The following is a 72,089-nucleotide window of genomic DNA, read 5'->3' as shown; positions in this document are numbered from 1 at the left end:
GTTGAATGTACAGGTCTCAGTCTTGTATTCTTTTCGCAAAACGCTTCTATAGTATACCTTATAATTTTCATGATTTTTTTAAAAAATAGACAAGGAGTTTCAATCTAACTCTGGACCATGTTTTTCAATTAAGGAAATGACAAAAATAATTTTAGGTCCATTTTAGAAAAAAAGCACGAACTTTGGTACACTAGGACAGGTCAAACTAAAAATAGACTTTTTCTACTTTCACTTTTAATTTGAGTTCATAAAATAGACCCCTTTTCTGTAGCATTATTGTTCATGAAAATATTGTTTTTCCTCAAAAACAATTTTTTTGTGTCTTAGATTGATATTTGCCCTGAACTTGTGATGAAAAATGATAGTCATTTGCCAAGAAACAAAAGCAGGAAAAGGCAAAAAGTAAGCGCACTATATTTTTTAGCCTCCATCCTTTCACGTACACCGCTCAGGAATATGTAATACAAGACTGATACCGACAGATATCGACCAGTCTTTCTCCATTGTTGTTAATACTGTCTCATCCATGCTTTCCCATTTCTCGTTCCATTCCGATGTTCTCATGTAAAACCTTTGAGTTCAGGTCACCCATGACTACTAGAATATCATGACTACGAGAAGAGACATAGAAGGTATTTTTATCGTTTTCCTCACTGTCCTCTTCTCTCGCTGACACCAAATGTATGTAAATTGTATCGGATCATTTCTGCCGTTACCTGTGTTTTTTCAGTTTTCTACATGGTAGATACATTCCATACTCATATCCTAGAAGCAAGCAAGGAGTCATAAAATATGTAATCACATTAAGTAAGGACTATTCTAATAATTTTACCGCCATATGTTTTTTTTTATCTATTACTAATATGTAGACGAAATGATGGCGTCTTCAATGAACAAAGTATATTAAATGTGCAAATTCTACGGCTTAAATAATTTTGGTATAATATTAAGAAAATGCAAAAAAAAAAAAAATAAAAAATAAATAAAAAAATAAATATATAAATATAAATAATAATAATAATAAATATAAAAAAAATAGATTTAGGATTTCTACAACAGAATGCTACACAAATTAAGTTTTTTTTTCACAATTCTTACAAAATGTAACTTACACACCTTTTGTCCGTCCATATCATAGAAATAAGTAGTCATGCTAATGGTTTCTATTATATTTATTGTAATGGTAAGGAATGACAACATTACAACTTCAGAATCGTGTTGTTTCTCTTTTGACTCATTCACACATGTACAGGTGAAATTTGAAAATAATCCTTATGTGTGGTTATCATATCCTTTGTCGCTTTTTAAAATACTAATGGACGTTCAACTTGCAAAGTTTACAGAGCACAAAAAGTCTGCTAGATAAAATAATGTGCTATACCTTCTTTTGAAAAACTCTCTAATCAATAACTGACAAACATACAAAAGATACAAAACGTATCTTGTGATCAGAATGGCGTAAGTATATAAGTATCGTATAATTCATTATTATTTACCCGAATTTATTTTATTTCTAGTCTCTTAAATACGACCTTTCTCTCAAAATGATTTTGTTTTGTCCATAATATATGTTGTTACTTTGTTACTTTCTTCCTGTAAGCTCCTTGACACATATTACAAAAATTACAAGTTTGCTTATTTCCTGTAAAAATTTGTGCACTACGATGTGGTTTATTTAATTTCCCACTGAAGCAACGCAAAAACTGTTATAGCGACCAAATACTTATTATGCTGTTCAATAATTAAAATAAGAAAGAAAAAAGGACAATGCATCTATAAATATACAGCAATAAACAGTGGAGTGAGGTTTAGAATTTAACGCCAACATGAAACCTAAAAATAATGAGTTCATTCGTGTTAAAGCCTTTGATTTTTTCTTAAAAATCCACTGTATCCGCTAACATCTACCGGTAGAAGTAAACATTTTCCTTCTCTTCTTCAAAGTACAAACTGTGGCGAAAGGAAATGATAGTACACATGCCTTGTTTTATAATAAAACAAACCACAAAAATGATTAATTAGTAAATGATGTTGTAGTTGTTAACAATGAAAATATATCTTTATCAAACTGATAGTTCTAAAATTATTTATGTACTAAATATTATTGGAACAAAAACATCATAGATGATAATAATGACTGATCAGGTACATTTGTATACTACTTTTAAACTAAAGTTTTACTTCATTTTACGGTTATCATTCTTAATGAGCAAGTGGTTGATAAGAAGCGGCACGTTTGTTATAATTCTATCAAAGACCCCCCTGCAATATTTGTATTTCCTGACTATATTATACAAAAGTCTATAAAGAAATTGACGAACATTCAGTGTGAAAAAAAAAGTATTGTTACACAATCAACTGTACTCAGGTATTGAATAAAGGACAACAAATAACCATTTAATATCTTAACAGTATACAAAAAGTGCATTTTGGAAATAGATCAGTAGGAAAAAAAAGGTGCAATATAAAGTTTTTGAAATTACTTTGAATTTTTTTGACGACCATGAACAATTATCGTTTTACCTTACGAAGCTTTTACAAAGTGAAGACAAATTAACATAATAAAAATAATATTTTTTTGATTTTTTGAAAGTTTGCACAGTAGCAGTTTACTTGACGATGGCCGTAACAGACGAATTTGCAGTAATATAAAGGAAGGAAAACACAAATTCGTTTTTTTTTTCGAGTATAACTTATTTTCAGCAGTACATATGGGCCAACGAAAAGATGATTTTTCTGAAAATTTAGTAAATATTATAATAATTTTTGTTACTGTACTAAGTAATCCTATGAAACATCCTACATCAAAATGCATAATTAACTAAGAATATCCGCACAACGTCGGGAACACGATTAAACATTCGAAGACCATCGAACGTAATAACGATTGTTTATAGATAAGTATAAATTGCATTAACATTTGTGTAATTTTGATAATTCCAACCTTTTATCGTCCCCAATTCGTCATAATTATTTTTATATTAACTAACCCATAGCGTCTCTCTAAAGACGTATAACAACACTCGCCATAAAGAATAACCAATATCATAATGAAATCACATCAATAACTAAAGTCAAATTTACATTAAGGTTCGGCGCTAATTTTGTATTGTTCCTAATGAAAACATTGAAATTACTTCAACTGGTCTCCGGGGACAATCTATCAAATTTACAACAGTACAGATTAAATGAGCGATACAGTATGTTGACACAGGTAGACAACCGCTAGTGAGCAAATATACTATTGGTAAAAACCTATGGGGTGTCCAGTTGTAATTATCAATTTATAATATTCCTTAACCAGTATTAAGAGTCGAGAAAAAAAAACAAAAACAAAAAACAAGAGACAAAAAAACCAAAAAACAAACAAAGAAAAAAAACCCAAAAAACAAAAACAAAAAAACAAAACCGAAAACAAAATAAAAAAAAATTAATAATATACAATACAAAAATAACAATTACATTGAAAACTGGATAAAAAAACAACAAACTGAGACATTAACTATAATTAAGTGAGTTTGGGGTTACTGTCTCCATAACTACACAACATATAACACGTGAGCATTATCATTCATTTCTGAAACTTTTAATGATGCTAGAGAGTAATAAAGGAAACCCAGTTTCCAGTAGAAATAAAAAAAGACATTCATCCAAGGAAAAAGACCAGACAGGAAAAAAAGACACACGCAACAAATTACATGAAAAAAATTAAAATACACTTCAAAGACAGAACAACAAATGAGCAACACAGACTCTATCAAAATCATATTGTACAAATAATGTTTGTGGTGGAGATGGATACTCTATACATTGTATCTATCCACGAATTCATGATGAATTTAACATAACAATGCTCCAGAGGACTAGCACGGCACAAAAAGTCTGCGTAGTTACGGCAAGCTCTCGCATAACGTATGAGTCGTGTTAAGTAAACACCATACACAGAAACTAAGATGTCGCCATACACACACACACACGCTGTAACTTGATATCATATACCAATCAATCATGCAAAAATCAACTGACACAGTGCCAAAGCTCATAGGTATTGACATGTATGTCTGTCTAATTTCAACGCCTTCACGTAAAATTATTAGACGCACCTAGAAAGCAGCTCTAGAACAATTTCATCTCATTTTAAAATGCTGTATTTTGATTGGTTAAGAGCCAGGGAATTTTTCACGAATTTCCCTACGGGAACTAAGCAAATACCCTGCGCTTAAAATTTGCATCCGAACGCCTCTAGCTTTTCATCTGTCGAACGAAAAGTAAACAAACGGTTAAGATGACGGACGAGGCAGACGACTGTCAACGCCGGTTCGTTGAAAGTCAGTTTGCTGATGCCAACGAGGAAGAAATGGATGAAATTTGACTTCGTCGAAAACAGAATTTTCGCCAAATATCCCTTGCCAGCATGATATATTTGTATATAAAACTGAAAACCTAATGATTAAAATACCACTTGCCAGCATAATATATTTGTGTAGCAATCATTTAATTATTATAAACAAGTAAAAGTAAAAGTAGTTTTTATCCGATCTGATTATGTGTCAAGGTGTATATTGTGATTTCGCATAGATTCAGTCCTTTGAATGTTATATTTCTGCCTTTCTGACACAATTTTGGTTTCCAAATGCTTATTCAAAGGCATCTGCTAAATATTTTGCTTCTCGTTTAAAATACAGACAAAGCTCGAATACTGCATATCATCCATCATCATTTTAGAAGTAATGTTTTTTATAGATTCGAAAATTTGAAATAAGGGGTAATATCTGACCATGTAAATGAAAATATAAGGAGGTGTATTTCGCACAATCATACTGATTTATTTTGTATGCGTTCATTTTAACTCTACATTCACGATGCACAAAGAAATAATCTTTAATTATATGAAAGTAAAACAAAGTATATTTTTAGTATGTTCCAATGTTCATGTTACAAGAAATAAAATGATATCGATACAGGGTTCAAACTTTTTTCACTGCAGAAGAATAGTCAATACAAATATAAAAAATAAGTAAATAAAATGAAATCACGAGACATAGTGTTTAAAAATAAAAATATGTACACAAAATACAAAAAAATAACAATCATTATAAAGGCTTGTCGAAAACTGGACACAACTCCGGAATCAGCGTTACATTAATTGAACTTTCACTAAACTCACTTTATCGTTTACCCGATAACCAGTACGTATTTCGGTGTCAAACAAGTCTGGCTACTGGTAAATACCCTTAGGTACTCAAGTTTTATCAGCCGTGGCATCGACCCAGTGGTTATAAAACACAAATAATTCAACCATATATATTGTAAATTTTGATATGCTATGCACGTATTTAAAGGAGTAACCTCTATCAGCAGCATTAGAATCGAATTAGAACCGCTTCCACTGACACTACTATAATGTTTCTAACATATGGAAGATATTGTTATGAACTCAGGATTATCTTTCTTTGTTCATATGTATTTATACGTGAACCGGTTATTCTTATTCTTCAATAATCATATTTAAAGTTACCATCAATAAGTATCTGTAAAGGTTTAATTTAAAAATCTTACCCATTAACATTATTCACTCTATAAAGAACAAACCACCAGTACAAAATGCCAAAAGTTTCGGGAACAAACATAACCATTCTTAACAAGATTAAACATTATGCTTTAAGGAAAAAATCCCATATAGCTCAACACGTATATTTTTGTTATACCCAATGTTTGATCGTAATATTGACTCCGATGCAATCAGCATTTTAATGTAAGAAAATTACGCATTTTAAAACATACGAAACAAACAAAAAAATATTTCTTAATTTATCTTTATTTACAATACTTATAACAACAACAATGTTTAAAACCTATTTCTGGTTTTCATTCGACCGATTTTAATTATTTAACCTAAATTAAAAGTCATAATTAGAAAATCACATTTGTTTCAACTGAGTTTGCATTTACAACCTGGAGTATTATCAGATTTTCTTTTTCAATTTGAACCGTTCAGTGGGCATACCATCATTCGATTTTGGAATATCAGGAACTAATGATTTCTGGTATGTGACCAATGACGTTTGGGTTGGAGAATGTTTATATTTCCTACGCAGTCGTTATAGTTTCGCTTTTTCCCCCTTGACATTAGAGACGCTCTTCTATGGAAATTCAAGTCACCTGATCGCAAATCTGTTTCCCGATTGGCCAAATACTGATAACTTAGTGGCATTCGAAAAAAGTGTATCGAAAATTGAAATTGCGTGCCATATGTTATTTCCTGAATGAAATGTAGAAAATTGTAAGTAAAAAGAAAAAAATATATTACTGCGTCGGCTATATTTTTGAAAGATAGTACTTGTTAATATTGTAGAGTCTAATGACACATTGTGAATGAATATTGACGTAGAGACTTAAGACGATATTCTGCGAAAAAACCGTAGGGCTGATGACTTTTTTGTCAATGAACAATAAAGTAGGGGCTGATGAATCATGGATGAAAGTATGACGTTGGGTGATTGACTGACCTTATTCTCGTTTTATGCCATATAGCATATATGTCATGCATCATATATATATATATTAAATAATAGTCAACAATCACTCTTACGGGGTGATGGATCGTTAAAAACGATGCGAAACATAACAATAAATAAAATAAACGTCTAAATATGTCTAACATCACCAGAAGATGGTAAAATTAAAATTGAATATTTCGGATAACAGATATTCTTCCTCAGCATAAAACTCACAAAATTTAACGTCCCCGTGCGGGTCCGGGTGTTTAAAAGAATAGGCCTGCAGCAGCGCTAAGCTTGTCGTAAAAGACGAGTAAATAGTGCTCAGAAACCTAGCCGGGGGTTAGGCGCTCTGCCCACAGAGCAACTGGGATGTGTGCCCCAGGTGGTGGAATGGGGTACCCCTGGCATGTTACATGCTGGGATTGTCAGGCTATAATACGGAAAACCTGACCGCAAACCATAGTGGTGCACCGTGTTGGGAAAGATGCCACGTTCCTCGCACGTTAAAGAACACTGCTGTGGTATTCGATAGGAATAGGAACCTTTGCGCTCTGCCACAGGAGGCTAAATTGCCCGACCTTACCCATCCCCCCTTTTTCTAGTGGCAATCAAAATTTGTCGACCCTGTTGTCCTTGTGACCCATCCTTTTTTTTTATCATTTCATGTTCATTTTATCATCCATTTCATGTTCATTGTCTGAATATAGCTGAAATATTGCTGCTCGGACGTTAAACCCCAACAAACAAAAAACAAACAAACAAAACTTAACGAGCATAAAACTCACAAAGTTCAAGATCAAAACAGATTCAGAAGCTGTGGGTGATTGTACCTTTATCAAAGGCTCACATAAGCAACTGATGAGGAGCCTGAATGAAAATAACAAAGAGGGTCTTTTTACCAAAGTTACAATTAACTGTGAAAGACAATTTAAAAAAATAAAAAGTTCAAATATAGTAGTACGGCGTATTGATGTATAGCAAGTAGTGCTGTACCAGCCTTAGATCCAAGACCTAAAAATGAATTATTGGTGATTATCAGTTGGTTTGCTGTGAAGATCCATGGCCATTTCCCCGTCTTTTACAAACGTAGTACTATCCAAAAATGGTATTTTAGTGTCAGAAATTTCATGGGTGAATTTTATTGATGGATGAACATTATTGGCATGTGTGATAAAATTGTCTAAATTTTGTTTCGACTCAGTCCATTTCATGTCAACATCATCGATGAATCGAAACCAAGAGAGGGGTTTCGATAAAGATGTTGAGATTATTTGATTTTCTAATTTACCCATGAAGATGTTAGCATACGAAGGAGCCATTTTCGTTCCCATAGCTGTACCATTGATTTGAAGGTAGTGTTCGTCGTTGAAAGTGAAGTTGTTACACTTCAAAACTAAAGTGAGTAAATTAACTAGGCAGTCGGTAGGGGGGTCCAAAATATCTCGTGATTCCCAAGCTTCTCTGCAGGCTTCTATACCGTCATCGTGTGGGATATTAGTATAGAGTGAAGTGACATCAAGGGAGACCAGAAGTGTTTCGGGAGGTAAAGGATTCATTGATTCCATTTTCCTCAGATAGTCCGTGGTGTCTTTTAAATATGACGGGAGCTTTTGAACAAGGGATCGGAGATGGTAATCCACAAATTCAGGATTTCTTTCAGTTGGGTAACTATTAGCAGTTATTATTGTTATTTTCATTCAGGCTCCTCATCAGTTGCTTATGTGCGCCTTTGATAAAGGTACAATCACCCACAGCGCACGCTATTCAGCTTCTGAATCTGTTTTGATCTTGAACTTTGTGAGTTTTATGCTCGTTAAGTTTTATGAGTTTTATGCTCATATAGTTTTATGAGGTTTATGCTGAGGAAGGATATCTGTTATCCGAAATATTCAATTTAAATTTTACCATCTTCTGGTGATGTTAAACATATTTAGACGTTTATATATATATATATATATATATGAAAAACGTTTTGTCAGCCGATCAGATTCTACATCGTACTGGACTGACACGCTGAGCCAGTTTTGCTTGTGCTAGCTCATATAAGTAGTTGCCTGTGGGTAGGCATGTCATCCACCAAATCATTTATCTCAATGTACCTTCTATGCTGTGTGCTTGGCGTAGAAACAGTGAGGAGTTGAAAAAATCTAATTATAGTCTTTTTACTATTTTTTCACTTTGTTTTTCTCTCATTTTTTGTACACGTAGGCACGTCACTGGGTATATGTACTAAGTAATTGGCAACATGACAGTTAAAAGTATAATAGTAAACCATTCAAGGGATGAATAATTTATGTCTATTTCTTTCTGCATTCGATTTCACTTTCTTGTGACGTTAGGTTGTTGCCGACGTCATAAGCAGGACAGTTAAATTTGAATCTTCAAATTTTTCCTTGGCGAAATAAAGTAAAGCCTTGGCACTCAAAGTACTTCTGTTTTTTTTTAAATGGAACATATTTATAAAAAATAAAATTCTTACATAAAGATAAAAAAGGGAGTGTATAAATTAAATAATAATAATAATAATAATAATAATAATAATGATAATAATAATAATAATAATAATAAAAATAATAATGATAATATTAATAATGATAACAAAACAAAAAAAAACAAAAACATTAACAAAAAACAAAAACAAAAAACAAAAAAAACAAAAACAAAAGCAAAGTCACATAATATTCATTTGTATGGACCGAGTGTAGTAACGACCTATGCATTATATGATATCAAATGAAAATGAAAATTACTATGAATACATTACCTTACTACATATATATATGTAGAAATCGTTTTTTCATCATTACACAAATGAGATAAAATGGAACTAATGAATCTCGATACAAAAAACAAAATAATAAAAAAAAATAAAAATAAATAAATAAATAAAATAAATAAAAGGAAATTGTTTTATTTGAAAGCGACCTTGTCATCAAAATGTACGATGAATCAGTCTGTATAATAACTAATTGTCTTAGTAAAACTTGTCATTTGATTTTGTTACGTTTTTTAAAGCATATTTTGTATTAGGTCATCTATATGACGTCAGGTCACTTTGGTTGAAATCTATATTTTCATCTATATGAGGCGATCGATTTTATTTATTTGTAATTCTCGGGACAATATCTGGAGTTCGGGCTGATAACATGTGCAATATAGAGAGGGCCGTAAATTAATATATAAATATTGATTGGAGTGGAACTTATATGCTAGCGCTGAAACCAATGTCATTAATTGGCAAGAACAATATTAGTAGAACCGTTGTTAGAATCATGAATCATTGATGTATCTTCAGGAAATAGACCTAACATGCTATCAAATAAATATAAATAATTAACAAAAACAAGAATTACAATAGAAGGGGATACAAAACACGAACTTGTTGTTCACCGGCATGCAAAGATGTCCTCTTTAGCAACACCCCTTGTTTTTGTTCTTGTAATGATTTGCAAAGAGATGCATTTATCTTTTATATATATTTTAAAAAATAAGACCCAAAATACATATATTATGAATCGATTTGCTCATGTCACAATAGGTTATGCATTATTTAAGTTGATGTATTTAAGTATAATGAGACTAGAAAAGTCTACATTTTGAAAAAAAGCTCTGAACTTTAGAAATATACATTATTTATGTTATTGAAGATCCATCCAAGTTTTCGAATTATTTCTATTATCTATTATGCTTGAGAGTTTGTTATTTTGTTCGAATTTATTTGCCTTTCAGTATTTCAAGCACAGTACCATAATATGTACTTTCGGCGTAAATTATATTTCCTTGGATGTCTAAATTTTAGCAGTGGCCATATCTATTATGAGACCAAAACACATCATTTCCCACTGCGACATATTTATCTATTTATTTATTTATTTATTTTTCTATTCATTTATTTATTTTCTGTTTATTTTTTTTTTTATTTTTTTGTTTATTCATTCATTTATTTGTTTATTTTGTTTTGTTAGTACAAGTAAAGCAACAATTTCCTGTGTATTTCGTCAATACTGGCTCGTCAGAGACTGCAAAATAAATAATAAAATAAGTGAAAGACTATGTATATTGTTCTATAACAAATGAATGTGTAAACATTTGGACCATACACTCGGTGCCAATTGGACTAGTAATATAATAACAAGTTTTCGAAGATAATACATGATAAAAAAAAAAAAAAAAATGTATATTGGATTGTATGGTTGAATTAAGTTCAAATGTACTTCAATTTAATTGATTGATAATATGAAACTGTCCTTGTATAAAAAGAAACATACCTCTGTAGGAGTCTGTGTCAGAATTAACTGCTACTCAAATAACCTAGCATCTACACAGTGTATGTCATACAGTAAAATCTTTGTACTCTAAAAAATACAAAAATGTAAAATCCTACACCCCGGTAAAATACGTCCTCTATGACAGCTTCATATGACTGCAGGGTTGAACCTTGAAAAAGTAGGGGCAAGTATAGACACAATACTTAAGGTTGATACAGTTTTGAATTTTGATTGCATTGACATAGGATGAGAATTTCACAACAATCAACACGCCCTTCTTTGGGCCTTATTTGGTTCAAATCAATCTAAAACTTTCCTTCGGAGATAGGGCACGTCGTGGTACAAAAGCAAAGAGATCAGTTTTGTTTTACTCAAGTGTTTAACCAGATATCAGAAAAATGTCTGTATTTGAACCCTAGTTATTAATCAAATCAAGTCACCCCACCAAAAAAAGGCACCTTGTAGCACAATCTCAAAAAGATATATTACTTGTACCTGGTACTTCAGGAAAATGATGGTTTCTGACCCTCTTTACCTATCATTCCTTGAAAGTTCAAAACCCGTCTTACCTTAGTGGTATAGAAAAATGTAGATCAATATGAGAGACATTCATTTTCTTTTATTTGAGTTCCATGTATATAGTTAAATTCTATGAAATGCTTGCCTCTGGCCTTAAATGGTGATATCATATCTCCCAAAATCGATACCAACCTTCCTTTTGAATTTGAAAACTTGAGCAACCAACTAATACTTATATCATCAGAAGTAATTCTCACACGAAAATAAGTTTCTATGAACATGCATTGACAACAGAGAAAAAAGTCATATCATTATGTGACAGAAAATTTGGCTAAGTCGAATAAAAACACCATTAATCAAATTTGATTAAAATTAGTTTAAAGAGATTTCAAGTAATTGTGTATAGTGTGAACAAAGACAGAGTTCTTCAATTCTTATGTTGAAAACCATGTATAAAAGGTTATACAATATATATAATGTAGCTACAGGTATAGATAGAAAACCCTTTCAGTGGATACTATGATTTCTATAATAGGGCAATATAGATATGGATATTACAAAAATGTCCTGTGTATTAGGATAGGCCTCTGTAAAAAAAAGTTCTGTTGAACAAACAAAATAGTAACCAGATTTCCATCATTACCAGTTGAGCAATTTAGGCTGTTCAGAGCTGTTTTTGTAGAAACTTAATAAATACAAGAAGGAAAATAAGACATGTGCTCTTCAAATGCTTGTATTTATTAAGACTTGCGAATCTGGGTCACTCACTGGCCTCTTATAAATTGTATACATGTAGCACAAATATGTAGAGAATTTTTGGCATTTTATGAATACTTGTTTAACGAAATGTCTGCTTGATAGTGCATGTGTATAATAGATAGAATTAAATCATTCTTATGACTTAACTTAAGGAACCATATACATTGTAAGACCAAAAATAAAAACAAAAAAATAATGGTTTTAATAAGAGGAATGAATGAAAAACTTTGCCGCCACACAAAATAAATAGGTCCGAACCAGACAACAGGCCGGACACAACGTTGTCTTGTAAGACTGTGGTGTCAGATGGAAATCCTAGCACGCTCATATCTGGTATCGAAAAGTACCAATTGCACCTTCAGTCTGCAGACCATCTATTCTAGTACAAATATTACGACTATTTCAAAGTAATCAAACCATGTTCCATTACTTTAAATGATATATGTGACTACAACGATGACGAGTCACATTGTACAATATCAAAATTTGGTATTAAAAATTTGTTAAACATGCAACATTCTAATAACCGACTTTTCCTTCACTAGTACCTTTACGAACAAAACCTGTCACACAAAAAGTCACAACAACTTAAGTTGCAAATCGACAAACTTAATATATGGATTAGAATGCAACTTATGTAGTCTAGTATATGTCGGTGAAACACAAGAACGATTAAACAAACAAATGTGCGGTCATCGTTCGGGAATTAGTACAAAATAATAAAAAAAAAAAATCCCGTCAGTTTATCAACATTTTAATCAACGAGATCAGTCAATCCTCTCTATGAAAGTTTGCATTCTCGAGGAAAAAAATACCATCCAACGAACACTCCCGTCCTAAATAAAACTATCGTATGGAAAAAGAGGAATACTCGATATGCAGACTAGGTTCTGCAATACATAATGGGTGCAATGACAACATCAAAAGTATAGGAAACCTTTCAAGTCAATATAACAATAAATTTACTTGACAAAAATCCAAGACTGAAAAGGAGTCATGGCCATCGCCACTATACGTCACCTAAGATACATGATTTTTCCATAGATGGTCTCCTTCCTTTCATACAAAACCTCCTGATCTTCATCACATTCGAACTAAACTGTATTCTTTACCTCTCACTATACTACATTCCCTTTACAAAACAAATCCTGACACCACAAAAAATGTAACCAACAATGGTCTTTGTCCCTGGATCACATTCTTTTGATTTCCGCTAGAATCCTGGTTCCCTTGATTACTCTTGCGTAATGTTTCCGTCACATCTTCTTTTCAGGCAATGGCGACACTAATTACCCATACAATATTAGGTAAGTAACACAGGTAACCAATGACTTACAATGATTTTCAAACTAAATATAATATACATTTGCGCTGTTCGTTGAACACTTTATTGTTAATTTAATCTTTATTTTTTTTAATTTGATGAAATAAAAAGAAATGAAACACACATAACCATCAATTTGATTGTAAGAAATGATAAATACCTCTATAAAAATTGTTTTAGACTCATATATATTGACGCTGAGAAAAACTCAACAACTGAACGTGTAAAATTAGAATATTCTACTATGCAGGTGTCCGATGGACTATGATTAGATATATATTTAACAAATCTAGTATCCATCCTTAAATCATATATCACACGAAATATCAGACGATATAATAGTAAATTATATATTATATATATTAATATAAATACTTAACTTCCTTAAAAGATATTTACACAGTGTGTTATCTTTAATAACCCCTCCCTAGAATTGTTTTAACCACTTCCAATTGAGATGGGCAGGGATACTGTGGGGTCCCAACGTTTCATTTAAGAGAACAAAAATTGACTAACGTGTTGTAAATAGTACACAGATGTATAACATTAAAAACTTGTCAACTATTCCTAAAGGTAAATTAATCACATTGAAATCATGTTCCACTAATGTGAGAGAGTAACATAGGGGGTATCCGTATTTAATATAAAAATTTTTCGCTTACTAAAGTAAATAAATGATTTTCATGAACAATAGCCAGGAATTTTAAGAATCCCTAAGTCGGTCATGATCACAATATATTACAAATCATATATGAGTTCAAAGTATTGAGTATATATTTTTAACACGAAAACTGCATTTACACTAAGTAAATATGAACAGCGTCACCCATATCGGGTGTTTGATTGGTTAAAATTGCGTTACGAAAGATGTTTTGTTTTTTTGTGATTTATAACCGCGAAGAAAGTAAATTTATCCCCGAAACTACGTTGTCTTAGTTTTATAATGAACAAAATGAAGGGTGTAACGGATATACCGAAAGTTAAACTCTATTGTTATAGTGTTATTTAATTATTATTATTATTATTATTATTATTATTAGGACATTTCTTTTTCTTTTTCAGTTCAAAGAACTCGAGTTAAAGGATACTGCAGACACTGTAAAGTCAGCCTCATATCTTGACCTACATTTAGAAATCGATGGTAAAGGAAAACTATTGGCCAAACTTTACGACAAACGTGATGACTTTTCATTCAAAATTGTCAACTTTCCTTTCATCTGTGGCAACATCCCTTCAGCACCTGTGTATGGAGTGTTCATATCACAACTCATACGTTACGTCAATCACTACATGTTTCCACAAAAATGTTGTATAGCTCGAGCTACCTTCTTACTCCTATACCATGTATTTGCTTCGTTTCATACTGTCACTTTATGTTTTGTCGTCCTTAATTATATTTGATATAAATTCCAAATAAGTCGTTTGGTTAATTTCAAGCGCCTAGTTTTTGGAAACTGTGTAGATGAGAAAGTAATTATATAAGCTCATGTAACCACTTAGACATAGATGCATACCAAACTATTGCTCTTCAAAAATGTATTTCTTTTCAAAGCATTTATATCGCGTTACAATTCTTAAATACATCCTTTACTAAGTTAAGCATCTTTCAGATAGAAAAAAAAATTAGCACATTGTTCGATTCCGTAATATAACACCATTTTTAAATCCTAGATTGAAAGATGAATGCATTCGAAAACTTTAAAGTAACAAATCTTTTCTAAATTTAGTTCATTTAGTTCCCTGTAATGTACTCTATTGTGTGTGTGATTTAAAATTTACACTTAAACTCTTAATTGAAACAACATTCCTCATGCAAAAGAAAACAATGTATTTGTCAGAAAATGTCTAAAATTGAATAGTTGCAAGTCCAAAACCGACAATTGTTATGTTATGTTCAAAATCGTTTAATGAAATTATATTTTTTCTATAGATCACATACCCTTACGTTGATTCGTTTAATTAAGTAACCCGAAGAAACGCAATAAATCTGAATGCAATATCTTCTATTGTCAAAAGTGTGACTTTTGTCTCATCACTGATCAGGTTGTCTGCTATTTATGGAGGCTGGTATATCATTGATCTAATGTCAAACTTTTATAATAAACTAACAATACTTTTCCCAAAGTCTTAGTCACTTTTTTAACATTGATATTTATACTGTAATTATTTCACAGATCATTTGAAAGTACCTTTACCCTAGGCCACTGTGAATAATTAGAATAGGGTATCTTTTTGATTTAATACGCACATAATTAATTACTTCAACATATTAAATATCCTTACATATAGAAATATATTATGATTTCAGGATGTCACCTGGCGTCGGTTTCATAAAAAGTCGGAAGTGTGAAATTGATCGTAAATCATGACGTCAGAATGCTAATTTAGTTTATGACGTCATTACTTCCGACTTTTTGTGAAACTGACGCCTGAAGACTAACTGTTGCTGTAAATCTTTAGTATAGTTCATTCACGTATTCAAATTTCCATTGCCATTAAACCATACCCTGCAATATGCATGTGGTTTGGACGGTTTTCGTTTTTTTACCATTTTCAAATGTTTTTGGAATTACACTTAAGGACTTCTATCCTTTTGGACCAGCACATGGTGACTTTAACGCTCCAACAAACGACGATGGTTCGACTTTGCCTATTTCAATCGAAAGTCATTTCCCATTTTTTGACCACCAGCATGATTCACTGATTGTAAGTAAATATATGATGTTGCAGAAATATATTAAAAAATGTAAATATAAATTACAGCAAATCGGAAACACTTTATGAAAGAATTTAGTTAAACGTTCTCAAATATTAATTTGTAAGGAACTATGAAATATTCTCTATTTGATAATTTTCAGAAAAAAGCTTTAGACGAACAATAGTCGTATTCTTTAAATCATGAATAACTGGTACTGTTTTCAAGATCTCTAAATATATATAGAAATGACAGACTTGAAAGATACTCGCATTTGTATTATTTATCAAAGACTTTAAAAGTGAGTCGAAATAAAAATAAATTAATTGAATTTATTTCATACATTGGCAGAGCTTACAATCAATACGAGCGATGTTCATTCTTGATAGTCATTTTGGTAAACAATGACCTGGATACTATCTACCTTATATATATCAACATCCTACGTACTAGCGCTGTTGCATCTTCTGTTATCAAGGACCAAAAGAACGGCTCCAATTTGTTTTGCACTAAAAGTTGCAACTATTTTGAATAAATGAAAATGTCTACCTTGATCGCATTAAATCAAAACTACCTGACTGCGCTTTTCATGATAGGAATGCTAGCTGGTGACCTCATTTTTATTTTGCATTCTTCACTGCAATTTATTCTTGCAAAAAGTCATAACCCACTGCATACCAAATTGAAACAAACAATAAGGATTTTGCTGGACGTGGTTGATGATTATCCTAGGAAATGGCCAGAGAGAAAAAGTAAAATTCGGGGACTCTCTAATTAGATTTTATCTTAAACAAGTCATTATTACGCAGTGATATCTAACGACTACGAACGTAAATAAATTCTAATATCCGCCATGTTTTTGGTGATTTTCAGGGAATGACTTTGTCAAATTGTAATGATAATATCGTTCTTTAACCTGCAATCAAAGCTATTCACGACATCTTGTTTTTGTGTGTGCAAGGGACCTATGTTAACTGCCTTATTCAAGACTTGACAACCCACAATACTTGGTCAGTAGTAACCCTAAAAAGATAACATAATTAATTATCACTTGTCTGTTCTAATGCCATTTTATATTACATTTTGAAAATGAAAATATGGTTCTACTTTTAATTTATTAGACAACAAAACTATCTCACTGTGCTTACTGTTTGGCCAAGTTTACAAATGAACCTTTTTTAGGAATACCTTACTACCAGACTCACAGCAGTTCACGATTGACGCAAGTGTTACTACGATCAAGCCTTCTCTACACATGTCGTGAATCAGAAATAAATTCTCAATAATTGAACATACCACTAGAAGTGTTTTTCTTCTTTGTTTAATTTGCACTCTACACTTCCATATGACAAGCTAAATTCATTCACTAAGATTGTAGACAAAACATGGGAATGGAAGTACTCTGAGTACAACAGATTAACGGAACACCCAAGGGAACGAATTCTGCGTAACTCCTTTGTATTCGTATGAAGATTTTATTATCGCTCCTACATTTAAAACGACAACTATATTATCACTGTCCTTCAATATCAGTTTTCTTTATACTGCCCATGTGCATGTTCTGTTTCCTCTGCATCAATGGTATTCAACATTTCATATACCCAAATCAACATAATTACATTTACTGTGCATATCTTTAAAAATTCATGTAGAATGTGTGTGGGGGTGTTTTTATATAAGGATCTCCTAGTAAAATTGAATGTAAACTGTGTATGGAGTATTGTTGTATACGGGTTTCTTATTAAATTGTTGGTAGAATATGAGTTGAGTGTTTTATATAATGATTACTTAATAAAATTGCTGGTATGGAATGTGAATGGAGGATAAGCTATAGGGATACTTTAAAAATCAGTGCATAGTGATTCTTTCCTTTAATTTCCAATTGAAATGTTATTCAGTATTTTTTATGGTCTACTACAATAAAATATATTGTTTGGTCTAAGATTTGGAACTAACATGGCTCCATGAAAGATCATGCATAACCAGATTTAATTGAAAACCTTGAATGAATCAATTATTTTTTATATGAGTCTTATAAATACATTTACATTGTATATTACACATGTATATGCACAAATGTAGATGTATATATATTTCACGTTAACATTTACATGGTTTTAGAAATGAAGAAGTATTGAAAATAATATAAACAATATACATGTAATACTTCAATGAGTATTTTTGATTCAAGAAAAAAAAACAGTGCAGTGTATGCTCTTTGATTGTGCCCATCTGCTTTAATGTCTAGCAGACTGCTTGTCACATGCAGGAGATTGCCTATTAATCACATTAAGTCACATTAGTATGGCAGTCTAAGAAGAACTAAGGATAATTAAAAGTACCCTGGATTAAATGAGCCAGGTAGAGAATTTTCGTTTGATTGACAAAACTCAGCCCCATTATGTTTGGCTGTAAAAGGCTTGGTTGATTCAATTTTTTTCAGACAGTGCTAATTGAAAATACCTGAGTAGTACTCATACTGAGTTAGACATGTCATGAATAATCTGATTGATGTTGAGATTGGTGCTTTTAGGTACTCAAATTAGTATTAGTCTGAGGGCCATGCCCTGCAATTCTGACCAAGAACTTCTTTAAAATTTTGTTTACCATGTTTGTCAAGGTCCTGGATTTGTAAAACTATGTATAACAGTATATGTACTGAGTACTTTTGGTTTTCCTTCGGAAAACTGTTCATTCAAAATTTGAAAAAGTTCTGGACCTTCCATTGTTAATAGGAGGTATACACACTGCCTTTTTCACTATTTTGAGTTTGAGATTATATGACAGCTAAGAGAGTAGAAATTTTGTCAAAAACTTGTATCAAGAACAATTCTATATGCATGACTATTATTTTAAAGGAAAATATATTTGAAATTGTTTTTATGTTCTATTCCAAGTCAAAATTTAAAATCTGAAAATCTTAGTCGATTAAATAAATGGACTTTGGAAGCGATAGAAATGTATGCAAATAACTTCCATCTATCTATCTACGTTAAAGGATCTAAATGTGGCTTTTACTTGATGGGGAGAGAGACCAACGGTTAAGTGATCGTCGTTGAAAGCGGATTTGAAACGCTCTACGCTGCTGGAGTTAACTGTGGAGTTACCAAGTTGATTCAACCCGACAATACTTTTTACGAAGAAGGAGTTCAAATATTGTCGTGTTTTGATGGTTGGCACTTCAAAACACTTTAAATTGTTCTGCACTTTTTAATCAATGATATTGAGGGTTTGAAATTCATTATATCTACTAGATCTCTATTTTCAGAAATTCGGTTGCTTCGATAGCGGGTACCAATCTCTTAACTATCTTGTACAAGAAAATAAGTCTCTGGCTTCTGCGTCGTTCATTCAATTCTTTTAGTTTGAGTTTTGTTAGTAACATTCCTTCGTTTCTGGACTTGTAGTCGCCGATGGTAAACTTGACTGATTGTCTTGCACTCGCTCTAGTTTGTTTATATCCCGATTGCACATGGGTACCACACGATAGCTCCGTATTCCACCGTTTATCTTATTAGAGGGATGTAGGTTAATTGTTTTGCAGGAAGAAAAATAAAGAAACGTTTGCGTTCCTCTAAATTTGTCTTTACTTAAAGAAGACTTGATTGAAAGCTACTAAGAATTGTACATAAATCAATTTTTAAAGTTTTTCTAGACAGAAATTTATCATAGGGAACTATTAAAACAGTTTACTTTCATGGAAATTTTACAGCATGGGCGCGGCAATTACCAAAAGTGATAAGATCAGTTAGAAAAAAAGGTAGTTCATTGAATTATATGTTGTAAAATAATCGTTATTTAACAGAATGTGTTATTAAGATTATATGTAAATAATTTGAAGCCAACCGAAGAAGTAATGATTTTACGACAACAGATACGCAATAGGGACAACTTGCGCATCACCTTGCACAGTAGGCGTGAATGTTTAGACCTACAAACCCTCTTAAGAATATGTATTTCACGATTGATTTAAGTGCATGTGATGTACAATTCCTTTATTTATATAACTAAGATAATGTAAATAAACGTCTACATAGGGGTGTGTTCAGTATTTGTTGATATCACTATATGCACATGACATCAATTTGGATAGACACATTGTATAACTTTTAAATTGCCATGTAACCTAGAAGAGTGTACAGTAAGTTGATACCTTCATAAAAACAAATTTTGTAAAACAAATTGAAATCAGTAACTGTTTCTTTTGATGGTATTTTGTTATTGATATGTACTTTACTTAGCATTTTTTGATATTATGTTTTGGCCAAAAGCTTATGAAATAAAACAAATACAACATATAAAGAAATGTCTATAATGTCCTTCTTTAATAATTACAATTTGAATGTTCTGTTATATTCCATTTCCAAACAATGGCATGTTTTGTAAAATACGTTGTAGAAGATTCCTTTTAAATTTTGCTATGTTTATTCCTCAATGAGTAAACAATAAATTCGTATACATTGGTTATTATGAGTTTGAATCTTGAATACGTTTATTCAATGTGAACAGTTGTTTGTGTTAATATTTTCAGACATAGGCATGTCAGTCATCTGACAATTCCAAAATAGTTTATTTTCGATTTTAATCTTTTTTTAATCTGTCCAATTCAATTTGGTTTATTCTTTAATGTCTCATGGGTTTTATTTTTTTTTGCAAATACGTCATCATTTTTGTCCAATTGTGTCTAATTACAATATATAATGGGACACTTATTTTCATATATTATTCTTCTTTTCCTACACAATAATTGTTTTCAGCAATCAATAAAACAATGAAAACTTTGGATATGCAATCTTAATATCTCTATTTAATGTATCTGTCTCTGAGAGTTCTTGAATCCATGAGACATTTAACGAAAGGAGATACATGTCAAAATCTATCATTTCAAGTCCATTTTTTTACTACTCATCGATAAGTTTTGTTTTTTTACCTTATCCAGCTTGTTATTAAGACAAATTTATAACAGCAAAATAAATTTATTTGAGATATTTGTCTGGAATAACTAAGCCATGTTTAATGTGACCTAAGTATAAACCCAGTGCCTAACTTGTTCTTTTTGATTATTAAATACTTTCAATATCATTTAAAGATTAGGTATAAAGAACCAAATCGAAAAAGAGAAAAAAACTGAATTCTCTTTCATTGCAATTTCTCTTCCCGGTCTTTTATGAAGCAGATAGTTTCACCAGCTAGTAGTGAAACTATAAAGAGTGTGTCATTTTGTCATAAGTATGACTTAAATATTGCAGTATTAAATCTAAAGTATGTGCTTCAAACTAAAATAGTTTCTGTGATATAAACATACATCAGTTAAACTCTTCAAATCATATTGTTAGGTTAGCATTATTGCTTTTATCTGACACTGACAGTTTCAGTGCTTGAGAAATGCTTCCCTCGGATGTCAACATGAAAAGTAATTTAACGTACGATACATGTAACTGGTTATCACATATCAATAAGTTACTTTGAATATTTCAGGTGAACACAAACGGTGTAATTTCATTTCTTGGTACCATGGGTATATTTACACCTAGTCCATTTCCTCTTCAGTCAAACCGACGTCTGATAGCTCCCTACTTGACCGATATAGATACTAATAATGGTGGAAACCTTTGGTATAGAGAGACAGTAAATAAGAGTCTTTTAAATCTGGTCTCAGAGGAAATCCGTTCATTATTTCCAGAACATTATAAATTTCGAGCGTCTTGGTTATTCAAGTTTAATGTATACCTATTAGCTTTTCTCCTATTTTGTGTTTCCGTTTTGAATTTATATACATTTGAAGCATGAAAGCGACACAAAACTTTAACACTGTCAATTGAAATTGAAAGATCCAATAAGAGTCGTTCATACCATGAGGACTTTAAGGATAGTATGCATCAATACATGATCATTTGAATCTGTTTGGTTAAATAAAAGGTAGACTGGTGATTATTTCAGTCAAGCATGCAAGCCATGCTTGAATAGTCATGGACGTTAAACGTTAAATCATTAACTATTTCATACACAAATTATATTTAAAAAAATTATCTTGACATACAAACACCGTGAAATATCGTGGTCAAAAACTGGACTGAAAATGAACATAATATATTCCTTCCTTATGTCACAATGCTTATAACAATCACTAAAAGTTTATAATTTATTTTTTATTAAAGTACTTTTTTAAACAAAAGTCGAATATAAATACTGTATCTCTTTAACTTATGCCGAATACTGTAAGGGCCTCACTTCAGTCAAAAAAGAGGAAAGATTGTATAATTTTGTGGCGTGAACCTAATAATAAAGTTATTACTCTGTCAGCATAGCGGCAGGTAATATTGATAAGGGTTTAAAGCAATCACTGGATTGATATCACTATTGGTGAACTAAAGGTCCCCTATTGTATTCACTTAGAAGTCAGATTTGTCTACCCCGAGCTCTACATCATCGATTATTTACTAAAATGTGTGAAATGATATATCAAAAGCGTTAAACCTCCGTTGCTTCATTCTCCATACTTCACTACGTAGAACTTGATTGGAACTTGCTTCAAACGCTGATGACAAGAGATTTTTTTCTAAAAACTAGTGTAGAGCAAACCGGAATTTGCAGTATTAGAATGCGTGTTTTGTTCTTTAGGTTTAAAAAAAAAACAATGTTCAGGCTACCCACATTACTATTTTAAAGGCATTATGCACTAAAAATTAAGATGGGTTTGGTTCGATCATTTCTTAACGCAAACCGTTCGTTAATTTATGTTTTGCATTGCAAATTGTATTACTTAAACTGTTACCTGCCAACTTTGCCTTATTATAACAAGTATGAATTTCTGGGGAAATACATCATGCTTATCATATACTATACTTTAGTAGTGTTTTTTTATTTTTATACAACATCATTTATATAACGTTTGTAATAACAAATTATGTTCTGTTCTACCAATGACTCAGAAGGAAGCAAACATATTTCTCCTCAGCAAGATTGTTATTATATGGTGATTGTGAAACAAAAAAAGATGAATTTCATGGTGTTTAATCGGTATATTTTCACTTCTCAAGTTGCATGATTGTTGTCAATATTTCTCTCAAATCCATTTAAAGTCAAAATTGTAAATACATGATTCGAGTTGACATCACTCGGGCTTTATTCCGAGGACGTACATGTGTATTGTATCCTTGAATACCGGTGACTGTAACATTATTTTTCGGAAAATAACATGAAAAATGTATGAAAGGTTCAATGTTAATTCCTGTTTCAATGACGTTTCGTTGATAACATTATGCACAATATGTCATGGATAACGTTTTAATCGGTCAGTCAGAATTAACATCATTCATGTGTGAAATGCGATTCTACCAAACACAGACTAGAGTTAAAATAAGAAGAGAAGTTTTTATTTATAAATGTATTTCAACTTCGTGAATGATAAATAAAGACCCCTCATCTCAATGTAAGAGAGAAGTATGTTTTGTCTGTCAACTATATCAATGTTATCGATAGACTTTAATGACAAGATGTTTACAAATAATGTTATTCTTAGTAATTAGTATATAGAGGTCATTCATGCAGAAATGAAGATAGCTTTCAAATTTTTCGTGAAAAGTTAACCGTGCAAAATTGTACCTATAAGTTAAAGTATGCGCAATGCCTTTCGTACTTTGTTTTGTATTCATTTTATTCCCAGACATAATCATTCATAGTTATCTTTTTTATCCAAGGTTTAATTTCTTTTTAAAATTATAACTTCTTTGTCATTTATTGGTTGTTTGACACGATGACATGATAATTTTGAATGATACAATTGTTTAGCCGTTAAAAGAAAAAAAAAATTTGCACATTACGTAAAACGAAATAACGGTAAAGTAAATAATCATCCTTCGTTCATTTTTTTCCTTATGGTAATTTTTTTTGACAGTACATTGCTTCAAACTGTGTCTTTTCTCTTTTGTCTATATACCAAATATAAATGAAGTTTTGCTTTTAATGGTCCTGGATACAGATACTTTGTGCATATCATCTTCCCTAAGGAACTTGTGATAAAGTGTACTACAGACACCTTGAAGTGAGCCTCATATCTTCAATATTACTCTTAAAGATCGATAAAAGGGAAAACGAAGGCAAATGCGATGACTTTTCGTTTTGTATCTTTAACTTTCCCTCATCCATCACAACATTCCATCGACACCTGCGAAGGGATTTTCTGTATGACAACCCATCAGTTATGCTAGAAACTGCGCTGACCTTTTGTACCACGATAGAGTTCTTGCAATTAGGCTACCGAAATGAATCAATACTGCGACAACTGCAGGGTTTATATGGTCGTCACTATCAACTCTGTGGTTGTAATAATTCGATTTGTTCATAGTTGGTTTCATCTTTCGTCTATTCCGGATGTGTCTTTCATGAGCAATTCGGTTTGTGTTTCTAGAAAAGCAGAGGACGCTTAAAGTTGCAACTAGCAAGTCCGGGTTCATTTACTTTTGTATGTATATGTGTGTTAGTTTGTTATTTTATATTCTTGTATGATGGTTGTCATTGAATTGTGTTCTTTATAAATAATGTTCTTCTACTGATCCTTTGTTTCTTTGATTTTCCTTCACCTTAGGTAAAATGTAATAGAAAACTTACCTAGTACAAATTGCAAAATTTTATAAAGTGGAAGATAAGGAGTACTCAATTGTCTTGAACATATTTCGATGCTTTCAAGTACCAGTCCATACAAAATTCACAGGCACTACCTATACATGTAGTACAGGTGATTCATGGTGTAGAAAAACCCAACGAACAAACAATGTTTTTTCGGTCTTCAGATGCTATACTTCTAGGTGACATTAATCTTTTCTTTATTCAGATCTGCACTTTGGTAAAGTCATACATTCATCAAACACTGAAATCAATCAAATCAAAGCAAACTATGAACGATAAGTACTAATTTCATGTACAATCTGTATATATTTTATCTCAAAAGCGAAACATCCAAATAAAAAAAAAAGAAGACTGTGGACTGTAACTGATTTTGAAAAGGAAATAAAAGTAAAGTTGGTGGGTTTTTGACATGCATGAATCACCCCCTGTCTGATTTGTATAAAGACTGCTACTTAAATGCAAACTAAACTCCATATCAACAAGGGAGAATGAATTAAACAAAACATTGCTTGTAGTTTTCTGTAATAATTTTATTTTAAAAAAAAATCTGAAATAATTTTACGATGTTTCTTCAAACATCTCAGATCGACAGAAAAATAAAACAGGTATTTTTGCCTTGATTTGTTTTTCTCTAGTAATGAGTGCACCTAAGCGTTCCAATTGTGCACTTTCTTAAAATAAAGAATTAAAAAAAATAAAACAAAGAAGAATAGATTAACTGATATGATACGCTTGTTAATAGAAACAGACAATATGTTGCCACAGTTAGACATTGTCCCATTGCTGTCTGCCCGAAGCAGATTTATGCTTCCAAGTGCCTTTCCATTTGGAGTTCAATTTGGTCTTTTCACCTTTCTGTCAGGGCAATAATATACTTGTTTTGACAGAGCTCCCATGTTCCACCTAAGAACATAGCCTATCTATCTCCGACATCTATTCCGTACTGTTGTGTCTTCAATGTGATGTTATCTGAGAAGGTATAGATACGAGATCGTTTATTTCAGGAACATTCAATATCTATCTTATAATTTTTATTTTGAAAATACAAAGTCCGGTTATTCACACTAACCGAATCGGAACTCGCAGAAGTGAATTTTTTTTTAAATGTCTGTTTTTAGAAATTTTTATTTCATGTTTGGAAGATGACTTATCGTTGGTTTCTTTTTATATCATGTAAAACAGGGGTACTATTGATGTCATTTCTGTTTTTTTGTCTTTTATAATGATTTTGTTTCTCTTTTTACATGTATATTTTATCAGTCCTATCATATTTGTCGTTTTCATATCTTTTTCATGGATCAATGCTTGCAACTGGAGTTTTGAAAATTGTTCTGAACTTGGTAAGATATTTAATTTCTTTCCAATAAAAATGTATTAAACAGTTGACGTGTTAATTAGATGATCAAGTTGGCGTCCAAAATACAGTGACCTTTGGTTAATATCAAAACAATAGGACATCAGTACAGACGTTTATGGTCGTCATCATGAACTCGTGGATCGCTACGGTGTATCCATCTGCGCCACTGATTTGTTCAACGTGTCATTGTTTCCTTTCCTCTTTCGTCTACCCCGCACTTGACTTTTTACGAGCAACTCGGCGGGTGTTTCTAGAAAAGCAGAGACGCTTACCCTACCGGAGTTTTTAGTGGAGTCTGAGTTGCTCATTTGCTTATGTTACTTTGTATGTATGATTTTAGTTACTTTATGTTCTTTGTTGTGTATGTCTGTTTTCCATGTATGGCCTATGTCCCTGGATTAGATCCTTTTTGTATTACCACTATAACATTGGTTCTCTTGATTACTCTTTAATAAGTGTTGCCCGTAGCCATTTACATAAGAAGGTTATATTATTCTGTTGTTCTATAATTGGTAATGAGTCACAACCAGTTGCGTGAAGAGGTAAATGCATCATTGTTACAATGACAGGTTTAACCAGTAACGATGTCCTCCAATTCAATTTAATTGTTTTATTTTAATTTCGCCGAATTTCTTTGAGAATAGCTACATTTGCATCCAAAACTTCAAAAGGTTATTTTTTATCCTGGACGCATAAAGGTGATGTATATTTTTTTCTATTTTATTCCCCTTCAGCTTCAATATGAGCTTGAATATTAAAAAAACTATAAAAATGATGACTATGGTACGTGCATGAAAAGCAAGAATATTGGTCATGCCGGATTGGCTTGTACCGTCGTTGTTTATTTATGGTTAGACTGAACTCAGTGACAAAAGGGCCTACTGATGTATGGTCAGGAAATGGTCAAACATATCATCACATAAATGTTTTACAAATACAAAATCACCCCAAAACAGAACCATGTGTAGAAATGAAATATCATTGTTTAGCACCAATCGTTGTTTGTGGTGGTTATTGAATAACTCTCAATCTTTTACAAAGAAAAAAATATCGTTGGTCCAATACCTTTCAATCATATGAATCAAATCTTAATCAATACCTTTTAAATTAAATGATGAGATTTGGTTCTAGAAGTATGCATATTTTTGTTTTGTAATGTACATTGTACGTTCTTTTCTTTGCCGCTAGAATCTTGGTCCCATTTATTGCTCTTATCAAAAGGAGGCATTCTAATTTGTATTACTTGTGCCTGATTCTAGGGTCGATGGTGTTGACAATAACGTATGTGTCTACTTAACCAAACGACGTAAGTTTTTGAGTAATCTGCTAATCAATTCATCTTAATCTATACTAAAATCCATCCTAGTCAGTGTTCGAAATTTGTTACATAACTTTGAACAACACTTTGAGCAGTTTACTATGTGTTTTGAATAACTGTACAATTAAATATCTTTGTATTCCATTTTGTAAGGCAAATCCAGGGAACCAAGATTCGAGCGGAAATGCAAATACTGGTTTAGGTGGAACTTATTAAATTAGTAGGACATATCAAGTGACAGATAAGTGAATATTTAAAATGGTTTTCCCGTTATTTTTCTTTCCGTTTAAAAGTAATAATGCAAGCTTTTTGCATGTAAAATCAATAAAAATCCTTACAAAAGTTAAAGACTAGTACTTTCTTTTCATTAAGAAAGATTTAATTATATCAAAGAGTAATCAAGGGAACCAAGGTTATAGCGGTAATCAAAAGAATGTAATCCAGGGACAAAGACCAGACATGGAAAACAGACATACACAACAAAGAACATAAAGTAACTAAAATCTAAAAACTCGGACTCCACTAAAAACTGGGAGCATGGACCAGGTGCACCGGTAGGGTAAGCGTTCTCTGCTTTTCTAGAAACACCAGCCGAGTTGCTAATAAAATCAAGTCCGGGGTAGACAAACGAGGAAAGGAAAACTATGACCCGTTGAATAAATCAGTTTTCATGGTGCAGATAGATACACCATAACGATCCAAGAGTTCATGATGACGACCATAAAACTTCTGTAGTGATGACTTCAATCTTGTAGCAACATAACCCTGTTCCAGAAGCCTATTTGTTAGAGTTCTAGCGCGATACAAAAAGTCTGCGTAGTCTCGTCAAGCTCTGGCATAACGTATGAGTTTTGATATGAACACTCCATACGCAGGAGCCGAAGGAATGTTGCCACAGATGAAAGGAAAGTTGAAAATTCTGAATGAAAAGTCATCACGTTTGTCGTAAAGTTTGGTCAATAGTTTTCTTTTACCATCGATTTCTAAGTGTTGGTCAAGATATGAGGCTGACTTCACAGTGTCTGTAGTATCCTTTATCTCAAGTTCTTTTGGGTAGATGCGATGTATCAAATCCCCGAAATTAGAATTGTTTAAAGATAATACGTCATCTATATAGCGCAAACTGAGATTGAAGGATCTAGCCAAACGATATTCTTTCTTTCTAATTAGATCAGCTATAAAGCCAGCATCATAAGAGTGAAGGAAAAGGTCAGCAAGTAGAGCACAATTTGTTCCCATTGGAATGCCGGCCGTTTGTTGAAAAACACGTCCACCACACTGTACAAATATGTTGTCGATTAAAAATTCAAGCATTTTGTAAACATCATCCTCTGTATATTTGGAAGATGATTTGGAATTATTTCTTACAAAGTATGAAGAACTATATATTTGTATCTAGGTGTCCCATCTTTTTTGGAAAAACAACGATGTATAATGTTTTTAAGTCGGGATTTGAACTGAGTATGGGGAATAAAAGTATACAGTGTTGAAAAATCATAGGTTTTAATGTATTATATTCAAATAATAGTCTTGAACTGATTGTCTCCAAAAGATCTTTCGAATTTTTCAGGATCCACATTGAATTAATACCACTATGGGAGTAACAGACCCTCGTTGACAGTTGTGAGTATAGAAGTTAAAAGTTTTGAAAGAGGTTTGGTGGTACATTTTGCAGATCCAGCTATGAAACGTTGTTTGTATGGGTTCTTGTGGAGTTTAGGAATCCAGTACATAGACGGTAAATCACAATTATCGTTCTTGGTAGAGAGACCAAAAGAGGATAGCACAGATTTATGGTTTTCCACAATCTCTTCTTTGGAGAGAGTGGTAGCAGTATAGGTCTTATCACTGCTTATATTGTCTACGTCTACCTCTTATAATAAACATTGAATGTAGAACGTTTTGCAGACAAAAACAATATTGTTTTGGGCTTTGTTTGCTGTTACGACAACATATTGGTCTTGTATAGTAGTATGTTTTCAGTAGTATGTATGTTTTTGCTACATCGGAGTTTTTGAAAACTGATGTAGCCTTGGCACTCATTGACCTACTTAAGACTTTCATTCGTTTCAAAATTAAAGACTTTACGGCCTTTAACCACCCTGACAGAGAATCAATGTCTTCCTGTTCTCGTTTTATCCATTTTCTTACATAGTTCTCGACGGCATCCATAAGAAGTTATAATTCCAATTTATGGAGCGTGGTCCACGGTACTTGGGACCTTTAGAAAGGATATTACGCAGAGATTCGTTTTCGATAATGGTTAAATCTCCCGTAACGACGTGACCAGGAGGACCATATTTGAAAGGAGAGATTTTGCAAGAACAGTCAGGTGGTTTAGCCTTGAAGTCCTCAATCTCGAGGCTCTGCAATAGCCTTTTATAATTGAAAATTTTGGATGCAATGGATGAAGTATAGGAATATGAAATAATTGGTATGGATTTATCTTTGAAATATGGGGGAATTTTGTTGGTAACGTTTCTGTGATGGAGGATTCTAGCCAAATTAATTGCATCTATACCTTTGTTGACAAATGGTAGTGAAAGAAATGATCGTTTTTCTTCATCTTGACTTTTCACACAAACTGGTGTAAAGAGTCTGTGGAAACCAATATCCAAAATGATGGCAACAAGTCTGTATAATGATGAGGTGGGGTCAGAAACAGGAGTGTCAAGACTTGTTTTGTAAAGGGAGTGTAGTAGAGTGAGAGGTATAGAATAAAGTTTGGTTCTAATATGATGAAGTCCAAGAGGTTTTTGCATGAAAGGAAGGAGGCCATCTATGGAGACATCATGCAATAAGCAAAATTAACACTTTTATTTTTATAACAGGTTGGGTTTGATGCAGGAGACGGTATCGACTTTTTTTACATTGGCTGCTTCACGGACCTCTGAAATAATCAACGTAACTTCAATGTTTAACATAGGTGTTCCCGGGAAATTTGTTTTTAGGGTTGATTTTTCTGCTATCAAGCAAGGTGGATGTGATGTAAACGGTTGGTGAATTAACAATAGTTTCAATTATTACATCTGCTCTAATTCATAATTGAGATCTGTTCTTCTTTCTTTTCTATTCGAGTTTTACAATAATAAAGGAAAACATCAAAATATCAATACACATACTTGAAGTTCATTTGCATAAAGATATACAGGAGGGAAAATTCGATCAAAGGGTCTTTACATAGAAATCAGAACACTATATTTTAAAGACATTTTTGGCATGGCATAGATTCTGTCATTATTTTATGACTTATGATACACCGTGATTCTCCAACCCGCAAAGGAAGAATTGGGATTGCTTTTACATACGATGGAGGCGTAACTTTTTGTAAGTCTGAATTGGTCTGGAGCTGGCATGTCAATTAATTGCTGGTAGGCTTTAGTTGTACATTTGTGTAATTCATATTTAGTTTCTTTACTTCCGTTGTAATAAGGAACTCATACCTTTTTGAACTGATCTTTAAGTGTGTTTACTGGTGTGATATTTTTTTCTTTCCACAGGGGCCATATTTTAAAAGAAGGGCTGTAATCACGCCAAAGTACTTTAACTCTGCCACTTTTTTGCGCCTGTCCCAAGTCAGACATTTTTCGCCTCTGTTTGTCTTGTTTTATTTTCACCTTTGGCTTATTTATGTTACATGAATATATAGGGTGAACTTTTTCGCTGTATCTGTGTATAATGATGTTTTGGGGCCAGATGCAGCTTGCCCTGTGGTATGAGGATTTCCTCGTCGTTCATTGAAGACCAATGTTTGGCCTTGGACTGACATTTTCATTCCGGTGTTTTTTTTTATACACACGATACCTATTCACGTTATATTATATCGTGTTCTCAATATATATAATATATAAATGTATACAATGTTATCTAGATGTAATAGTATCGGTGTATAAATATAAAGTAATCGCTACCGTGATGTTATATATGATTTCGGTATCACGATGAATTATATTGTCATTTCGGTTTTTTACTTTAACAGATAGATTTAATATTGTTTTGGTTCTTTTTTATTTTACAGACTCCATAAAAATAATAATAATAATAAAAAAACAGTTAGAAGATAAATTATCGAAAAAGCAATATAGTTAAATCTAAGTAAAGAAATCAAGATTTATATCGCAACAAGATTAGAACTTAATCGAAATAACTTTGTAATTAAATCGAGATAACTTTATAATTACTTGTATATTGTGATATTGTTATAATTACGTGTATATCGTGATAACGTTATAATTACATGTACATCGTATTAACGCTATAATATATATTTTATAGATTTCGTATGTTTTAATTTCAAAATATATTCTTTGAGCCCTATTGATGAAAGGAATTACATCCAATATTTAAGTGAGGGATTTTCAAAGTGCATCGTAATGTTAAAGGTAGCTCACTGATTTATAAGGCCAAAATAAGTTGAGCGTGATCATATATTTAAAAAGATAAGCAGAGAACGCTTACCCTACCGGTGCACCTGGTCCATGCTCCCAATTTTTAGAGGAGTCCGAGTTGCTCATTTGCTTTTGTTATTTTGTATGTATGATTTTAGTTACTTTATGTTCCATGTTGTGTATGTCTGTTTCCAATGTCTGGTCTTTGTCCCTGGATTACATTCTTTTGATTTCCGCTAGAATCTTGGTTCCCTTTATTACATCGTCTTGTTTTATCCCTCTAAGTGTTAAATATACTTTATTGGATTTATATCGGGAATAATTCGTTGCATCCATTCAAATTTAGAGCTACGGACATTTTTCACACCTTCAGTACCATAAACACACATTGTGTGTGCTTTTGAATTCCAGGTGTGAAAAATCTCCATAACTAAGATAATTGTAGTTTTATCGGTTTTATATCCGTTATATACTGTTGCAGGTACAATGACGATCACACCGAGGGATGCCTCAATGTTTGGTGGAACAAAGATATTTGTCTCCGGTCCATGTTTTTATTCATCTCACATATAAGTTTAGATATAGAAGACTCCATAATCGTGAATTGTCAATATATATCAGAGTTGCAAGCATCTTGTATAACACCTCCTATTTATAAGACTGGCAGAATGTTGGCTACATTAAGAATTGATGGATTGTTGGGGGAAGTTTTCCTTTTCTCCGGAAGTCTCGTTTTCGGTACATTATTTTCTATAAAATCAATAATTACACTCATGCCATTTTTGTTCAAATCGTATTCCTATATTTTAAAAGCCTAGCTGGCCGAGTGGTCTAGGGCGCTGGACTTTGTGCATATATGGCACAGAATGTGAAGACGCTATTCTCTACACTGCTCCCTCGGATCAAATTGATAATCGGAAGATCACGCAAGCATAGAAGGGTCTGAAAAATTCCGAACGATGTTCCCTCCACGAGACTTTAACTAGTGCTGCAGTGTCCTAAATATAGCAACACCGCCTGAACAAAGTCCAGCGCCCTATACCAGTCGGGCAGCTAGGCTATAAAATAGTTTTCGCCGGCCGGGTCATTCCTCCTCGTATGATTAATCTAGGGCTGCAACTTATCACACGATGTAGCGTAGTACGGGGCAGCTCATTTGAATGTTGTTATGTAGGAGAGAGGATCAAATTAGCAAGGTTGTTACATTTACGAACAGCCCTTGCAATATCCTTTGTTGTTTAAATTTCATAATTTGTACATTTCCGGACCAATACATGGAAAACAGGAAACTATGTCGCGAAACAAATACTCCAATGCAACTGGTGAAGGTTTTCCTATTTTAGAAAAGTTATGCCTCGATTTAGTAATACAATCAAAGCTATATTTTTATATGGAACTGAACAGCGGAGACAGATACGTCCGTACAATCCCCGAACTTTTCAAACCATATTCATTTGATTTATTATAACAGACCAGAAACATTAGCTTGATTTCTACAAATAAACAAATAACTTCCAGTGTAAGGATAGATACTTTAACTTTTGCTTTTAGACAAAATGTTGGCAAATTAATTTTGTTTGTTTGTTGGGGTTTAACGTCCGAGCAGCAATATTTCAGCTATATTCAGACGAATAACATGAAATTGATGATAAAATGAACATGAAATGATGATGAAATGAAAAAGGGATGGGACACAAGGACAATGGGGTCGACAAATTTTGATTGCCATTGGAAATAGGAGAAGTGGGTAGGTCGGGCAATTTTGCCTCCTGTGGCGGAGCCCTATGGTTCCTACTCCGGAAGAATACCACAGTAAAGTTCTTTACAATGCGAGGAACGTGGCATCTTTCCCAACACGGTGCACCACTATGGTTTGCGGTCAGGTTATCCGTATTATAGCCTGACAACCACAGCATGTAACACGCCAGGGGTACCCCATTCCACCACCCGTGGCACACATCCCAGTTGCTCTTTGGGCAGAGCGCCCTAACCACCAGCTAGGTTTCTGAGCACTATTTAGTCGCCTTTTATGACAAGCTTAGTGCTGCTGCAGGCCTATTCTTTTAACACCCGGACCTACACGGGGCTGGCAAATTAAATTAAACAATAAATATATGACCACAATGAGGGACACCGTGTCAATTCCATTTAAGGGACAAAAAAAGGAACAAAATTATACCTTTGTTTGTCACAAAGTTAACTTGAGGGATATATGTTATATATGAATGACGTTATTAATCAATTTGTAGTTGACCATGACTTTTCAACTTCACTTATAACAATATCGCCTAATATTTGGAATGAACAATCCACCGCTGTTATATCATGGACTTCCACTGATCTGCAATTTGAAGCAAATGAAACATTGTTGCTAGAGATCTATACTACAGACGTAAGACTTAAAATACAACGTACTCTTAAACAACATTGTGTAGAAATAAAGCTTCAGTTAATAAGATACTGAAATGAAAAGTGAAAAGAGAATCAAAGCATGGATTTTTTTTTCTTCATATTTGTACACAAGATCCTCCTTTCAACCTTCTTGTTCACGAGAAGGTTGAAACGGGGAATTTGTCATCGAAGCAACAACGCTACTTAGCTTTATTTACGAAATGGAAATCACACTAAGCCTAAGCTGATATATATATATATATATATATATATATATATATTTATAATACACAATTGATAAGGTTTTCATCTTTTGAGATGAACTCCAAAGATGCAGCAAGATTCAATTTGTTTGATAGGATCCAACATTCTGTAACACAAGCGTATTTTAATAACAAAATACAAAAAAACACACGATATGGCTTATTTCAAAAGAGGACCAAGTAGATTGTTATGATAGAAAGCATAGTAAACCATAGAACAGTTCACAAAATCAAAGGTACACTAGCAGTTGCTGACATTCAAAACCTCAGATCTCAATTGAAATGTGTAAAAGGTAATGCGTTGACATGTAATTCATCATTACGACAATTATAAATTTAAGATTAAGTATAATGATTCCACTAATAATATATGCACAACTTCTTGTAACACATTTTCAAATTTGTTTTACTGGAAAGTGAACGGAACAATAATTTTAAAGCCACGCACATCGTTGGATTTTATGGTACCGCCTGATACTACACATGTAGAGTACAGATTTCGTCCATTCTTTTTAGAAACTGTTGGAATAATAAAATTATCTTCCGACAGTGAACATAGGTGAATGTATAACCTTTCATTTACTGCAGTAGCAATCAAAACGTGTACGTTTTCAGTTGACAAACATACTGCCTTCATATTCATATTCAATACAAAACTGACTTTGCTTTATTCTGTAGAAAATGAATGAATAAAATTTACAGATCAATGCTTTTTACATTTAATGTTTTTAATTTAAAAATAAAACAAAGACTTTGCTTTGTTTTTTTTTTTTTTTTAACTTTTTTTCACATAGTGTTATATAGCTAATTATTCTTAGTGTGTAAGGTAGAATACAATACAATGTCGCACCACTTGAACACTTGAAGCAAAAATGATGAAAATCTAATTAAAAGCTATTGTAACAATTTTGAAGTACATAACTTTACAAATTGCTAATCCTAGTTTTATTTTGGTCAAATATATTGTAAAAGCTAAGAAATAAAATTGTTGATCAACGATAATAAGTTGTATATGGAAAATATGTTGACCAATTTTTAAATTTGTTTTAGCCCTTACTATTGGTCTGACATGTTTGTAATGGAATTCGACGACATGATAGACAAACAAGTATGTGAGGAATGGAGTGTGAGTAACGCCAATGTTACAGTCCCGCAGCTAGATGGAACAATTGCATGTCTTTGCTCATCGGATACAACACGATTTCATGTAGACCCACTATGCATCCACAATAATCACAATTATTATTTTTGCAAACATCAAATTAATGCTAAAGTCTGTTTTAAACTAAACCAAGCAACGTAAATACAGTAAGCATTTCAACCCAGTTTTTACTGTGTAACTACTACTGTTAATGTGTTGTAAATTTGCATAACGTCTTTATATGAATATATTTTTCGGTAGAAAATTAAACTGTTAAACAACTGACCAATTTACTGTAGTCGCATGACTACGCAGTTGATATTAATAGTTTTAAACATTGTTGTATATTTGGACAAATATTTTAGTTTCAAGAATGAAATTAAGTTTTTATTTTAACGTCTGTAGGTAGGATGGATAATCACAATTGTTAAGAAGACTGCAATTGAGTGTAACAAAAATGGTTCATAGATAGAAACAAATATGTAAAAATAACCACTTCATTTGTATATTTACATGTAGATCAATCAAATTGAATATGTAAAAATAATCACTTCATTTGTATATTTACATGTAGATCAATCAAATTGAATATGTAAAAATAACCACTTCATTTGTATATTTACATGTAGATCAATCAAATTGAATATGTAAAAATAACCACTTCATTTGTGTATTTACATGTAGATCAATCAAATTGAAATAAGCCACTATTACTGTTGTTAATCATCGTGCTTTACGAAATAATGTCTATGCAGCTGATATTTTGTTTTGATTAGATACCTCTGACGATAGAATTAATACGTTTGTAATGTCAACTATTTTAGGATGGCAAAATTACATTTAGTTATACTTTAATTTTACACATAAAAATAATTTCTCTTCAGTCGTTAATGAGCTGTTTCAGAATCCATAGTAAAGTAAAATAACTAGTACATTTTGACAATACCTTGTTATTTCATGTACGAATTATTATCAAATTAATCAAGTACACATATTTCTAATTTCTTATCTTGAGTCTGAATTTCGGTGCCGTTATACGCCTAAAATTTCCCAAATGTCCTCTGCAAAATTCCAAATTTTGACTTTACACATTTTATTTAGATATGGTTTTCTTTTTCTTTTTCTTTTTTGTTTTTGTTTTTTCCTTTGTTTCTTAATGCCTTTATGTTGTATTATATATCAACTATTTACTTGAAATAAACATAAAAAATATATGCAATTTACGTTTTACAACTGCATGGGCCCCAGTTCCTTTCCTAAAACAGTAGGTAAATCTCTTGAATGTCAAACGATTGGTATATTAAATGTGAATAAATCATGGAAGTTTCATGTATTATCAAAAGTCCGGCAACTCTTCCATTTATTATTTTTTAAATCTATATATGTATATGTTTTCAACTGAGGATAGCTTTTAAAGGTGTTTATTACTACAGTTGAGTATAAATAGCATCATCATTAGATCGTAGATAAATTTAATTTTGAAACAGTTCTTTTGTAGGATAGGTAATCACGATACCCTGTTTTGCAGATTTTGTTGTTTCATAAAAGTAATATTTTGAAGAGATTTCTTCAAACCATTCCCTTTACTGTGTTTTTCATGTTATAGTATAGTTACATTCTAACAGAATGGGTTTGATTTCAGACTCGATGGATATGATCTTCAATGTTGCTATGGCAATGACGATCTGATGGATTCAAACAATTGGTGGCGGTGGGTTTATAAACAGATATCATTATGAATCTGGTGTTCCATTTTTATCAAATTTTCAGTTTGATATAGTTCCATACCAATCTTGTTGTGTATATCCAAATTAAGGTCTACAGCAGGTGCCATTTCATTTAATGGATGTTCGAAGTTTTTTTTTAGAAAAGACCACTTAACTCATGTTCTGGTTATGTACCTCCAGTAATAGGTAGACATATTCATATATAGAGATATATAATTGTACAGACTTATTGTATATAATGACGAGTCTGTTATTGTTCGATTTAGTGTTTTGAAATTCTTATGACATACCACGTCAAAGGGACAAAAGTTTGTTGCCAACAGTAAAAAAAATGACGGTTATTTAGTAATAAAAATTACAATAAATGAAACAAAGTTATAGCCCCTGTAGTGTTAACTGGTAAAAATTGCAGATACCTTTTCCTCTTTGGTGTTTTTTTTTATAGAACATATGATACCCATAGATCCACTTTTGCATACGTCATGTTTTGTTAGAGACTGGGCTGAGTGTATACCATGAGTTTTCTCTTATTCCCTTTCTTTCTTTTAGCGAGGATCTCTGGAGATCCACACTTCGTGACATTTGACGGGACGGTTTTCACGTTCAACCCAGTGGGCGAATTTTTTGCTGGTATCAAACCAAAATTTTACTTTGCAAGTCAGAATGGAACAATTTGAAAATTCGCAAGGCAAGTAATGTTTAGTTTCGATACTATTTATAGGACCTGTATTTAGTGTTTATTATGCTAAATGTGTAGTTTTATTTGCGCCCATTTAAATGGTGTAGCTTGCTTTATTACAGCTTGTATGTAAGTTGTAAATACTAATTATTTGTTATTAATTAATAATAAAACAATACTGAATATCTTTTATCAGATAAAAATATTATTAAGTTTAACAGTGAAATAACAGTCTTTTTTGTCTACGAAGCATTTTCAAAAAAACAAAAAAAAAAACCAACATACAAATGAACATATCCTTTACTTATAGATGACATATACATATATATAGAGTTCTTCAAAATTCCATCCATGTCAGAACTGTCAAATTTGAAAAAGCAATTGATTGGTTTTTTTCCTCCGAACTCGTTATGTTGTGACATGCATGGCATTACCGCTTGCACAAAGTCCAGCGCTCTAGACCATTCGGCCAGTTAGGCTTTATATAAATATAGCTTTCTTTTGCCGGGTCATTCCTCATCGTAGGATATATCTATGGTTGTAACGAATACACGATGTATGGTAGTACCGGGCAGTTTACTAGAAGTTGAAATGTAAGATAAATTATAAGATTCTGAAAACATTCACAACGATGTAAGAACTGTCAAATTTGCCGTGGAAGAACCAAAACTTTGCTTTACAAATTTTACAGTTCTACCATCGTTGGAAATGTTTTAGACCCTTATATACTTATGTTATCTTCCTTGCATTGATCATAATCCGATGGATTATCATTTTATCATTTAGTGAAATACAGTCCTTACCTTATACCTGCACAGATTGTCCTATTTAGTTTCATGATGTGCTGATGTTCGCGCTCTTGACTTACTTACGAGGAAGTATCACTCGGGCACGCATCATGATAGCTATCGTTTTAGCTAGTTGGGCGAGTGGTCTAAAGCGTTGGACTTAGTGCTGGAGGTGTTGCCATATATGTCAGAGAAAAGAAAGGGTCGAATCCCGCTGAGGGAGTGACCAACTTTGCATCGCAAATTTGCAACCTCGCATCAATATCAGAGTTGGGGTATAGCTTAGACTTACTTATACAAATGTTTTTATATTAGACTTTTCAATAATGTCCGTAGAAAATCGTGTAGGTTTTAATGAAAATATTTTTCAAAAGATTGAAGTTTTGCCTCGTTTCTTCAACGCTACTTCAATCTAAAGGACTAGTACTAATATTTCTTCATTTTAATAAATGTCAACGTCACTTCATTTGAATGTGTACCATCGTACGATATACTATTATATGATATCGTTTATGAAGGAAGATGCCTGCTTGAGAAGATTATTTAATTTAAAGTATTCAATGTTCAACAGCTGTAAAACGATACTCAATTGAAATTGTTCATTTGAAATTGCAAAAATTAAAATTATGCTATGGTGCTTTGTATCACCGGACGGTACAAGCAAGTAAACACATCTTTTTTAAGGCCAGGTCAAATTGAACTTAACAAATCATTTTGTAAACAACCAATATACAATTGATACACTCATTACCATACAGAACCTTTTGATAGAAAAAATGCCTGTCCATTTTCTGTTGATAAAGCTTCAACTAAGAGTAGGAAATCCAATGGTCAACTAATTGCTAAAAATTCCTTGGCGGATTCAATTTTTAATCTGGTCATCCAGACTTCATCCAAAAAGTACTTTGACAAAACGAACACATTGTCAGAAACCTGTCAACTTCAATGAACGTCTAATGGGATAAATGTGACTTCCCCATTACTGAATAACTTTTCCAATGTTCTATAAATTCTAGATGCTCTAACTTATGACTCTCAATTATTAAAGATGCATGTCAACACTGTGGTTCATGCTGTTAATGTATTTGTGTGCCTTTGTTAGTGCATTTTTGTTGTATGTATTTTTTCCTCCTACAAAACAAGTGTTTTGTTTTCTTCAATTCGAAATTTTTGAACCAAGATTTATAGACAAGGTTACCATTACTTCGTGAAAGCAATGTAATGAATACAAAAAAAAAAAAACAAAACAAAAAAACAAAAAAAAACCATATCTTTATTAAATCAACGATAAGTGTTATCGAAATTTCTCTAACATACAATACATTAAAAATTGGGAGAATTCAGAAACATGCACCGATCTGATAATAAAATATCGCTCAATGATACTTTCTCCATTTGATAAGACCTTATTTAATCTCTGCATCACTGGCTTTGCGCAGAAATTTTTTCAATAGAATCTTAGAAAAATGAAGTTTTTAACAGAGTAATCTGCCCTTGAAATATTCATTTTCAGTGCATTTCAATGAAATTGTTACTCAGTGGTCAAGCGTGATATGGACAATCTTATCTGTCTTCTTTGATTCTGATGGTGCAAAAAGTCAAATTACACTATCAAAAATATTTTTTTTTCATACCATGTTTCAACGACTGCCTGATCGTTACAAAAACTGACACTTAACTAACAAAAAGAATGATCAACTAGAGTTGGTATTGCGAACAATAGCGAATGTCGCCTCCGGCAACAGTTTTTTTGAATGTGATTTTGATAAAAAAAAAAAAAAAGTGTGACGCTACTCAGGAAGCTCAGTAACCTCGTTTGTAGCAAAAGCGGGTGATTCAGGAGACATGGTGGAAGTGAAACCAAAAAGTATTAGGACCATAGATGCATTCATTAACGGAGATGTTGTCGATTTTGATTTATCTAATAACAGATTAGTGACCCTCAACGGTATGTAGCCGAAGCAAAGCATTTGTAGCAATAATCATGGTATAAGATGTTTTAAAAGAAAAGTACTCTGTGAGATGTTTTATTTATACTGATATGCACCGACACACATACTTTCTGGTTTGTCAAACTATCTATCTAATGACTATTTCATCTCATTATACAAGCTTTGGGATATATATTTTAAAATTTTTTTTTTATATTAAAATGATAGGAAGTTGGAATCATTATACTGGGGTCTCATTGTATCAATAATTGTTTTCTAGATTGAGGAAAAACCGGCCTCTGGAAAGTGGATTTCTTTATTAGTACAAAATCCTGTCTTTCATTGAATTGAACTTCTTTAAAGTTTACGAACGCGAATATTAGTTGGTTTACAGTATGACGTTACCACATGCCAAATTTCTGGTACTATACCGGAATGAAAAACTTTATTGAAAAGTTTAACATAGTTTGGAATTAGTAAATGATACGTTTATTTTTATATACTCATTAATTATCATATCATCAGCACATTAACTTTTTGTTTTTTTTTTCAAAGTTATTATACACTTCAAATTTCAAAATCTCTTCTTCACAAATGTCATTATTTAGTGCTGCATTGAAATCGTAATCGATTTATTGAGCGGGGGGACACTGTCCACTGAACATGACCATAGAAACAAATGATAATGGACGAAAATCACCAAGTTTGTGCATAACGAAGTGAACTAGATAAATATGTAGTTTCAAAGTTTTCATTTGGCCCTTAACCAAAGCACAACATATATTGGAAAATGCACATTCTATGTTCTTGATCTAGCAATACCACAATACAGTGAGAAAGAGTATATATTTATTGGAAATCAAGCTATTCGAATTTCTATTATTTAAGCACAAGCTTAACATGTATGCTTAAAATACCGCCATTCATATATCAAGGTTTAATGTAAGATACTGTTCCACTTATTTTTAAAAACAACGAAAATGACAATTAAAGCTACCTTTTCTCCAAACTTTGTGGATGACTTGATAAAACAAAACACGCGTTTTTATCACAAAGCAATACAATTTAAACCTGTCAGCTGCCGAGAAGTAAATAGTTTAAATTTAATAAATCTTCTAAAATAAATTTAAATAAAATCAATTTTCAAAATAATAAATGTTTTCCTGCATTTGCTATTCCATAGTGCAACTCTGACAAATATTTAAGAATGTTTTCGCAAAAAATGAGAAAGTCCAAATTGGCTTTATTATAGATATTATAGCTATTTTAATGTATATAACATAAATGAATAAAACCAATGAGGCTTTTCTACATACCATACTTCAAGTAATTTAAATAGCTATAGATGCTAATACATGTTTAGAAAGCATGTTTTGTGACGATCAATCGACATCTATAGATATTCAAATGAATAGATGGCAGATGACTCAGTTATGCGTCTGAATATTCAAATAGCTCTTCCTATACTTCAACAGACAACACAGTACAAAGAAAATCTGATTTCTAGATTCAAGCACAGTATAATATTTTTTGCGTCTTGAAACAAAATTCTGAAATTTCCCTGATTTCGTATGCATCATGGAAAAAGATCTTTAGTAAGAAAGTAAAACTATTTTGACAAATTAATACTTAAGTGTGAGAAGATTTATCAAACTCTATTGGATGATGGTTTTATTCGATAAACCTAAGAGGAAATTTCTAATCATCAAGTCAAAAAATCGAAGCGAAATCTAGCAAAAAGGTGAACTACTAGGTCTGTTTTGGAAACAATGCTGATAATATTTCCCGAGTTCCTATATACACTAGAAACACATCGAAAATATCACGCTCTCGACTTTTTTCAAATTTTTAGTATACTTTTTAGTAACTTTTTAATTTCCACGGTTGCTTAATTGCGCGTATTCTGTCAAGTGAAAATATTTGTAGGTGCCGATTTTCGTGGATTAAACAAAAACGTAATATAGTTCTGAAAACCAATTTCGCGGGTACTATGTTTCGCTTTAATGTTGACAGCGAAAATAGCGAAAATTAGTTCTCCGCGAAAATTAAAACTTTTTTCAGTAATGTGTTTAAACGCTTGGCTTATTATGAAATTTCAAAAATAAATGGTTGGTTAAGTTCCTTTTTGCAGGTGGAACTATCGAAAAAAGTACAGATGACAATCCAGAAATAACATTAAATTTTCCAACGGAACATCTCTCCATAAGAACCTTTCCTGCAGTTGGAATACTGCAGCTTTTTATATTGAAATCAGCGAGAGGTGAAGCAGGTTAATATATTTTAAACAAACATTTTTATGTATTAATTCATTCTATCTTATTCAGTCATGACTTTAAAAAAAATCGTAATTGAACGTTTGAGACAGAAACAACAAACTATATACAGAAACTTAATGTACAAAAACAACGGCAAAGATTACTAAAACAAATTTGCGACTATGCATATACTTAAGTTTATATTTTTTTATGAAGGCAATGTAACAAGCGGTCTGCTCGGTAATGGTGATGGGGATCCTTCTAATGATTACATATCCCGTATCGAGTTTATAAGTACGCTGTGAATGACCTTTTGCGATTTTATCTTTAATTGTGTATATTTTAGGCCCCAAAAGGGGAGAAGGAGCAAGCATTTTTTTCCGATTCTACGGTAATACATTGCGTTTTAGTGACATGGTTTATTAGAAACAGATTCATAATAATCCATACCCAAGACTTAAGACTAAGATTGGTTTTTGAGGTTGTGTCTTGAACCGTTGAATCAAATTTTCGAGCTGTATTAAGTTTGAATGATATATCCATGGATGCCACAAACATGTTCAGGGTTCTTCCTTTTTTATTAACTTCTACTACAAACAGAGTAAAGGAAACACTAAGGCAGGTTATTATATTCCCCACAAGTGAAATTAAAGAGGAATCAGAAAGTCTGTCGGTTCTTCTGTCAGTCATGTATCCTTTATTACACTATATTAACTTTTAAATGGCTTTCGATGAAACCTAATAGGGAAATAAGCATCATATATCAATGTATATGGAGCAAAAAGTTTACTTGAATGTTTTAAGTCATACGCAGGAACTACTATCCCTCCCCTACCACATGTATTGTTTTGTCATATCTTGTAAGTTTCTCAAACGATTCCTAAAACTAACTTCATTAAATTATAAAAAAGATAAACTGAATGGCTTTTCTTGCCAGGTTAAATTTTCCATTATATTCAAAGTATACGCATGGGTCCATTATTAATGATATCACACATTACGCATTTTTATTTTTTTTTCAGTTGAATAATTTCACTATTGTCTGACATTTATGCTGTCTAAAAAGGTTCTATTTTAAAAAGTGATAAATATCGTGATGTTAGGTACCAGTTTTTGGGAGTGCGGGTGTAATATAGAAAAAAATAATATAGGTTATGAAATGGTAGAGTTGCTTAAATAAGAATAATTAATAAATAAACAATAGCCACGTTTAAAAATAAAATATAACTAAATACAAATAAAATAACAATTAAACGTGAACAAATAAAGAAAATGAGGTCCATATTTTCGGCCTTACGGGTTTCGTCAGTAGCAAAAGGTATTAAAGGAGAAGAGAGGACTGACAGAAAATACTGTGGACCCAGACTGCAGTGGAGACAAAATTGATCTTGATCACTGTGGAGAAGTGTCAAGTTTGAGACTAAATATCAAAATTGCAAGTACAAATTATGAACAATAAGTAAATAACGTGCCATTCCAATCCAATGATGAAGATTTTAACATTCATTGCAAAAGGGTAACAACCCCAAGAACACTAATGACTCGTCCTCATTTACAAAGATTTCATGGAATTTCGATGTCAGGTGAGTTATCACTAAAAGCGACTGTCTTCTTCTAAATAATTTAGTTTGCGTACAGTTAATCGTTATTATAGATATTATAGATATTATAGAACGTTAAAATTTGTAATTACCAGGAGTTTCATTCCTTACTATTGGAAGAGGAACCAAGGTTATAGTGGTAATCAAAAGTATGTAATCCAGAGACAAAGACCAGACTTGGAAAACAGACATACACAACAAAGAACATAAAGTTACTGAAATCATACATACAAAGTAACAAAAGCAAATGAGCTCAGACTCCACTAAAATTGGGAGCATGGACCTGGTGCACAGGTAGGGTAAGCGTCCTCTGCTTTTCTAGAAACACCTGAATTAAGTTTCCTATTTTTAAAAACAACAATAAAACAGTTGTTGGTATTAACAATCAGGAAAGAAAAGCTATAGTTTTTTTCTGCATTCTTTGGCACAACGCGACGTATTGTTAGTAATTTATGACCTTGTATGATATATTACAGAGTTTAAATGTATCCCAGCAAAAGGTTAAAAGGTTAAGAATCTGAACAATGAAACCCAACTACTAAGGAAACTTAAGGGTCGATGTTACTCTGTCAATTGAAGTATCAAAACAAACATATAATGATATGCCATTATTGGACTTTAACTGATCAATTTTTCGGTTATGGTATATTTTTATACATCATGACTATGTTCAGGGAAGAATAATTCTTTACTTAAATTAATTGAGTGGACATAGATATATTTTTCACCGCGTGTTTATTTTATACGAAGACGAATTCAACGACACTACTTCTGAAACTTCTTATCTTTGTCATCATACCTTACTATCCTATGATAAATGGTGAAAATACGAAAGAAAAAAACGATACAAATAAACTAAACAGTTTTCAAGGAAACGAGCAATACGAGAAGAACCCCTGTCCGGTAAAGGCCGTCTGTCGATATCATTCATTCACAGATCAATTTGAATGCTTTGGTTTGCCGAAACCAAACTGGAAAAAAATGTATATCAATAAGTTCAACAAACATCATGCCTCGCATATATTTATTGTAGGTTTAAGTAGTCTCGATGAATATGTTAAATGTGTGTAAATCCAACGAATGCAAATTTGCACAGATGCATTGGATTGTCTTATCTGGCGGACATTCGATAATAATTTGTTGTTTTTATTGTACATTAGGCAGATACTATTTTTAATAAAGTTAAACTGAAATTAATTTAGAGGTTTAAGAAAAGATGATTCTAAAAACGATTAAGATGAGTTACCAACACTTACCTGAATCAAAAATTATTATCGTCATTAAGTTCTATCTTCATACAGGCCTGACTTTTTAATATCTTCAAAATCCATCACGAGACATTTCGCTTACAAAATATTTTGTCAGACAAACCGGCAAACAAAACAGAAATTGAGGCCTATTTTTTTTCACATTTATATACTTGATATGTTGCCGTGAAAACATGAATTCATTAATAGCAAAATGTGTTACCTTAGTGACCATACTGATAAATGTAGCAAAATTGATACATATACAAAATTAGGCTATGTATTTTTTTTCTAAGTGATTTCATAACAGACTTAATTATAATACTGGTAAGAAATGGGATAGTCTCCGACGTAGAGTAGCACAAGCAATAACAATTTTTATAACATGCTTCTTTATATATCTAAAGAATATAATTGCTAAAGAGTTCTTTTATCGGACAAATGTAGTTAAATATAAAATGATATAATTTGTAAAATGTATTTAAACATTAAACTGAAAATACAAAAATCTCAGTCTATTGCAAATCATAAAAGAATGTTCTTGATTAATTATTTTATCCTGTATCGTAGTATGCATATCTGGGAAAATGTCTTAGTCCTGAGACTCCATGTGATTTGGGTCCTAACATGTACCTGTCACTTCTATTTAATGGTTTTTTGTCTGTTTGTACAGAATATGGGTTCAATGACTCCTGTCGTCCGTCTGACTTGGAACTAAGTTTCCTATTTGATTTGATTTCTTCCTTTTATTCATTTTTCGACAGAAAATGCAAGCGAAAATAGTCAAAGTAATAAACAAAAACCCAAATATACCTCCTACTGATGAGATTGCTATTATATCCTCAACATCATGTGTCATTGTTGTTGATTCGTCGTTTAGAAATGCTAAAACAAATTAATGAAATAAGGCATAATTCAAATCTAACTCAAAAAGGAAAGTCCTTTTGTTTGTGAAGTTAAAAACCAAAACAAGAAACAGGAAAAAAAGAACAACTAACAGCTTGGAGAAACTAAAGTCGAAAGACCCACAAAGAGGTAATGATCAACTCAATATAAAATTAACAATTCAATTTTATTATCAATATCAAATCTTATTTAAATAAAACATGTCCATTTTACTTACAAGTATTTGATGCACAAACGACATATGCTGGTTCCCATGCTTCTTCCTGTGTGCACATGATTACTTTTGTCTCAGAAACATAACCAGAATCACAATTCAACGAAGCATTTGATTCTGTCGTATAGCCCGACGCTTCCAAATAGCCATTACGCACCTTATATGGAAACCCACATGATGAAACTAAATTAAAAAAAATCTAGATGAGACATTGCCTTTTCAAGCTTTATATTGTTTTAAATTTATAAAGGGTAATACTTACGTGTTTAAATAGAGAGAATAAATGGACATACGGATTGTAGTGGAAAAGTACTTATTTCTCTGTTACACCAACAGGAGACATTTTTTATAAAGCCTATCATTTACACGAATGTTTATAGTAAAGCATTTTATTCATGTTAATAGACGGGCATGTACCTTTTGAGTAAGAGAACAAACCTGGTTTAAGTAATGTCGATGCAGCAGTGAATCGATTAGACATATTTACTGAGACAAGACCAACATCTGCATTCTCCGTCACATAGTAGTCATACAGGCATTCCGTGTTCAACCCACAAACACTTGAAATTCTAGAATCTATTTCTGTTGCATTAGGAATTTCAAATGTAGGAACAAATGAGATGTTTTGGTAGGATTGATATGATCTCCCTTTAGAATAAGTAAATAATGTTTCATTTTCAGCAATTCTCCCTGAAAAATATAACTATATATACGAAAGAGATACTCGATACTTGTATGCAAAATGTTTTTGGTTTTCTTAGTTTTGGTTATTATAAACACAAGAAACGTTTAAATGTTTAATGCAATTATTTACATACCTCTTCGTTTTTGTAAAATTGCTGAAAAGTCATGTTAAAATCAGCATATTGTGTGCATGCATGTGTTACTTTCTAGTAGGATTCTAACAAAAATAATCAAATAACATAAAATATAAAGTATATAGCTTACAACTTTCTTTGAATTGTTGATAGAGGTCTTCCATTGACGTATTGCTCGGCAGTACTGTCTTATTTCGCAGTATCAAGTCATTGCGTGAGTCCCCATCGTTATTTCCAAGTAAACCACTCGTTATTTGTCCTGTAAATTATATAAACTACTGAAAGTCAAATTTTGGCACATAAAATCTAACTTTGCAATTGATTACGATTCAAATCGCAGCATAGCTTTTCTTAGATAGGGAAGTCAATCATATTTGAAATCAATCTCCCAATTCTTGCCTCTATAGGCGATTAATATGCCTACACCGTATTATTTAAATCAATATCTGCCCTTACCAGATTCAGCGTTCCGTGACTTAATAATGAAAACATGTAATGCATTCTCTGCAACATTTATACTCAAGGAAATCTGTTCTGTTGGAAAATTTAGTTTCACGTCTGGGTCTCCATCTTTATTTTTTTCAATAGTTCCTCCTGAAACGTAAAATACGATGAACGGTAATATGCGAGTTACTCAAACATACAACATGAAAACGTTTGTCCCAAATTTTATTTATCAGTACTTCTTAAGAAATTTGCAACGTATATTAAAAAACTTGCATGCACAGTTGCAGTCATCATTTAAGTAGACTGATGTTACAAAAAATCTGCAGTCCAGGCATTACTTTTTAAATTTTTACAGGTTGTAGTTTTCTTCGTTTTTTTCTCTTTGCATGTTCCACAAAGGTAACTCGTAAACTGCTATCTATGCGTGCTTCTTATAGCTTTAAGTAAGTTGGGCTCTGGTATGTTTAAATGTGGAACATACATATCTCAAAGCTTGATACTTCAATTTTTATACAATAAACAATAAAAATCACCGTTCAATATACCCGATTGTCCCAACTCTTTTTCCAATAAAGAATTCGCATTTGTCCAAAGATAAACCTCTACCCAAATGTTTTTGTCTTTGTCATGTTATAACACTATCAACTTAAATTGTATTCTGCAAAAAATTCTTTTCCAAAAAAAGTAAGGATAAAATGGCCAGAAAAAATAAAAAAAAAGAACTACACCACAGTTGGGCTGGAGTAGTTAAGCATCAGAAAGATCGGTGGCATAGGATTGACACAAGTATGTAGAGCCAGTGTTTTTGCACTCTTACGAAAAATCGTAAAATGAAAATTAATCGTAAGTTGTGACGTCATAATATATCGAAATTATATGACCTCATAACTTACGACTACTTTTACAACTACGATTTTTTGTGTGAAATCGGCCACTGGACAAAGTGGGCATGGAGAAGATAGGTGAGGCAAGGTGATTATTAATTTATGAAAGGCAGTTTAAAGAAAAAAAACTTACCACTGAAGGTTAGAAACCATTTATTTAAAGAATATTCAAAATCGATAATTTTGCCATTGATGAGTACATCGATTATTCGGATACTGTTTGGTTTGAGTTCAACCTTATCGCCAGAACTTCCAATCTTAGCTGCCAGTGACGTGACAGTTGTTCCTGTTTAAAAAGTATCATTTTTATTTATCAAATTTAAAATCGATGTTCAAAGACATATTTGAATAAGATTTTACAATTGTTTAACTAATGAGATAATTAACGATTCAAAAACTGAATGTAAATAATGCTTGAAAATATTACAACATGTATAGATATATAATATTAAGCATGTATATTACCAAAACTATATTATTAAAAATCAAGTTCTTGTGTAGATATATTTATATAATATCAAGTCCGGACGCCACAATAATTACTTGAGTCCAAGAATATTTTTAAATTCCATGGTAGATCCAACGAAATCCCTTGAAAATAATGAGCTCGCAAATAGATAAGAATGTCTTTAGACTTAAGTGCTTTTTCAGGTTTTGTGGCGGTTGGGCCAGGGTATTGTTGAAAATGCAATCTGTATATGTATAAGGCTTAATTATAACACGATAGGCAAAGCCAAAGGGTGCAGGGAAAAGTTACGAACATGTTTTCATTTTTGAATATTTCAAAGAAACTGTCGAGATATAACATATCCCTATTTCAATCCAAGCATTTATCTTATCGGTTTGTTTTCCTAATTCCAAACAGTATCACAAAGCTCATTCAGCATGTAACTTTTTACAACTATAAACTTTTAATTACAATAAGATATGGAACGGAAAAAGAATACGAATTTCGGAAAAGTAATCTTGTTACATAAATGAAAAAGGTATATCGGGTATCTAGTGCATACAACGTGCACTTCCTGTTCCATGTAGTGTGTTGCTTGAAACGCTACTTATTACTTCAGGATAATTATGCTTGGGGCTTAAAAATACAAGCAAAATCTATAATCCTAGACTTTCCCGTAACGTTAAGTTATTTCCTCTCACAAAAATGCTAACAAACCATTCATTATGCTAACCATTTGAGTTCCCGAATTTTTCCATTCGAACTTGAATTGTCAAATTATGATCGTATAACAACAGATATTCACCAACAGGATTAAAGGTGTAAAATTGTCCATCAAATGTTTCAAAATGTAAAGCTCCCGAAATTCTTGCTGAAAAAAAAAGTAAAATGTGCAATTTGTGTGTCAATAAAAGCTAGGAAATATGGAAGAGATGCTAGTTTTGTATTTGGTGCCAATGACTATCTTCCTGACCTAATACACAACTGGAAGTCATGCAATACTGGTAAATCACGTACTAACCAAAAAAAAAAAAAAATAAAAAAAAATAAAATAAAATAAAATAAAACCAGACAAATCGGCTTAGGTGTCAATCACAGTGCATCTTATTAAGACTGCCTTTAACTTGACTCCTTTTATGAGAAACTGAACAAGCCATATGATAGCATATGCACTAGAGCCTCCATCTAATTATTCTAATTTATTTTAGCTCATTTAAATTCTTATAGCAGACCTTAAATGTCTTTATATGTTACTTCGATAAAAGTTATCAGTTTATTCATTGTAAGATCACAATAACTATATAAGCCTGTATTAATATCCTTGATTATTTAACCACTCAATATGACATAAAAACTCTTGACCTTCTAGACATAAAATTACATATACTAAGGTACTAACGACTGAGCTCTAAATGTTAAATCTTAACAAAGATATAACATTTGTGTTAACTTGCTGGATTTGATTGAAGATATTATTGTTCCATTAATAGTGGTATCGTCAGGCGACTGGTTCCCTTAATAGTGGTTATATGGTTGTATCTTTAGTAACTTTTTTTCCCTTAAACATATCTTAATATAACTCAAATAAAAATACTGAAACGTTGACTATTTTTTGGAAGTAAGTTGTTATTTTATTTAGGTGCCACTATTACAAACTTTACAAATAACAATATTGATTGTACCTTTTGACGTTTAACTAAAAGTGGCAATAAACGGAACAAAATTACACATTTTTTAAGTCTCCATTGCTATAATTTCAATAAGAAAGATAAAGTTTGTTTGGTCCGATTAAAAAGCACTAGCTTCACTGTGCTTACTTTATCATTTCCTGATAATGCTGGTGAACCTCTGTTTTTTGTCAAATTTTGTTGGTACAATTAAACTTAGAAATAAGAATTTTGATGTACTGACCTTTGAACTCGATTACCAAGACTTCTTTTTTTGAAATCCATATAAATTCGAAACTGTGTGGCACATAAATTCCCTATTATTGTGAGTTTTTGTACTTTTACTATACCTTTTAAGAAGTTTTTATTTATTTTGACGCTTTCCTTTGAAGATTCATTTCACTTAAAACTCATTATAGTAGGAAAGAAAACTTATGTCAGAACAATAATTTGTAAATATTCTTTGAAAATATTTCCGATATAGAGGGAGAACCTTGGATTATTGAGGATTTTGTTTCTTACTTTGACTTGTTATGCTAAATGCTATCATATATACACAAATACCTTTTGTCCGTTTTAAGATATTCTTTTATAAAGATTTAGTTGTTTGTTTGTTGGGGTTTAAAGTCCGAGCAGCAATATTTCAGCTATATTCAGACGATGAACATGAAATTGATGACAAAATGAACATGAAATGATGATGAAATGAAAAAGGGATGGGACACAAGGACAATGGGATCGACAAATTTTGATTGCCACTGGAAATAGGGAGGGGTGAGTATGGTCGGGCAATTTAGCCTCCTGTGGCGGAGCCCTATGGTTCCTACTCCGGGAGAATACCATGATAGGGTTCTTTAACGTGCGAGGAACGTGGCATCTTTCCCAACACAGTGCACCACTGTGGTTTGCGGTCAGGTTATCCGTATCATAGCCTAACAACCCCAGCATGTAACATACCAGGGGTACCCCATTCCACCACCTGGGGCACACATCCCAGTTGCTCTGTGGGCAGAGCGCCCTAGCCCCCGGCTAAGGTTCTGAGCACTATCTAGTCGCCTTTTACGACAAGCTTAGCGCTGCTGCAGGTCTATTCTTTTAACACCCTGCACAGAGTCTTTTATAAAGAGTAATCAAGCGAACCAAGGTTATAGCGGTAATCAAAAGTATGTAATCCAGGGACAAAGACACGACATGGAAAACAGACATACACAACAAAGAACATAAAGTAACTAAAAATCATACATACAAAGTAAAAAAGGCAAATGAGCAACTCGGACTCCACTACAAACTGGAGGTATGGACCAGGTGCACTGGTAGGGTAAGCGTCCTCTGCTTTTTTAGAAACACCCGCGAGTTGCTCATAAAAAGTCAAGTCCGGGTTAGACAACGAGGAAAGGGAAAATATGACCTGTTAATAAATCAATTGTCATGATGCAGATTGGGGAGCAATAGAGAAGAATGTTAGAAAGGAAGACAAATATTTACAAAAAAAACCCACTAAAAATTGAACATTTAAAGCAATCAAATTTAATTACAATTAAGAAAAAATCACGTGGCATCTTCCTTTCTCCTTACATATTTTTCTGATTATTATAAGAACTGTAATTCATTTTACATTTCAAGTTAGTATACAAACAGTGTTGAGGTGTAATGATATCATATATGAAATTCGATTAAAAAAGGAACTTTTTGATCGTATTGATATGTTAACAAGTCTACTTACAAAACTGTCATTTTTAGTCATTTTGACAACGAGTTTAAAGATAAAGAAGAGATTGTTAGGAACCGTTTTGTGTGTAATATATGATATAAATATATTATTTATGATGATAAATGTATTAAGAATATTTTCTTGTTCACCTGTACAAACATAATAAGTTTAAAAGCTTATGCATTTTTTTGGGGTAATTTTTTAAAGGTAATCATTCATTACAAACACATGTTTCTGAATGTTTTCTATAGATTTAAATAATAAATGATGTTATACATGTTTTAGTCTGCATGTATATAAATATTTCTGCATTACATTCAATACAATGTTATGTAAACTATGTCTTACCAATAACTGGAGGCACATATCCAAGGCATGAATTTGGAGGCCTTTCCATAAAAAAATTAAAGCAGCTTTGTGTGGTTACACTTAAATCTCCTATAGTTTCTAATTTTGGGTATACACAACAGTATTTATGTGGAACGACATCAAACATGAAGTTCGACAAGAAAGGAACGTGCAATTGGTAGTGATATCTGTTTAAAAATCCACTTCCTTCAAATCTGTTCGGGTCGATAAGTAAACTGTTATCGCCAAAGCAACATTGATGGTCATATCCCTCAATGCTTCAAAAGATTTAAAGATATATTTTAAGCAAACGGAACAGACGAACATGTATGTGCGCGTTAACTGCATTCATAAAAAATAGACACGTGTAGAGTTATTTATGTCATGTCTGGTAAACAATAGTAGAAAAATAAGACCAATCGAATTAAATATTCCGCATGGTAGACGCTGATATTTATCCAGGGCGAAACATTGCATCAAAAATTTATATTTTTGCAATATTAAGACGTTGTATTAATTTAATACATGTATTACTTCAGTTTATATAGTTTGTACAAGCAAAAAGCGCTAACGTCAAATATTGATATTCATAGTTAATATTGATTTCATTTGATTTCAGTGACAAGAACACAAAACAAAACTCTGAACAAAAAAAAAAAAAAAAAAACAAAAACAAAAACAAAAACAAAAACAAAAATAAAATAAAAACAAACAAAATAAAAACAAACAAACAAACATAAACAAAACCAAACAAGCAAAACAACATCATCAACAAATGTTGATAAACATATTCCATAAAAAATATCTTCCCAAAAAAAGAATGAAAGGAAAGGTAAACTTTGATCACAAACAATTTAGTTTAACAATACAATACACATCCGTATTAGATGTTTTTACTTACTTTGGCTGATTTAATTCGAAACACACTTTCGCCCTTGGTTTATGTATACAGTTATACTCATCTTTCCCTTTCCTGACACAGAATGGATCAATATGGAATCGTGCTGTGTCTAACAAAGCAAGTTCTAAAGTGCAGGGACATGGAGTGGTACTACTTTGCAATGGGACAGAAAGTTGACCACCTGGTTTACGCCATTGTTCACAAATCTGTTTATTAATGGTATCCCCATAGTCGACTGTGAAGACATCAGACCAATAGTGTGGACTAATATAAAATATTAATTTCGAAAATTATTTCAAGTAATAAAAACTCAAAAAATACCATAAGCTTGTTTTGTCTTTAAAAAAAAATATTTCATCAATTTTTTAAGCGCATGCACATTGCAATATTCTGATGACACCCGCCGAGTTGCTCATACAAGTCAAGTCCGGGGTAGATGAAAGAGGAAAGGAAACCAAAAGGTAACCATGTTCCTAAAGAAGGGTCGTTAATTGACTATACATTGTCAATATATCTGTTTGTAAAATTTAAGGCTTTAGCATCTTTAATATTTCTAATATGTACGAAATTTTGAAAAAGTTTAGTCCTGTATGATTATAAACCCGATCGGCTAGGAGAGCAGCACAGTAAGTGCCCATTGGAATGCCTTTTTTTGGGGTTGAAAAATAACCTCCCACAAGTGACAAATATGTTATCAATGAGGAAAGCACGCAAGTTGCAAACCTGCACACATATCTCTCATACGATGTTTCAGAAAAAGTGTGGATTTGTAACCATAAACAACATAATGTTTCGAATCAGCAAAAGAATAACGAATAACTCCTCTGAAACGATATTTGAATTTATCATGTGGCAACGTAGTGTAGAGTTGATAAGGCAAAAGATTGGAGAGGACTAATTTCTGGAAAGCTGAAGGATGTTAGGTTTTGAAGTAAATCTTACGAATTTTTAAGGAACCACACATAATTAACACCACTAGGAGAGTAGGTGGTATTGCTACTTGCAACTAGCTTTATGTCCATCCTTTACTGCGGACAAGATATATGATTTTTTTAAACCATAGATATGAACACTTCGTCTTTTATACGACCAGTAATGACCTAACTTCAAACAGTTTTACCTGTTATTTGATCCTTCAAAAACATTTATTTTAGTGCTGCTGATTATAGGTTACTCGGCGAAACACGCATACAGCATACCGAAGTTTTCAATATGTACATGATTGCTATTTACTTTACTTTACTATCCAACTAGGAAAAAATATCGCAGCGTTATTATATGCATTTATATAAGATCATATTATGAATCTAATATCTTAAATGTGAATATTGTGATAACTGTACATTTTCAAGATTTCATCATACTGAATCTCATGAAATGATCGATAAAATAGAAATACTAAATATATACAAATGCCTTTTAGGAAATTTATGTTTCGTGAATCTAAGCAAAAAAAATACAAATTAGTACATTACCTCTTCAGATGTAACATTAAGTAAGCTATTGTACCTGTACGGGTCTACTGACGACAGTTTTATAATTCCGACAACTCCAGAGAATGATAAAACGAATTTGTAATCCACACGAGCCGTATCCGATGGTGTAATTAAGTCCAACGTTTTGACGTGTCTCAAAACAAAAATGTCATCCGCAATCTATCAAAACATTACAAAACATTTGGAAGAAAAACAAAATGTATGTAAAGCCAACATTCTCATGCTTTAGTTGTTTTTTTTTCAGAAATAAATAGCAAAAGGTTCAGTTTATCATTGTTTTACCACGTTTGGTCATTATTTACTTCGAGCGATAGCTAATAAGACAATTACGGTACTTTGTTTTACTTTTCCTTGACCTGTTACGATAACCTTAGACCCACCATATTTGTCCATATTTGGTTGTACACTTTATGCTATGTCAGTTGAAATGGTTGACGCTGAAACTTAGTGTTTTGTATGTTTTTTATAGTGAAGGAAAGAGCAAATTAAGTAGAACGATGTTAAATATAGCAATAGTTGTTTGCATTATAAGGTCAGAGTTTTCACACATGAACAAGTACAACGTTTCATTCCTTGACGATTGTTATTGTTTGTTTTCATACATGATAGTGCACGTGCCGAGTGCTACCATGTACATGTGTATGTGATGTTTACGGAATATGATATAACTTTTCGAAAACATACCGTTTAAGATTTTATTGGATATTAATTTGGTGTTCAGTGACGCTACCAAAATGAATGAAAACAGCTGATACACATCGGAATGTTATGTGTGTTTGTTTACATGTTTAAGGTGGGCGGTAATATACACACAAACACAAGCCACGCCCAATAAATTCCATGCTGCTCATAAAGCAATCGAAAATCAACCACAGTTGTGGTCTCAAAGCCTTTTAAGGACGTCATGATAGAATTCCTCTTTTATGCATTCAGTATAAATAATGGTGTAATAATATATGTTGAACTAAGTTTGTGCAAGCATTCTCTATGCAATAGGTTTGTTTTTTTTAAATCATAATACTACATATACAATTATTTTTGAAAAAACTTACAATTGGAGTATAGAGTTCAAGCAGTAGCCTATCATTCTCTGCAAACTGTAGATCTGAGGAAATCCAAGATATGTAAACGACAGATTCATCATTCCAGTCCAAAGGAGACCTTGTTATTACCGGTGTTATAAATGCATGGTTTACTAAAAAGATCGTAGCAAATGTATCGATCATCAAAAAAAGTGTAATTAAAGGTATAAATGAAATTAGATACATTTTGGTCTGAAAGACACCCGAAAGTATCTTGTTCTATAGTATCAAATGCCCAATACAATCATCCCGATTTTCCAATTGGAAAATATATCATGCAAATTGTACTTTATTGTACGTAATAATAATTCCAAAACTATACATCAACAATCTCGTTTTTCATATAGTCATGTATACCTAATTTTTGACAATTGCACATGTTCACAAAACTACATCATCAGCTACGCAATATGCTAGTCCATTCTTTGCTTTAAACTATTGTATTATATTGTTTCGTGAAGTGTGAAAGTGGAATATAGCAAAATATTAACTAAGTTATTAAATTTTGACATCATAACAAACGAGCCTCAGTTATAAATTAAAGGTTTGAATCATTTAAAATAAAAAAAATACTTAAATGTGTTAAAGGTATAATTTTAAGAGTGTGTAGAGAGTATTATCCAAATGTCTTATGATAGTTTTTTGGACCACGGATCGTGAAAAAGACAATTAAGTTATTGCAGTATTTGCGAACAATCCAGCCAAGAAAAACACAGATGAGAAATTAAAATATTTAAACATACAAATAACTAGTCTGCCAGTGAAAGAGATAATTTTTCCAGCCGACCCAACAAGGTTAAGAGTTGCTATTTTCTTGCCAGTCTTGAAGATAGGTGGGGTTACACAGGAAACACGAAATTCAGACAGATATTTACATGCCACTGGTGTAGAGTCACTAATCTTTAGTCGAATAACATCTAACGAATCAAAACAAGGGCCTGATACAACTAAAAGAGTTCCGCCAAACATCGATGCTTCTGTCGGTTTCATTGTTATTGTACCTACTTAAAAGATAACTAGAAAATTAAAGGTAACATATGTAGTAAATATGTTTCCTGACACAATCAAATTTGCGTTACAAATATATATACAAACGTCTCAGAATGTGACGACTCTAATCGCTACACTGTTCCATCGGATCAAATTGATACAGGGAAGATATGTAAACGTATGGAAAGGTCTGAAAAATTCCAAACGACGTTAGAACTGTCAAATTTGCGATGCAAATATTTTTGTCGAGTGGTCTAGGGCGCTGGACTTTGTACAGGCAGTCTCACAAAGGTACGAGTTCGAGTTGCGCGGAGGGAACGACCAAAAATTTGCGTCGCAAATTTGACAGTTCTGACATCGTTGGATTTAATTATCAATTTGTATCAATTTGGTCCGAAGGAGCAGTGTAGCGAATAGTGTCGTCATATATAATCCAGCCTAAATTACGCCCCAACTCTAGAATCAATTCGAGGTTGAAAATTTGCGACGCAAATTGGTCGTTCCCTTAGCGGGATTCGAACCCCTTTTCTTCTCTGACATCTATAGCAACACCACCTGCACTAAGACTAACGCTCTAGACCACTCGGCCAACTAGGCTATATAAAATATAGCTTTCGTTAACCGAGTGATACTTCCTTGTAAGTAAATCTAGAGCGCGAACATTAGCACATAATGTAACTGAATAGGACAACCTCTGATGGTATCGAGAAAGCCAATAGAGGATCTGTAACAGTATACAAATACAGCCACATCAAGTATATAATTCCTACATGTATAAGAAGTCTAATGGGGTGAGGCAACTCTACCATCTTACTTGCTAGTACATTACTATGTAGATACATAGCATGCACGGCGAGGATCAACATGGTATGTTAATACAATTTATAAATTTATATAAACGTCTCAGAATGTGACGACTCTATTCGTTACACTGCTCAATCGGATCAAATTGATACAGGGAAGATATATATAAACGTATAGAAGGGTCTGAAAAATTCGCAATGATGTTAGAACTGTCAAATTTGCGATGCAAATTTTTGGTCGTTCCCTCCGCGGGACTCGAGACTCGAACTCGTACCGTTGTAACATTTATGGTAACATAATATTAGACATGGATATCAAGGAATATATCTTTTAAATGGAACTACTGATCATCTAGGGTGGGTTAAGAAATTGTGAAAAGAGCAGTTTCAGACTATTATTTACTATTCTTTTTTACAAAATTATGTCGATAAAAATATTTATAATATTCGACATACAAATTAAATAAACAACACATCGAAATAAAGTATTCAGTGGGAAAAGTTGTACCACCCATATCATAGGATTTGCCAAATTTTTATATGAACATTCATTTAAACCTATAATGTGACTAAATAGATGTATGGATTGCTGTCAAACTGCATGAATCGATAGTTTTATTTTGGATTAGAAAACGTGATTATGTTCGCCTTTCGGTTGTTTAACATATAAACATATTTTAAAATCGATAGTGCATATTTTGTTAGTATGTATTCTTGATCATAATCATTTTTAATTAAACATTTTTATTAGAGATTCGGAATGAACAAGTATTAACAAAAAGTTAACTCTGTTTAATAATATATATGCAATATTGGTCTGTCTGTATATTTACGCAAGATTGTAGCATTTTGAATCTCATGAACTGATGGAAAACATAGTAATGTTAAATCAATACAAATGACTCAAATTAAAGCGATATTTAATTATTACAAAATAGAGAGGATAAAATAAGAATATTTATGTTGGATAAGTAACACTTCTAACTAACTTTAACGAACATGAGTATTATGATGTTATATCGGTCTTGTAAATCTTATAGGCACATCCAGATAGAGCACATGGGATACAAGTGTAGTCATTTGATTTGACGAATTTGAGTTTGACAAGTTTCTACATATATGAAAAGGTTTGACCGTGAGGCGAGAAATTTTCGCGAGGTTCTAATTATAATATTCACTATATAAGCGACATTTAGATAATCGCTAAAAGCATTTCAAATTTTAGTCGAGATACCTTACATATAATTACCATTGTTTGAAATCGGAAGACACGAAAAATTAAACTAAGAAATATTATACCCACTTTTCACAAATCGCGAAAGTTTACATACATAAAAAATACACGCTTTACGGTATGTCTAAAACAAACAGAATTGATAGAAAGAATGTAAAACTTTTAAGGCACTCGAGATTTTGACACTAGGTGTATATGAACATTGTTTTTAAGACCAAATACAATACAATAGTATATACTATACCATTAATGTTGCATTCATCTTTTTCAATATCTGCGCTGTCAACTCTAAATAAAAATTTTCCAGGAACACCAATGTTTGACATCATAGTAACGTTGATTATTTCAGGCTTTCTTGATGAATCTATAACAAAAAAGTTGACGCCGTCTCCGGCATCAAAACCAACCTGTAATATAGTGCAGATGTATTTACATCTTTGGTCTTCCATTCGATTATATTGGTTGGTAGATGTAAATATGAACTCCTTTTCTTTTCTCCACATGTAATTCGAACGTGTTTCTCCGGTTATTATCGAAGTGCAAAAACGACGAAAACATTGACACGTTGCGTAGAATATTTATCGACAAACTCTCCCATGCGAAACATGATAAACGTAGTATCCACACATTGAAGCAGGGCAATAATCTTTTTCGAAAACTTAGATCATAGCTTCTACAGACTTACGTTTAAAAAATAGTGAGTGGTTAAGTTTTTATTTACAAAATCACGTTTCATTTAATTGTCCGTATGAAATAAAGGAAAATATTACATGTAAGTAGAAGTCCATCGATATACTTAGAGAAAAAACAATCCCTACATAGTTTCAGCAGTTAATTAATTTTTAGTGATTTTCAATATTATTTTCCAACACTAACTTATTCTCAGAAAAATACCCAAGATTTAAATGAAATGACCTTCTTCAGTGCTAAAACCTGAGTGTGTAGGAAAGAAAATTATCTGTGAACAAAACTCACTACATATTCAGGTTAATACCTGTAACATATTAAAGTTTTGCCGACAGTTAACAAACATCTTGAACATTGTGTTATAGAGACACACATTTTGTGCTGATCTTGAACATTGTGTAAAAATATAAAGCAAAAAATACAAACAATGTGATGATAAGAAACTATACAAAACAGGAAGAGCTTAATGTTTTTTTTATCAATTCCATGTGGATGTAAAACACGGAGTTCTTTTATCCAAATTCCTCCCACTTCACTCTCTGTAGATCGCTCCAGATCGTGTTTTGTTCCACGATTAGAATTTGCATTTTGTTGAAATCATCGAAACAGTGGTTTGTTAATCTGAACTGTTGAATCTATAAAGCTTTTATGTTAGATCGCTCCTGTGTCCGTTCAAGTGCCTGTGAAAGGCAATTTAGATTCACCAACATATTGAAGGTCACAGATGGGACAGTGGAGCAAATGTATCACATTAGAGCTCTTGCAGTAGTGCATGTTACAGACAAATTTGTAGCGTTTCCCGGTGACTGCGCTGGTAAATAATGACGAGTAGTGCATTTGTTTGCAACATTTACCCCTTTTGTCATCACTGGAGCGACTCCCGCTTGAAATCAAGTTTGGTTTAGATATTTCAGCTCTTACAAGCAGACTACGCAAACTGTCTGACTGTCTTAAAGCAATCATAAGTGATTCGGGAAAGAATTTGGATAGTGCGGATTTTTTTCTCGGAAGAGGACCAGTAGTCATGAATGATATTGCGGCCGTTTTTAAAGGTAAGGGTGGTATGTTAGATCAAGAGTTCTTTTACACTTTTTCTTTGCCTTGTACTGTTTCATGCTACTCCTTGGTATATTTTTATTTTTTGTTTTGGAATTTTTTTATGGTCTTTTATTTATATCCTCATCTTTTTAGATTGCTCGTCAGTTGACCTAGACGCTTTTTAAGGATTCGTCATTTGAACAAATGCGTCCTAGCCTAAGGGTTTGACGAAATGGTATACTCTTAGACAGGTTAGTTTGTTTGGAGTATAGATCTGTGGACAGCTCACCCTTTGATAAAGTGTGAAAAGTATCGAAAATGAGATATTAGTAGCAGATGTTTCTTTAGTGAACTTAATTGAATGATATTGATTGTTGGCACGTGCGATAAAATTGTTTAGTTCTGCTTTGTCATGTACCCACTTCATGTACACGTCGTCTATAAACCTATACCAAGACAGAGGTTTTTCTATAGAGTTCGAGGATTCAAGTAATTCTTTTTAAAATATTTGCCCATGAACATGCTGGCATAAGACGGGGCCATTTGGTACCCATAGCTGTGTCATTTATTTATTGATAATGGCCTCCATTAAAAGTAAAGTTGTTCTTTTTTAAAACTATCGTGAGCAAAGTGACCAGGGAATCAGTAGGTTGCACTGAAGGAGGTCGTTAGTTGACCAAAAACTTTGTTCATCAAATATTTTATTATAGTGCATTTACATCTTTAATGGTATCGTTGTGCAATTCTTTAGATTTTATATGATATGTGAATTTAATTTTGACAGTGTTATATATGCCGCAATTCGTGTATAATTGAAATTAAATCGAAATCTATCTATCTATCTATCTATCTATCTATCTATCTATCTATCTATCTATCTATCTATCTATATATCTATCTATCTATTTATGAATGTTCCTTTAATTATCTGTATTAGATTGTATTGGCAGATAGAATCAATAAGTTCCCTTCCATAATGAATATCCTCATGCAAAATGTATACGTTTATAAAATTGCTTAAAAGTTGCTAGAAAAAATATACATTTCCTACCTGCGCCGGAGTGCCACCCAAGCCTGCATTTCCACCACTAGCGCCTCCTGTTGTCCACTCTATTTTTTCGTACAAAAATATAGCAAAAGATATTTTTCCATTCGTTATCAACACACACTGGAATGTACACCTCTACAAGTAAGAACTATAAACTTGAATTATGATTTGTGGTTTGCATATTAACAGATAGTGTAGATACGTTTAACTTTATGGGTAAGCAAAATAGACATTTCGTTTGGAACTTACATTTATGGCCTCATGGATCAATAAAAAATGAAAGATAATTTGTCTGAGATTCAGGTAAAACTATTACAAATGCGAAGTTTTTGTTCCTGAAGATAAAAAAAAATATAAGCACTTGGTCACTGACAAATAAGACATGATTTTGATTTCGATTACGAATAGATGTTACATAATGATAATGATGCATACGTAGGGGAACTTCGTGTGCCGTTTTCATATCCCTAACAACTAGTAACATTTCTGGTAAATTACAAGCCTTATGAGGAACAAATCTTTCGCCATTGCTACGTAAATATTGAACTGATATGGTAAATCTCGAGTTTATTGAATGACATTTTTACGACATCCGTTACAGGTTTAAAGGTGGAAAAAGCCAAAATAACCATTAAGTAACTCATGTATCCTCAATAAAAATAAGCGCTCATAAACAATTGATATCATTTAATTAAAAAAGGTAAAGGGTAACCGGCTGTTGACCGCTAGAGAAGGACACATGTACGGAGTCTACAGTATAATTCTAAGTCTTTCTAACTAAGTTGACTCTCATCTGCAGAGAATTTTTCAGTGATGTTTTGTTTTTAATGGATCCACACACCCCAATTACCACGACAATATCAAATACCCAATGAATAAAAAATAACAGACAGTATTGTACTTGTCAAAGGAAACGCATTTGTGTAAAGAAAACACTGTTATGTGAAAACGCTGGTGAGATATAATACGTATAAAATATAAATGCACTTCAAAATGTCTTTACCTGATGTCCCATCATGCTTAAAATGTTAAATAGAATTTAGCCATCCTTTACAGATTTTTAGTTTCGGTGAGATATTTCTTAAGTTATTTAGAAAAGTATAAAATAAAATATCTAATACAAATCTTGTTTTACTGTTTTCGTCTTTACGGTAATGACATGTATGAAAAATTACTTTTTTTTAATTCCAAGAAATGAAATAAAAAAGACAGGAATGGACTTCCATAGGTTAGTAATAAAACTGTGTAAGAGAGGCAGATAGGAATGTCATCCAGCTTCTGATATTTCATTCTGGCCACGATCTAACCCGTCGTCACTCTATCCAATACAATCGCGTGCTTGGTGGAAAAACAGTGACCTCTTATATTCAAAATCCATAAAAACGAACCAAACGTACTACAATTGGCAGGGTAAATACAGAAATACCTTATAACAACTGACAATATCAAGGTAAAAACCGGGGAATCCGTAAAACAACTGGCAGTATCAAGGTAGAAGAGGGAAATCCGTATAACAACTGGCAATATCATGAAAAAACAGGGAAATCCGTATAACAAATTGCAATATCTAGCTAAAACAGGAAAAATCTGTATTACAAATGGTTATACAGTATCAAAGTACGTATGCTTAGAATACTTAGAAAACAATACAATACAAAACAAAAGAAGCACTTTTCTTTGCCAATGTTTAATCAAATAATGACCTAACACTATTTGTTATATGATTTTCGTATGCAACAGAGTCACAGAGAGACATTCATACAAACACAAACAACTCCATTAGTCATTTGATTATTTTCTATCCATTATATATTATTTAGTATCGGACGTATTTGTACCCACTGCTTTGGTCATCGTGTCAGTCCTTACACAGTATTTTTGCTACAGTTTTCACCGGAATTCTTTGTTATTACCTCTAGATATTTTGTCAGTAGCTTTATTTAAACATTTCAAAAACATTTTAAAATCATTTCAGTGTGACGCGACATCAACTTCCTGTTTGTTTTATTTACCATATGATTGCTGGGTTGGAAGTGGAAGATATACTTTAGTGAGGATTGCAAGATGTTTTAGGTTGTCTTTGTTTTGTTAATTTTTGTCTTCTTTGTATCGTAAAATTATCAAGCACAAATATATTACCTTTGTTGTACCATTTGAATTTGCTCCATAATAAGGAACATCAGCCCAAGTGGCAATGAACAGCCAAGATGCTTGAAATTTATACAGTTCTGGAAACTGTTTTTTCACTTCGTAGGAAGAAACTTTTAACAAAGTAGTGTTTACAGATTCTCTATACCAAATATCTCCTCCCAGGTCCGTGTCAACATCAGCCCAGTATGGAGCTATTAATTCTATGTTGTCACTGAAAGGAAATGGCTTTGGGGAATAAACTTTCATGGGGCCGTTAAATGATATAATCCCGTTTGTGTTGACCTGCAAAGTAAGAAAAACAAAACTATAAAAATGATGTTGTAAAACTAACCGATACTAATTATCAGAAAATAGTTGTGTTATTTCATATGAAATATAACAAGGTCCGCTTATGTGCCTGTGTCAAAATGGGAGATATAGCCTCATTTGGAATATTATTCCGTCATATTTGAATTTTCGGTCTAAAATCACAAGAAATTAGTTTAATTCTTATCAAAACAATTTATCCCAAAGCTATGATAAAGACCATTACAAATATTGTAATAGAGGAACTTTGCGTGTAATCTTTCAGGGTAGAAAATGCACGATAAATTTTGGTAGTAAAATTGGATGGAAGTTCAAATGAGGTGTGTTGCCAAACATATGTCATGTCACAAAAACAAAACCTCGCAGAAAATGTTGAGAGGAATATTTTTGAAGATTAACACCTATGGTTGTATCAGATATGACTCTAGCTACGAATTCTGCGTTGTTTGGATTGTGAAAAGGCGAAGGAGTGTTTATAATGGACGGAAATGGGATTGTGTAAAACGTGTTGTATTAAATATAAGATAAAGCCTGTATTTTCTAATCCCCAGTAATACATGGAGTTTTGTACTGTTTTATACAGGTAATCTCACACATCCTGTCTTCTCTATATGTTATTTTAAATATTTACTTTATTTGATACTGCTCTTTTTGATGTCAGAAAAATCATAAAATTCAAATGAAAAAGTAAAATTCAATGAATAATTAATTCAACAGAACATCTGTTTGTTGGTATTACTATATCTATTTTGTTGCTCTTTCCGTTTTCTTTTGATTATCATATCTCAAAATTTTCTTTCTCAGAATGAAAACATCTTTTACTATCCTTGCTTATTACGATGCTAATGATAATCTCTACACTTCTTTTTGTATGGAATACCTAAAAATTTAGCAGTTTTATCTCCAAAGACGTACATAAATATGTAATCATTTATTTTATCTTTTACCGAAATATTGCTCTGTCGAAATACTCGTACTAAAAAAATGGCAAACTGTCTTTTTATTTTCATTGCCTGTCTGTCTGTTCTACGGAATTGGTTTAGCCTATCTTCCAATCCTTTTCACTATTGAATAAAATATGTATGAATAAAATAACTCGGTACGCCTACCTCTCCATCCTTTTCGCTTTTGAATAAATACATTTAAATCAAATCAGAAAGGACACAGTTTAGTTCGGTGAGGATTATTCATTTGTTTCATTTCATTTAAATCTATTTTCAGTTTTATAGTTTAAATTTGTAGTGTTTAAGTTTAAATAAACTGATATCATACAGTAGAATGTAGGAATATTTTTGTGTTTTATTTTACGACAGTTGCAATCATGTGATATACAGTTGTCTCGATATACAGGTGGTAGTTGTACCTTTACCTAATGTATATAATGTTATTTTTGTAGATATTTATTAAATAACTATTTAAGATTTTAGAAAATAATTGAAATAAAATGAAACGTTTTGTAAACAATGGTTGTATTATTGTATACTGCGACAGAATTGTTATTGGAAAATAAATATTCGAGGAAACAGGAAAGGCGTAACGAAAAAAATAAGAAAATTTTAACTTCAATGTCTCTTAATTTGTCATCTAAAATATGGATCACAATCGAATCATTCTACTTATAATCGGTGTCATAATCCAGTTATAAGAAGTTTAACTATTTAGAAAAATGGTTGTATAATATAATCATAATGCAAAAATAAGCCTTGACATACACTTCTCTTAAGATGCACAACGTGTCGATTCGCTTGACACACACTAGGTGAGGTGTTGATACGCTTCATATACACTACACAAGGCGACGATACGCTTCGAAATACACTAAGCAATGCGTTGATACACTTGACATACAGACTCCATACACATCTAAACGTACAGTTGTCAATAGGGGTCTTAGTAATGACAACGGTTTACAAGACGAGACGTGGCCTTAATGGAAGGTCAATTATGCTGTATGTTTTATCATTCTACTTAACTTCAAAATCATTTCAGTGTTACTTATATCACATTACCAAGTAGCCGACCTTTGCATTAATCATTACGAAATTACGCAAAAAAACAAAACAACCAAACAAACAAACAAACACAATATAGAAAATAAAAAATAAAAAGATAACACGGGAATTCAAAATCCAAATACATAACCAAAGCAGGAACGCTCTATCTATACAATGTAGCTATCAGACTGACATACAATGAAGGAACTGAAAATGAAGACACCACACAAAAAGGAAAACTCAGACAGGGAACGACATCACGTGTTCCGGAGTAAGTATTCCCTTTTCTGTCAGTTGCAACCGTCACATTGCAGGAGAACATAATTTGGTAAGATGCATATATCTTGGTAAATAGTTTGGTATTGTTTAATCTGATTTTTGAAGTTCCCCGAACACGATTTAGTTCAGGTGGAGCCGAGGAAATTGTGAAAAAGCACTATTATTGTGTAGATGGATTGCGAAAATAATGCGGTAATTATAGTCGGAAATAGGGCCATTTAAAAGTTCTTTTTCATCTTCCATTAACCTGTATTTTATCATGCCCAGTAACACAGAATTTTGTACCATATAATAAACTAATCTTGCATAAAATATTGACCTACCCCTTAATGTCATAAAGATTTAATTTCTTTAATACAGTAACTGTTTTTTTTTTGTTTTGTTTTGTAAAGTAAGTAAAAAGTTTCTTAAGAATTGCAATGATGTTTATCTATTTTCATACAGATATAGACACTTTCATGTGCGGGGATTTATTAAGTGTTTGAGGAATTATGAAATTCATTTAGGAAAAGTGGAAATATTGCACAGCCAATACCTCTAAACTAGTTGATGAAAAAGAAAGGGAGTATTCAATCAAAACGAATGTGTACAAGGTTGACGGTTTAAAGCTTAGCAGAAACATATGTACAAATCCATGATATGAAGACCAAGGAGTAATATCACTTGGTTGCCTGTATAAGAACGCCATTACAGAATATAATAAAAAAACCCAATGAACTAAGGGAATTATCTGAGTTCATTGTAATACATTAAGACTCAGATACACATCTAAACATACAGCTGTCAACAGAGGTCTAGGTAGGGACAATTTTATACAAGACGCGACGTGGCCTTAATGGAAGGTTGAATATGAAACCCGCTATTTGTTTACTACTCCACTCAACGTTAAAACCATTTTCAGTTCAACTAATATCACATTTCTGGGTCACAGACGGACCGATTTTATATATTAATAACTAAGAATTCAGCCAAAACAGACAAATTACAACAAAAGGACAGAACAATGTTTTAAAAATCCAAGTACATGGCCAAAAGTGATGCCATGAAGCAGAAACGCTCTACTTACACAATGTAGCTATCAGACTGAAATACAAAGAAAGTACATGGGTATGAGGGAACATCATACATGGGTGATGTATACATCACACAATAAGAAGAAGTTTCAATATGATCACAATAAGGCAGGGAGTCACATCACGTGTTGCTGGGTACGTATTCCCTGTTCTGTCAGTTGCACCTGTCACCTTGCCGGTGAGCATAATCTTGTAAGGTGCTAACTTCAATTATGGAGCTCACCAAGCTCGAGTTAGTTCAGGTGGAGCCGAAGAAATTGTGAAAAATCACTATTACTGTATTGATGGATTGCAAAATTATGTGATAGCTTTAGTCAGAAATAGGGCCATTTAAAATTCTTCCATCAAACTGTATTTTGTCATGCTCAGTAACATACAGAATTGTGTACAGTTTGATACAACTAATCTTATTTAAATAAATCCTCTTAATGTCATAAACATTTAATTTCTCTGATACAGTAACTGTCTATTTTTACCGCAAGTAAGAAACCTCTGTAAGAATTGCATTAACGTTAACCTATGTTATAGTTTGAATTTCTAAGTGTTATACTAAGAAGTAAAGTTCAAATAAAGTGAAATCATACAGTAAAATATAGGAATGACTTTTAGTTTTATTTAAAGGAAACTAAATACAAATAAATCACAAATGAAACGCAATAAAATACAGAAAGATGTTTATGGTTTTATGTCTCGACAGTTGCAAACGTCAGATATACAGTTGTCTCGATATTCAACTTGTACCTATATTGCGTATAATTCAGATAATATTAAAGAATAATTAACATAAAATAGAAATGTAAAGGCAAATAGACACTTTTATGTGCGTTGATTTATTAAGTTTTTGAGAAAGCATGAAATGCATAAAAGATAAATGATTGCACTACCAATATAATGAGAATATGTATGGTAAATATGTCAAAGAGACAACAATCCCACCTGGATGAAAAATGCCAGTCCATTGATCTTCAGTGAACGAAGATGAAACCCTCACAACACAGCGCATGCTGCAGCTGGCCTCAAATCATCAATCTACACAGGTACAGTCACTGGTCATTAAAAATGCCTAATTTCCTCACGTTTTACCGAATTTAAAAGTGAAATACCTAATTTTTAGGATTTACATATTAAATTCGATAGCGATAGAAGTGTCACTATATACTTCAGTTACATGAAAATAAACAAAAGATGAATACGAAACAATACATACAGAGCCTAGACATTCCTGACTTGGGACAGTCGCAAAAAAAAATCGGTGGGGTTAAAATACTTTGGCGTGATCGCAACCCCCTTTTAAAATCAGTTCAAATATGTCGGAATCCTATGTTACAACGTAAAAAAACTGAATATAAATTACACAAGAAGTTAACTGACACGCCAGTTCCAGACCAATTTAAACCTACAAAAATATGACCCTATCATATGTAAAATCAACACCAATTCTTCTCATACCTCTTTACTAGTTGATGAAAAACGATTACTCAACCTAGTCATTTCTAATTTGATGAGATATCGACATGGTCACATAAACTGAATTACAAATTTATAATATGAGAACCAAAGGGTAATATCATTGTGGTTGCGTGTATAAAAACTCCTTTACAGAATATAATCATAATACATTTGTACCAGTAGTGTGTTGTCCAAGATTAATTGGCAAATAAGCGAAATGATTGTATATATTAAATATAAAACTTGAACAGATACTCCTGACACACACATGGCATGAAGTCTTTTCTTATGATATACACGGAAAAAAGTAATGATACTTTCCAACTACACCAGAAAAATAGACAATACTATTGATAAATACAAGATAAGTAAAAATATTCTTGACAATCAAGTGATACATAGCCGAAACATTTGGGATACATGAAACATGAGATCAAAAGTCTATACCTATGGCATACACTAGACGTAAGGTAATTTCTTTTGGCACTCACAAGATATATATTTGGTGTGTTGAATATGCACAATGCAAGTTATTACGAATACAATACCATAGATGTAGTTATGTGCTAAAGAACATTATGATACTGGCAAATGACAGTGCTACAAAGAAAAAACACAAATTGCCAACATTTAAACACATTTAATGACATAATTGTATGAAATTTACGATGATTTCTTTTTCGGTTTAAGCCACCTTTAACATGTATCAGAAAGGACAAAACTCGATAAAAATAGTTTTACTTACAATAAGAAAATCGTGCTGCTTGTTGAAAAACGGGAAACCATTTTGAATAGGAACAGGCAATGTTGATTCATCGTCGAGTGGCGGAACTCGTGTATCCCCATGTTCTGGTCCAAAAGGATAAAGTTCATCAATAGATATTCCTAAAACATCAGAAAATAAGAATAAAGTAACCACATATAATTTAGTGAACATCGTGAGGAAGACTGGGATTTCTTCCAATAGCAGGCGCATTTTTATATGAAGTATGCACCCTTTACGGTTCAATTATCGAATAAACTTATAGTCCAACTTGGAGCATGTTAAAGGGAACTAAATACAAATAAACTTATGCAAGAAAAGCATATGACACTTTCCCTACTGGTGCACCTGGTCTATGCTCCAAGTTTTTTTGTGGCGCCCGGGTTGCTTATTTACTTTTGTTTCTTTGTAGGTGTTATTTTGTTGTTTTAATTTTTTTAATGTGTGTATCTATTTTCCCTTTCTTATCTTTATCCTTGGATTATATTTCTTTGATTTCCGTTTGAATCTTGGTTCAAATCTTGAATCAATGACATCGCCTAGAAGTGGCGTTTTACGTAATACTTATTATGCTTATTGTTCAATAATATTCTTCAGAGTAAAGATATGGTCAATGCACCATTTCTCTTTTCTTAATCCCGTTTGTTTTTTTCTTGAGGTGTCATCTAGATCTTCATCGAGGCCTTACTTGGGATTTAGAGTAACCGTCTGACGATAAAATCCAAGAGAAATATCTAACCGACTACGGAATCGGTAGATTATTTTCATTAGCAAAATCAAAACACGTCTTTACCACCTAAAAAGATGATACCCGTAACAATCTACAAACGACTATACAAAATCATTTCCCATTTTTAATACTGAAAATTCGTACTTGTTTGGCTCATAGTTTCTATTTGAAAATTAGATAGGAAAGTTTTGTATCAAAACCGAAGTATCCATTGTTTCAAGATTTTACAAGCGTCATTGCATCGACAGGTCTTGTGTTGTGATCCCATTCTGTTCAATTTGTTGTACTTTTTGCCTCTAAAGATCGGATATGTCTTGTAGTTCTTGGGCAAAATCAGAGCATGCTAGATCTACTTGTGCAACTCAACAATATTCCTAGGTAAAGGCTTTTGATTGCTTATTTACTTTAATATTCCTGTGCATTTTCTATCAGTTCCTCTTATTTTTCAACCGTGTTACGTGAATGTCTTTAAATTTTAGCTTTATTCCTGTTTTATCTTTTATGTTTATTTAGGTGTGTGCGGATACTGTATAGGTTTATTTTGTATTTGTGCGATATTGTATGTGTCTAGTTCATCAAAGGACTGATTTGCCAATTGCTTATTGACTTCAAAATACGAAATTATCAATTATATATAAATGTTTTAAATTTTGAAATGTTATACACATGTAACAAGAGTTATCTCTCGTAAGCAGCATCACAAATACATTGTAATGTGGCACCCCAAAACAGCCTACAAGAAATGTCATACCAAAACAAATGTAAATAGGAAGCCAAATAAAGCATTTAGAATTTGTATCAAATGTATTTCAAGAAAAATTAAATCTTACAGTTTTAGAA

The 72,089-nt window shown here is 32.3% G+C and overlaps 2 protein-coding genes across 3 annotated transcripts; both read right to left on the bottom strand.

Moving 5' to 3' along the window:
• Positions 1–45,582: 45,582 nt before the first annotated feature.
• LOC148609530 (sushi domain-containing protein 2-like) lies at positions 45,583–57,083 on the bottom strand. Of its 2 annotated transcripts, XM_088541537.1 has the most exons (11): positions 56,675–57,083; positions 55,636–55,781; positions 54,127–54,390; positions 53,226–53,503; positions 50,233–50,370; positions 49,185–49,337; positions 48,177–48,314; positions 47,851–47,979; positions 47,341–47,592; positions 46,906–47,085; positions 45,583–46,667 (listed from the first exon to the last, which is right to left on the bottom strand). In XM_088541537.1, exons 1-11 carry the CDS (start codon positions 56,888–56,890, stop codon positions 46,465–46,467), a joined length of 2,097 nt encoding a protein of 698 aa, XP_088397663.1. In that variant the 5' UTR covers positions 56,891–57,083; the 3' UTR covers positions 45,583–46,464. The 2 variants fall into 2 exon arrangements, with proteins under 2 accessions (XP_088397663.1, XP_088397664.1); XM_088541538.1 differs by lacking the exon at positions 56,675–57,083 and having other exon boundaries at positions 55,602–55,748.
• Positions 57,084–59,916: 2,833 nt separating this feature from the next.
• Positions 59,917–70,732, bottom strand: LOC148609529 (sushi, nidogen and EGF-like domain-containing protein 1). The gene is made up of 4 exons (XM_088543123.1): positions 70,502–70,732; positions 64,644–64,937; positions 62,508–62,639; positions 59,917–60,138 (listed from the first exon to the last, which is right to left on the bottom strand). Exons 1-4 carry the CDS (start codon positions 70,730–70,732, stop codon positions 59,917–59,919), a joined length of 879 nt encoding a protein of 292 aa, XP_088399249.1.
• Positions 70,733–72,089: the final 1,357 nt, after the last annotated feature.

The sequence above is a fragment of the Perna viridis genome, chromosome 8 (genome assembly GCF_037379345.1).
Source record: "Perna viridis isolate PV_CMFRI_1.1 ecotype Kerala chromosome 8, ASM3737934v1, whole genome shotgun sequence".
NCBI lineage: Eukaryota > Metazoa > Mollusca > Bivalvia > Mytilida > Mytilidae > Perna > Perna viridis.
The sequence above is the reverse complement of the archived record's forward strand: the minus strand, read 5'-3'. Positions and strand labels throughout refer to the sequence as shown.

Bases quoted from the DNA above. Each gene is read 5' to 3' on its own strand.
- LOC148609530 (XM_088541537.1), bottom strand. From the start codon at position 56,890: ATGTATCTAATTTCATTTATACCTTTAATTACACTTTTTTTGATGATC. The intron at 54,391-55,635 runs GTACAATAGCTT...ATTTTATATTAG, and splicing joins TCGTCAGTAGACCCGTACAG to TCCACACTATTGGTCTGATG. The intron at 50,371-53,225 runs GTAAGACATAGT...TTTTTTTTTCAG, and splicing joins ATATGTGCCTCCAGTTATTG to CAAGAATTTCGGGAGCTTTA.
- LOC148609529 (XM_088543123.1), bottom strand. From the start codon at position 70,732: ATGCGCCTGCTATTGGAAGAAATCCCAGTCTTCCTCACGATGTTCACT. The intron at 64,938-70,501 runs GTAAGTAAAACT...CTTACTTTGCAG, and splicing joins AGCAGCACGATTTTCTTATT to GTCAACACAAACGGGATTAT. The intron at 62,640-64,643 runs GTAATATATTTG...TCTTACTTGTAG, and splicing joins ATTCAAATGGTACAACAAAG to AGGTGTACATTCCAGTGTGT.